Source organism: Artemia franciscana, chromosome 7 (assembly GCF_032884065.1).
Source record: "Artemia franciscana chromosome 7, ASM3288406v1, whole genome shotgun sequence".
NCBI classification, from domain to species: Eukaryota; Metazoa; Arthropoda; class Branchiopoda; order Anostraca; family Artemiidae; genus Artemia; species Artemia franciscana.
The window spans coordinates 24,249,421-24,317,935 of record NC_088869.1 but is presented as its reverse complement, the minus strand read 5'-3'; the positions used below and the strand labels follow the sequence as shown (position 1 = coordinate 24,317,935).

The window sequence follows — 68,515 nt, the reverse complement described above, 5'->3', positions numbered from 1 at the left end:
AAGCTATTACCTCCATTATTTATCACACTCAGTCTTATCACCATTCAAATAAAAGGGTATAACAAAAGTTTTCCTACAATAGAGACTTCCCCTTTTCCAAAAACCATATTCATAATCTTCAGAAATTTTTCTCCAGCTTCGCAACCACTATATCTAAAAGAAAAAAAAAACATTTACCCCTTAAGCCATTATTTTATCATCTTTTTAAAACTGTATCAAACTCCTCTTCTCCAACAAAAACTTCCTTCTTTTTCAAATTGTCAAAAATATTTCATCCTTGTCTACATCATTTCCTACAACATTATCATACTTTCACAGCGTTCTCTACATCTCTCTTTAACACTTTTCTTGTCACTACTTGAGGCCTCGTTCCTATCTTCAGCTAGGACACGTCCGTACTGAGTACTTTCTCTCAATTTCTTAGCATGTTAATACCATGTTTTACTATTATACCATATGACTACATATTCCAGATCCTCGGCAACTTCATCCATGTCCTCCATTTTAAACCTCCTTAATTCGCATTTTAATGCCTTCTCTACTTCCCTTACATTCCTCTTATTCGCATAGGATCTATCCTTCAAAACTTCTTGTACAAATCCTTCCTCTCTTCTACCAAGCTTAAAGTCGTTTTCACCAACATTCCTGGCTACGCTCCTAACCTTCCTCTCAAAGACACCTTCTGCTACTTTGTAAACTATTCTTATAAAATATTTCCATCTATTTTCTGCGTTGTAATATTTTAAACTCTCCAGTTTCATATTCAACTGTCCCTAGAAAATTCCTCTCGAATTATCATCCTGGTGAATACCAACGTTATCACTTACTGGAAGGTAATAGATCCATTTAATAACCAAATAAAATATAGGTTGCAACTAAATTGGCATTGCTATTTTCCTTTCTTACACCAAATTTACCTAGGTTACGGCAACATCTATCCCTATTTCTACCAGCCAGGGCGTTGAAATCCCCCACTGAAAATTCCATATTTCTAATTGGGATCCGGCTCTTGACGAAATAGAACAGACGATTCATGTCGATACAACGACAAAAGCACGGGCAAGTGGCCATCGGTAGAGGATTCTCAATTTTGACTGTATTGCTTGCCCCACGTTCATTTATGAAAAAACTCAAATACAAGACCAAGATATCAACAGAGAAGCTTGAAGAAGAGAAGACAAACATTACTGCTGCAATTGAGATACTTGGATCTACAAAGAAACTTCGTAGAAAATATCTGGGTGGGATAAGAACAGTTAAATTGACAACATGTTGTAGCTCGCCAAAAGGATGGAATTCGATCTAAATACCGATCTCATCAGACTCCATCGTCGAAGATCTGGGCCATGTAGTTTTGACAGCCGAGCTTAAAGTCAAGCCAAAATCTCCAAGCATACGTTCTATAGATAACATTTTAGAATCTTGCTTGATAACTTTGACTACATGACGGAAGATAACCTCAGAGTTTGCCTTACCAACTTTCAGCCATTTTGCTCCTTTATAAAAAAAAAAAAGAATTCCAGTTGCAGATATTGATCTAGTACCTATGTTGTTCTTGAGCGAGGAAGGAACACCAGACTCTTCAAGAAGAAACTAGTACTCTTCAAGTACAGCTTAAGTTTTGTTTCAGCTTTACCATGACGTTACTTGCTTCAGAGAAGTCCCCGGTGAAGGACATGGCTGCCAAAATTAGCTCAAGCAGGCTAATTGTCTTTGCAAATTAGCAGCAACTGTACCTATTATTACAGCTGAAAGACTAAATTAAACTCGTCATTCAGAATTTGCTAAGAACTACTATACCTGATTATTGACTAGATCCTCTCATGTTGGTGGCAAGTGAGAAAGACCTCACCAATACCGTTGACTTAAACAAGATGGCCCATTTTGAAGAAGAGGTGAAAAAGATCTACATAGTACTTATTTATTTATTTGAGCAAGGAATTCTGTTTTGTTTCTTTATTATATCTGCATATAAGTACAAATGATAGAAGATTATTGTCTATGAACTTTTAGGTTATAATAATAGAATATAACCGTATAATTTGATATATTAGTCATTAAAATGAAGGATATGTTCCCCTGGCCTCAGTGCTTCAAGCTACCCCTGATTACTATGACTGATACCTTCCACATTTTGATAATAAAATAAGTAGCCGGAATTCCATTATTAATACCTTCACAATCAAAGCAAACCTTAGAAGTTTTTTTACTTATTAAGAACCATACTCTCTGTCTATGTGCCCCATCTTTCCTACCTGTATGAATAAATTCTACATCATCTAACATTATGTTTCCTAACCGGGGGACCCACTTAGATCATTATTTAATGATAGCAGCAATAAAGATGAAGCTCCAGGCACCTCGTAGGAAGCCAGCATTTCGGCCACAAAATGACTCACAAAAGTTGGCAGATGAAACTAGGGAGCTTAACTTTGTCACAGGAATGGTTAATTCATTTGAAGCTCTGGCCTTAAGAAACCAGACATATATGGCAAGCCATCATACTGAAGTACCATGAGACAGCGCATTCTAAGCTGGGACTCAGAAAGTCCCAAAGACCGACAGGTGTCCGACAAAATGAGGACACTGATCAATCAACAAAAAGAATGAAAGAAGCCCCATTGTCTTCCCACTCTACACTCAAAGCAGCCCACAGGATCCAACAGTACAAAACCACTGATACAGAGGTGAAGAAAACCGTTAGACTCGATGAGCGTCAGCAGCTGGATCCAAAAGTGTTTTAAACTGAAGAAGCGGCAAAAAGAGGAGACAGTCGTACTTTACATTTGATTACAAAAGAAACTTTCGGTAAAAATTTCAACCTCGAACGGCAATCAAGAGACGAATCTAACTATCTAGTAGCAAAACCAGAAGTTGTCAAAGAAAAAAGTTCAAGTTGTAAAAGTTCAAGAGACGGATGAAGATCCCTTGCTCTATCGTCAGAATATTTTCTTAGATTCGTACCGAACATGCTACCATCTAATTTTACAAGCCGTTTCTGCTTCTAATTTCGGTAAACTTTGCGATTTTGTGTTCTGTATTTAGGACTGAGGCAGTAGAATGATACTAGATGTGTCTCTTAAATCTTAATAGTTTTCTCATCGCTTAAAAATTGGAGATTTCACTTTCTTCCTTTTTGTTGGAGATATTGCTTTACTCTTCCGCTTTGCTCTGTCCTTAGTATTGACATTAGAAAGTTGGTCCATTATAGAAAAATCTAACTAAATGAGATATAATTAACGCTGAAAAATATTCCTTGGAACTGATGTACATCAGTTCTATTGCACATTAATGAAGTACAACATTTTTTTCTAATTTACTGGGGCTGCAAACTTCTATTTACCAACCGGCAAAAGATCGAATAATGGCTGTGTTCAAAGGCAATCTAAGACCTGATTCGTTGCAAAATGAACCTGAAGGCGTAAAACCTCCTACCCAATTGAAGGCATAAGTGCTGAAAAAAATTTGGGTGTTCAGCATCCCCCTCCTATCACCAACATCTCGGCAGAAAGGAAGGCCGCATCTTATTTCAACCGGAATCACGGAAGGATTTTTAATCTTTATTACGGGAGGACCAAAGTGCTGGCCACTCTAACACTCTCTGCCACCCTCAACTCCAATTTTTTAGTAAAAATTTAGGCACATTTTACCTTTTTTAAATCGAAAACGTGCAATACTTTTCTATCCGTATGATTTAAGGCACAAAGTAGGCACCCTGCCTCTCTTTATCAAACAGTTTGTGGTAACAAACTGTAGTAAGGAGCGACTCGGCTCAATAGTAACCAAAACTCTAAAAAATGGAATTTTGATACCATTGGTTACATAAAAAAAATTGCATTTTAAAGCTGGTTTTAAATATATAACTTTCATCAAGAATAGTCTTACCTATCAAAAGTTACGAGCCTGAGAAAATTTGCCTCATTTTGGAAAATAGGGAAAAACATCCCCTAAAAGTCATACAATCTTAACGAAAATCACACCATCAGATTCAGCGTATCAGAGAACCTTATTGTAGAAGTTTCAAGCTCCTATCTAGAAAAATGTGGAATTTCACATTTTTTGCCAGAAGACAAATCACGGATGCGTGTTTATTTGTTGTTTTTTTTTTGTTTGTTTTTTTGTTTGTTTTTTTCCCAGGGGTGATCGTATGGACCCAGTGGTCCTAGAATGTCGCGAGAGGGCTCATTTTAACGAAAATTAAAGTTCTAGTGCTCTTTTTAAGCGACCAAAAAAATTTGAGGGCACCTAAGCCCCCTCCCACGCTCATTTTTCCCCCAAAGTCACCAGATCAAAATTCTGAGGTGGCCATTTTATTCACCAAAGTCGAAAAGCCTATCAACTATGTCTTTGGGGACGACTTACTCTCCCGCAGTCCCCGTGGGAGGGGTTGCAAGTTACAAACTTTGACCTGTGTTTACATATAGTAATGGTTACTGGGAAGTGTACGGACGTTTTCAGGGGGATTTTTTTGGTTTGGGAGGGAGAGTTGAGGTGGGGGGTTACGTGGGAAGATCTCTCCATGGAAAAACTTCTCAATTGGGAAGAGACTCTCAATGAAGGGGACGCAGGATTTTTTAGCATTATTTAAAAAATCAATGAAAAAATAAGTATGAAATGTTTTTTCTACTGAAAGTGAGGAGCAGCATTAAAACTTAAAAAACAAAAATTATTACGCATATGAGGGGTTTACCTCTTCGTAATACCTCGCTCTTTACGCTAAAGTATTTTTAGTAATTTCAACTATTTATTCTACGGCCTTTGTGATTCAAGGGTCATTCTTAAGGAATTGGGACAGAATTTAAGCTTTAGTGTAAAGAGCGAAGTATCAACGAGGGGTGGACCCCCTAATATACGCAATAAAAACATACGAATTCGTTTAATTACGTATATTTTTTACTAATGAAAATGTTTGTAAAAAATTAAAAGTTCTAGTTGCCTTTTTAAGTAATCAAAAAATTGGAGGGCAACTAGGCTTCCTCCCTCGCTCTTTTTTCTCAAAATATGCACATTTCGCTTTAATTATTTATGTGCGGAGAACCAAGATCAAAACATGCATTAATTAAAAAACGTCCAGAAATTAAATATAAAAAAACAAGTTTCTTTAAATGAAAGTAGGAGCGACATCAAAACTTAAAACGAACAGAAATTACTCCGTATATGAAAGGGGCTTTTCCTCCTCAACGCCCCGCTCTTTACGCTAAAGTTTTTTACTGTTTTAAGAAGTGGAGTTAAGAGGAAGAGTCAAACTTTAGCGTAAAGAGCGAGGCGTTGAGGAGGAAAAGCCCTTTTCATATACGGAGTAATTTCTGTTCGTTTTAAGTTTTAATGTAGCTCCTTACTTTCATTTAAAAAGAACTTGTGTTTTTTCATTTAATCAGTTTAAGAGACAGGTAGGGATGTTATACCTTGCTTGAAGTGGAATCACGCACAAACATTCAGTCTGTATCAACAGAGAAGCAATGTGAGCCTTTGCCCCTTGCAATGCCGAACTTTTAGCAGGCCAACGAACATGTTGAAGTTTGCTTGAATCAGAACCCCGCAAGTATTTTCAGCCAATATGTTAAGAAAAGCACGGTGGAACTGTTGCTCCTTCAATGCCCCTACCACTTCTACCTCCAATTTTTAAGAGGAAAGGTAGGCACCTATTTTTTAGATTGCAAACACAATGATTATTATCAATCTGTGGTTTGAGGCATGAGGCTGATCCGTAGTCCCTTGGACACCAACAGGTTTAAGTTCGCAATAGGTACATTTTGCCCAATTATAAGCAAAACCATACACACATTTTGAGTTGTATGATGTGGGAAAACAAAGTGGACTCCTGGCCCCTCTCAGACCGCGTTCCATAACTAACTTTTCAGCAGAAAGGTAGGTAGGGATCTTTTTGTTTACGGATTGGCCTAAAATTTATGGGATGAGAATGATAATTCTTAGAGGCGTTTTTACCCTTTCCGGCCTCCTATCCACTTGAAACGCAAGGGCAAGTAACTTATAGCCAAAGTAGCAGATCAAAAGGATTTCAGAAGCATCCAATACTTCCGACACCCACCTAAATTTCACACGAAATTGTCCGTAATCACTTTAATTTTTTTTTTAAAGCCAAAGGGACATTAATCAACGAATGTTTAACCTGTGAGCTTACAAGTCCAGGTGCTATTAGGCTTCCAAGTTTCATTGTTGGGGGATTCCTTGTGTATCACTAAGAGGGAATTGTAAGCAAGAATCGCAGTACTCGTCATACACAGAGACATGGGTTAAATAATTGTTCTAATTAATCAATCTCTTATTTGTTTCTAAAATATTTTAAGGTGGAGAAATTTTCTTTATACAAGTGGTTGAACAACGATTATAAATAACAATGCAACACAATGACATCATATCGCAATTATTAGTTAAGTGTTCATGGGACAATTGCTTGCTATTAGACATAGAATCAGACATAGGTTTTTAAACGTAGAAGACATTTAACAAGGGTTACGCTTTGAGTAAAGTAAAAAATCATTGACTTACACACTTGGCACATCTAAAAATTAGTAACACTAACTGGGTGTCGGGAAAAAGAGAACAAAATTGGTTTTAAGAACACATCGTTTTTTGGACCGTCTTTAAGGAACGTGTCAGCTATTTTTTCTTTTTTTCGAAAAAATTGTTCTTGAGACAGATCATCTTTAAAGTATTGAGGGGTTTGCAACATTTTTGTCGCAACATTTTTGTCGGCGAAACCGACCAGAGATTGCTGCAACACTTCATGCTGACCTAGCAACATAAATCTAGATAAATTTTTGGTCAAGAAAAACCTGAGAAAGGGTGATCCTCATTGAATTCCAAAGTTTTACTCAAATGCGAACTAGCGTTTAATTCTGTACGTTGTTCAACGCGAGCATAAATAATTTTACTTGTCAAAAGTTTCACAGTGAATTTTCTTGAGAAAAAGCTGCAATCATGTTCGTTTGTAAGTTGCTAGGAGAAATACAGGTGCTTCATTCATTCAGTAAAAAAAAGTCCTTTTATCTAAGTTCCTTTTAAATCTTTGAAATGTTATGACATTAAAGATGCACAATGGACGACGCTTTTAAATGTTTGTCTCTAAGTCTAAACTTTATCAAGAAAATATGAAGTCTTTTTCAAATAAAAGAAAAATCAAAAGGACTTAGTTCTTTTGAAGTAGAAATCTCTCCTCTTTACCGAACAGCAGATGTTACTCTAATAAAAAGCACGTGTCGGATAGAAGAGAGGTTTCAAAACTGATTCAAGAAAGAGGTTCAACAGATGAATGTTTTTAAATGAACTCTGTCACATTTAAGGTAATTTACCGTTGATTAGGAAGTTTAAAAAACAGAGCTAAGTAATTAGAAGAAAGCTAATAACTAGAAAACAATGTAGAAGGCTTTTGAAGCCATTATCAATCTTATCTATATGTTTTCGGTGGTATTTGATAGAATTGTCTCTTTCCCAAAAGCTACGTGATACGGTGAGAAATGAAAAATATATCAATAAAAAACTAAAAAAAATATAAATAAATAAAAACCGAGCAGCATACCACAGCCCAACTGAGTTAGTGCAATTGCTGATAACCATATACTTTAAGAAAATTGGATGGTTTTTCCATACAAAATCTTTCATATGCGTTAACAAAGAACAATCCATTATCCCTAATGAATTTGACAAAGCAAGAATAAATATTTACAAAGCAAGAATAAATATTCATAATATTTCGAATGAAAGATAGTGTTGTGTGATGATAACTATTTAAGACAAAAAACAAAGTCGCTAATTTAAAATTTTTTCACTTGCTGTTTATTGTCCTCCGACTTCTTTTCTTTGCGATTTTGTGTTTTTTCATGATTAGCCCGTGCGGTCTCAGAAATTGTTTATAACTATTTAAGTATTTTTTTTTTATCCAATACAACTTAAAAACTATATTTCACCAAAGGATGACATGTACGTGCAATGACCACAAAAGGCCACATATTTTGGGCTAATTTTATTTTCTAAAGAATGCTTAAGAGAGCTGAAACTGTAAATTAAAAACAAAGACAAACCAAATATAATATTCCCATCCATTTTGTATTTCTACGAATTGAAAATGTAGCAGCTTGCATAACAGACAAACAAATAAATAAATAAATTCTGAAGCTTCTCCACTATTCCTCGGTTCACCGCATTTCACTTCCGCTGAATCTCAGCTATAAAATGATAGCAAAATCGCCGTCTTATTTTAGAATATTATAAGAGTAGGGCTGCAAAAAATATCCTACCATAGACTTGCATATGGGACATAAACCTTATGAAAAAGGAACTTCCAAAATCAGTAATCTTCCAGTATCAGTAGGTTTCAACTGTGTGGACTTAAATAGGCTAGAGAAGCAAAAAAAAACTTAGGGAAACCAAAAATAATAATCAAACAGATTGAAGTTTTTTTAGAGAATAAGTTTCTACTTCGGAGAATTAAATTTAGCAAATATTTTTCCATGACCAGGCCTTTTAGCAATTTCACGTCAGTAGGTCCCACCTACCCCTCGAAATTCCGGTGTGACTGTTTCCCATAATTTGCAGATTATCCCAAACTTGAGATTCGGAGTTCCGTTATTTTTACCAGCTAGACACGAAATCTAAGGAGTTTTAGTTCAATAGTTCTAGTTGTTGTAGTAGAGGTAGCAGTAACATACGCAGTCAAAGTCACAGTGGTAGTAGAATTAGTACTAGAAGTAGTCGAAGTCACAAGCATGTTACGGATGGACCTTCTAGGCTGGCTGCCAAAAAGGCAAGATTAGCTTTAAGAGCTTGTTTGTAATTGTTTTTTATTCCATTTGAATGAATTGTCTTTTCTCACGTAGTTTGATGTAAAAGTCCTGGTTGAACTTCCTTGAAGTGACGATGCTAGGGCTGTTCTGAAAATATTTTAGTTGTAACGATTGTATTTTAATATGAGTTCTTTTATATTCTTTTTTTTCTTTATTTGTATTTCTCAGGACGGCCCTAGAATATAGGGTCGAAATATTCATTTAAAGTTGCGTTCCTCTGTCTTATATAAAACATTTCCCTATTGTTCTACTTGTTGTTAATTGGAGAAAAACCCCCTTATATAAGTAATATTTTATGTTCGTTTTAAGTTTTAATGCTGCTCCTTACTTCCAGTTGAAAAAAATTTTTTTTATTTATTTTCTCATTGTTTTTTTTTAATAATACTAAAAAAAATCCTGCGCTATCTTCATGGAAATTCTCTTCCCTCATGATAAATTCCTCCATGGAAATATCCTCCCACGTAACCCCCTCCACCTGACCCGCCCCAACACGAAAAAGTCCCCCTGAAAACGTCTGTGCACTCCCAATAACCATTACTAAATGTAAACAATGGTCAAAGTATGTAACTTGCAGCCCCTCCCCCAGGGACTATGGGGGATTAAGTCGTCCCCAAAGACACAGTTATTAGGTTTTTTGACTATATTTAACAAAATGGCTATCTCAAAATTTTGATCCCGTGACTTTGGGAAAAAATGAGCGTGGGCGTGTGGCAGAAAGGCAGTTTGGTCTTCGTCGCTATTTACATAATTTTCACCAGTGTTGAGGGAGGAAATTTTCACCAGTGTTGAGGGAGGAACCTAAACAGGAGGGCAAGGGGGCTTTGTCTTCTAACCACTATTCGGCATCCCCATCGATATGCCCTGAAAGTTTCAACTTAATACCCTCAGCCGTTCCTGAGACATTGCAGATACAACCTTTTGACAGCCGGTCTACGCATTGTGTGTTTTAATCTTATTCAATATCCCCCTCAGCATTTTCTTAAAGCAGTTACAAGTAGAAGTAGTCACAACCAAAATTAATCGCAGTTGCAACTACAAGTAGTCGTAGTCCAAGTCAAAGGTGGTCAAAGTTGCAAGCAGTCGCAGTTACAAGTTGCAGTCGCAGTCGAAAGTAGTCGTAGTTGCAGTAACAGCGGGAGTAGCAGTATTAGTAATCCTGAAAGTATCAACTCAATACACTTAGCCGTACCCAAATTGTCGCAAATACGCCTGTTTGTTAGCCTGGATGCACATGGTGTCTTTTGATTTAGTTCGATATACCCCCCAACTTTCCTCGAAATTCCATCTTAACCACCTTAGCCTTTTCTGACAAACAGAAAATCAAATATTCCCCTATTCCGAATGATAAATCCTCCATGTAAATAATGGGAAAACTGCCTAATTTGCGATCCTTGCACCAGGGTAGTGGGCAGCTCGACATCTCCGGAGGCATCGTTAAAAGACATTTTGAATATTTTGAACAAAACGACTTTTTTCAAGCCTCAATCAGTGTTGTAGAGGGGGCATCTAAAAAGAACAAGGGGGCTGCTAGCCCTCTGATCCCTCTCAACATTGCCCTCAGCAAGCCCCGAAAGTTTCAACTTACTGCCCTCAGCTGTTCCTTGGATATTGCTGATACGCCCTTTGGACAACCAGCCTGCACATAGTGTATTTTGATTTTGTTTAGCACTCTCCTCATCATTTCTTGAAAGTTTTACCTTAATACCGTAAGCCTTTTTTGAGAACAAAGTTGAGACATGTCCCTTTTTTCCCAATAACAAACCTTATATGTAAGCAAAGGCGACTTAGCTTACTTACAGCCCTTGCCCCTGGGGCTGCAGGAGGTTATGTCGTCCTTGGAGGCATAATTATTTGACTTTTAGACTATTTTGAACAAAATCAGCTACAAATTGCTAGTTTTTATCACCAGCCACTTTTTTTAGAACGCGTTTTTTAGTTTTGGTTACTTTGGGCCATGGTCCATTCTTTGCTAGGTTGCAGTTACCACTGCAACCACGATGGCTATTTCAAAATTTTAATCGGATGCGTTTGGGTGGAAGGCAGCTTAAAAGGGCGCGAAAGGGGTCTGGGTTTCCTCCCAATCACTTGTGTCGCAGATAAAATTCACAGGTGAGTAAATTTTCATAACAGCAGAATTTTTTTACAATTGATTAAATTTCTGCTAAACTGTTTCGTCTGTAAGATGAGTCAAGCAACGAAAGAAGGATTCTAGAACAGTAGTAGCACCATTTGAAGCCGTCGGGCTTAGTAAAAAAAAAAATTGGGATAAGCTCAGAAGTGATATTTCCCAGATATTCTAAATCCACAATTCGGTCGTTTAGCATGGCAGAGCCGATACAAAGTTCTTCAAATCGAATTAGAGCTTCTTACAATGTATGTAGAAAATGATCAATTCGTCATAATTTATTATGTCATTTTAGCAATTACACTTAGAATAAATGTTTGAGCAAAAGAATACTAGCTTAAATAAAAACGTAAATGAAACGCAGGAATAAAGATGTTCTTCGGTGTGGAATTAATAGCCCTTTGATTGCTATTGATTAAAACGAAAAAATTTCACAAAGACATCTAGAACTTGAAAAAAACATCAATCTTTTGTGAGAGATTGCTTCAAAGACCTTTTTAAAATAAAAGGCGCAGTGTAAAAAAAAGAAAAAAGAACATACTTTTATATTCTTTGACTGACACGGTTGAAAATAAAAACAAAAGGGAAGAATACTTGCAAAAGAAACATAATTCCACAAATGATGCACTAAAATCTTTCGAATAAATAGTATCCCAGTGCACCATTAAATAGTACACCATTTAAGAATAATCCCAAAGACAAATACACCATAAAGAGCAGCTGCAGCTTCTTACGCTGTTCGGTGCCATATATTTTTAGCTTATTTTTACTGATTTTACCCCACGTTCCTTTTTATAATTTAGCTGACATCGTTTTACTACAAACATCTACTAACATCATTTTTATACAATTCTCAAAAAGGGGGATGGGGTTAATGCCAGAATTGCCTCTCACCCAATTGGACTATCTGTCTTCGCTTTTTCTATAATTAGCCATGGCTTGATGTTCACAAAAACTATTCCATTTTATTTCAAAAATCAACAGACTCGGACTCGGTCGATAAACTGTAACTGCTAAAACGGTACACTGCATGTGGAAGTCTTTTTCATTGAAAATGGAATTCCTGAGGTTTTTTCCTAGTTTTCCAAGTTATATAAGGTTGTGTGTATTTTCACTTCACCAGCTCAAACCCCCAGATTCCATTTTGACTGAAGCACGAAACACAGTGGGTCCAATTTTGTTTGGAAATTTGTGTTCGTTTATTAAGTTATCTTTTATTAAAAACATAAAGTAGGAGGCTTTCGGCTTTTTCTTAGATGGATCCAAATAAAGAGCGATCATATTTTCGGAGACATCACTACCTACTGGGATAATCTGAAAAACGTTAATTTGCACCTATTGCAACCTAGTGAAGTATGAACTCTAGTGAAGAGTAACAAAAAATTTCAAAACTTATTTTGAAAAAAAAAGTCAAGTAGGGAACAATCAGCATTTGAAGTTAATTCAGGAATAGTATCTATGATTTAATAGTTACAAGTTTATTCCAAGGCAAGTTTCGGGAAATTTTAAAAAATAGCCTGAGACCGAACAAAAATCGGGTGGGATCGAAATGAATTTATGAGAAAAGTCCACTACTTTTTGTAATTTATGATAGAAGGAGTAGGCTACCCTAAGAGTCAGCTTATGATATTTTAAGTAATAAGACAATTTTTAGGGAACAAGGTAACGGAGTCAACCCCTAAGAAGCAACTTTCTTCTTCATGGAGTTATGTCTATAACAATAAATTTCGCAATTTTACCGAAACTTCAACGAAAGAAATGTTGTTAACGCGTAGTTACAGTCACACAAGGTGTCAACTTCCTACCATTAGCGAATAAATGAGATAGTGCCCAGTTATGACAAGAACCAAAATAATGGTAGTATATAATGGGAGAAAGATAGCTTATTACCTGTTCTTAATGCTTAAGTGAGTTTATATATATATATATATATATATATATATATATATATATATATATATATATATATATATATATATATATATATATATATATATATATATAATTATATATGATTATATATATAAAATATATAATATATCTACATTTATTTTGTTTTTATTGCCCTAACAGTATTTTCATAGCATCATTGTGGGGGAATTTTTTTATTTTTTTTGAAAATTTCAAAATACTTTTGAAGCACAAAGGATATCAAAATGAAAAAAAAATCACCCCCCTGACGCCGTCTTTGGTCTATCCATACCTGAAAACCGGGATTCTCAACGGTTTTTCTTTTGGCTGTTACCAATTTACAGTGATTCAGCACAAAACTATGAGGTTTTGTGCTGCAGTTCCACCATTATTGCAAGCGTAAACTAATTCAGTAAATTTAACGACACGTTTGGTTTTTAAAAGTCAAACATAGACAATCTGTTGATCCCAAATGTTAGGCAAACGTTATTTGAAAATGAGTCAATAGCTCCAAGGTTTACACTTATCTTTCGATAAGTTTTTTTATTCTATGAAAAACAAATGCATCAGGTCGTGAGATTTTCATCTTGGCGTTTGAAGAAAAAAATTTGATTTAACATTATGCTTTAAATAATAAAAGCCAAGTCATTAAATAGATAATTTCGGAATAAGAAGAAAACAAGATCTTTATTAATATGTGAATTAAGTTGAAAGAAAACGGGATAAATATGATAAAATAGAATAATGGGTCTTTCTAAAAGGTGTTCTTGTAAGTAATTCAACGAACTAATAGTTTGAAGCGTTTTTAAATGATTTTAACCATCAATATATTAATATATAGCTTATATTTTTAGCTATTCAATGATACAAGGATATACATTTCCTTGCAATTCCTATTTTATAACAGGAAGATGAAGTTATATTCTTAAATAATTAGACTGATTCAATCATTGTATTTTTTTTCCCAGTTTACTGCCAATTAATGGCAGTGTTTGCCTTTTGCTACACAAATCAGAAAATTTACGCTTACTGCAGCTCTATAATGATAATTTTTTCACTTACTTTCAGCTGATTCATCTTCTTCATATGTTTACGACATACACTCTCCTTATTTTCAAACTTAGCGCTCATTAAGTATTAAATCGGCATACCGGTATAGGTTTTTTTCATTAAAAATTAATTCTCGAATGTTCCTAATTTTTTAAGACGCATTTGGTTGTGTAGTTCTCGAATGTTCCTAATTTTTTAAGACGCATTTGGTTTTGTAAGTTTCCACTTAGCGATTCAAATAATCAGATTTAATTCTTACTTTCCTTGGTGCTTTAAGATGAAAGTAGCAGCTTTATAACTTGAAAAAGTCCTTGCACACGGTGCTAGCAATCTTTCTCCTGAGTAAAACTTAACATTTAATCAGACACACGGACATCAGAAAATTTGAGATTTTTACGATCTGTCATAAAATGCGCCTAATATGTTCTGTATAATTCAGCTACTTTCTTATTCTTTTTCAAAATTGTTCTGTTATATTTTTATGACGTCTTACATTACTGATCACAGAAAGAGGGAGCCATCTATTCCCCGGGATTGAATCAAAAACTGAAGAACTGAGACCTAAAACTCACTTTTTTTATATCTATTTACTAAATTATCGCCAAATTAAGCTATTTTTCCTCGCTTAGGTTGATTTTGGCGATTTAAAACATTATTTTTTTTATTTCATCAAAAATGGTGCTTTTATAGGCAAGAACAACGCTTTTCACTTAATTCAAAAATGGTCACTCCAGCCCATGATGATTTTTGTTCTTGGTCTAAGAAGTTCTTGGTCAACTGGAAGTGGTCGGATAAAAATAGAAGCGAGACTGACATTGGTACAAAACTATAAAATTGTCTTCCTATCCTTTTTTCTATACATGTGTATTTAAAATACTGTTACGAGTCGTGACTAGGATGAGCCTAGTCACAGAAACTAGGAGGGAAAGAAATTGTGTAAACACATCGACCACTTAATTGTTATTTTAACTACTATTTCAGAAATAAAGACATTGGTAAGTTTCTTTCCAAAATTGGTCCGAAGCGTCCTTCTATACAATATTTGAAGCACGCCTTAAAATACACCGTTTTATTGACTTCTACCCCCCCCCCCCCACCCTAAAGATCCTCTAACATTTTCCAGAATCCTATCTCAAATGGATCGCCAGGCTTGATTGACCGAATTAAAAGAAGGTTAACGAAACTGAAGAGGTGGTGAAAACAACCAACATCGTGATATGTTGAGTTGATCGACAAACCATTCAATAAAAAATACCCAAAACAAAAGTAAAAAACCTACATTAGATGGAAATAATTTTTCCTTTCTTTTTTGGCCTCATCATATTTCTGCTCACTAGGTAATCCCTTTCTTTATCCTATCCCCTTTTTAATTAAAGCAGTGAATTGTAAGATCATTTCTTTTCTCTTTTTCTCTCATGAACACAGTCAATGCCAGCAAAATTAAGTTTAAGAAAGATGAAAGAAAGGGTCAATAAAATTGGCCCTTTTTTCCGGCCCAAGGTAAACGTCCGTAATTAAATTTTTCTATTTTTCGAGAAATCGTGACTAAAACTTAACTGCAGTTTAGAGTTTATGGAGAAACCTTACATTCTTTAATTCTGGAAACCAATACAGCAGAGTTTTTCCTTAGAAGAGACAGGCACCCTAAGCTTGTTAATGTATGTGCACACATAACCAACGTTGGAGATGTTTTTAAATGGATTGTCCTTGCAGGAAGGGATGTTAAGAGCTGGAGAAAGGTCAGTAAGTAACAAATAGTATTTTGTTTTTCTTATATAAAATATCAAACTTCAAACGAGCACAAATTATAAGGTAAATAGTGGAAACACAAAATCCACGCACCGACAAAAAAGATTGTTATTTTAGAAGCCGAAAATCGTTAAACAGCCTCCAAAAATAATTGACTGATTTATAAGGCAACTCACGGGTCTCATCAGCCGTGATATCAATAGCTAGTATATGAAATTTTAAACTGTAGAAACCCACTTCAGAATTGCCTTTAATCAAGAGCCAATAAATCATAATATAAACTCCAATATTCAGTTATTACTGTCTATTTCTGTCTAATTTTAAGCTATGATAGGGATGCTGAAATTATTCTATAGTTATAACGCTACCAAAATGGCTTTACATCGGACTTCAACGCAAAATCAGTGAATTTGAATCATATGCAGACATCCTAAAAATTGTTGATCATATACCGTAAAAGAAAAATCTAAAGCGATTTATGTTTCTACTGTACAAACACCTATATTTATTTTGTTTTCAGTAAAGTGCTAATTTTGCATAATCCTGAAAACAGAGGGAATTTTATTGACACTGTATTTATAAATAAATAATATGTTTTCGTTTTAAGAGTCAACAGCGCTCTTTATTTCCACCAGTAAAACTCTGCTTTCTAAAATTAATTTTACTCGTTTTTATGGCACTTGGTATATACCAAGTGACATATAGCGATCGCAATTTCTGTCGGTCTGTCTGTCCCAGTTTTGCTAGTCTGGGCACTTCCAGATAAGCTATGACGATGAAATCAGGAACCAGACGTATCATGGCGTGTCAATGGCAGACGTATCAGGAACGAGGCCAGATTAAATTAAAAATAGTCTATTCCTTGATTCGACCATCTGAAGGGGACGGTTAATTCGGAAAATTAGAAAAAAATTAGGTAATTTTAACTTACGAACAGGCGATCGTATCTTAATGAAATTTGATATTTAGAAGGTTATCCCACCTCAGAGCTCTTATTTTAAATCCCGACCGGACCCGGTAACATTGGGGGAGTTGGAGGGGGAAAGCTGAAATCTTGGAAAACGCTTAGAGTGGAGGGATCAGATGAAACTTGGTGGGAAAAATAAGCACAAGTCCTAGATACGTGATTGAAATAACCGGAACGGATTTTCTCTCTTTGGGGCAGTTGTGTGTGTGTGTGGGGGGGGGGTTAATTCGAAAAAAAAATAGAAAAATGAGGTGTTTTTAACTTAAGAACGAGTGATTGGATTTTCATGAGATTTGATATCAGAAGAACCTCGTAATTTACATCTCTTATTTTAAATCCCAACCGAAAACAGTGTCATTGGGGGGAGGGAGTTGGGGGGCGGGCTGGAAAATCTTGGAAAACGCTTAGAGTGGAGAGACCGGGATGAAACTTAGTGGGAAGAATAAGCAAAAGTCCTAGATACGTGATTGACATAACCGGACCGGATCTACTTTCTTTGGGGGAATTGGGGGGACCTAATTCGGTAATTCGGAAAAATTAGAAAAAAAGAGGCATTTTTAATTTACGAACGGGTAATCAGATCTTAAAGAAATTTAATATCTAGAAGAGTATTGTGCTTCAGAACTCTTGTTTAAAATCCGAACAGATCTGGTGACATTGGGGGGAATTGGAGGGGGAAACCGGAAATCTAGGAAAACGTGAAAATTGAGGTATCTTTTATCTTAAGAATGGGTGACCGGATCTTAATGACTTGATATATAGAAAAATATTATGTTTCAGATGCTCCACTTTCAATTCGAATCGGATCCGGGGACATAGGGGGTTGAGGTGGGAAACAGAAATCTTGGAAACCAGAAATCTTGGAAAACGCTTAGAGTGGAGAGATGGAGATGAAACTTGATGGGAAGAATAAGTACAAGTTTTAGATACGTTATTGACATAACTGGACCGGATTACAGTGCTTTGGCGAGGTCGGTGCTTCTGGACGTGCTAGGACGATGAAAACAGGTAGGCCCGTCAAGGATCTACACAAATTTTCTTGATAACATTCGTTTCCCCGATTCGACCATCTGGGGGGCTGGAGGGAGAGGAAAAATTTTAAAAAATAGGTATTTTTAACTTACGAATGGGTGATCGGATCTTGATTAAATTTGACATTTAGAAGGACCTCGTGGCTCAGAGCTCTTATTTCAAATCCCGACCGTATCCGGTGGTATTGGGGGGAGTTAGAAGGGAGAACAGGAAATCTTGGAAAACGCTTAGAGTGGAGAGATCGAGATGAAACTTGGTGGGAAGAATAAGCACAAGTCCTACATACGTGATTGACATAACCGGACTGAACCCGCTCTCTTTGGGGGAGTTGGTAGGGGGGTGTTAATTCGAAAAAATTAGGAAAATTTAGGTCTTTTTAAATTACGAACGGGTGACCGGATCTTAATGAAATTTGATATGTAGAAGGAATTCATGTCTCAGAGCTCTTATTTTAAATCCCGATCAGATCTGGTTACACTGGGGGGAGTTGGATGGGGAAACCGGAAATCTTGGAAAATGTTTAGAGTGGAGAGATCGGAATGAAACTTGGTGGGTAGAATAAGCAAATATCGTAGATACATGATTGACGTAACCGGACTAGATCTGCTCTCTTTGGGGGATTTAGGGGGATCCAGTGCTTTGGCGAGTTCGGTGCTTTGTGGCGTGCTAGGGCGATAAAAATTAGTAGGCGTGTCAGGGACCAGCACAAATTGACTTGATAAAGTCGTTTTCACCGATTCGACCATCTGGAGAGCTGAAGGGAGAGGAAAAATTAGAAAAATGAGACATTTTTAACGTACGAATGGGTGATCGGATCTTAATGAATTTTGACATTTAGAAGGACCTCGTGTCTCAGAGCTCTTATTTTAAATCCTGATCGGTATTGAGCCTCCGATTTTCCTTTTAAATCAATCTATTGATTCTTAGAATTTTGCTAGAGCTCATGCCATATGAGCTCTTGGCTCTTCCGACCTCGTCACAAGTGCTTATATGAGCTCTTAGCTCTTGTTTGTTATAAAAACGGGTTTCGCAAAGTTATTTTCATAAGCAAAAATTATTGCTCAGATAGATCCGAATAATAATTATTATTTCCAAATTAGGTCCAAGGGGGGGGGGGAGGGGGGCTACGCATAGGCTAAGCTTTCAATTCCAGCTGTAAAAATCCATACATGACTTTGTTCGTGAATTACGAACTTGATTCGTATTGATCTTGGAAAACCATTTGCAAGCCTAAAATGTGTTATCAGCAAGCTCAAGTATCCTTGAAAATGAAATCTGTTGGAGATCAAAATCATTTGTGGAACATTTAATTCGAAGGTTTTGATTTAGGACAGTTCAGTTTGGTTTATTATGAAGTTTAATCAGTACAATTACAGAACGCAAACAATCAACCTAACAAAAAACAAGAGGATAATCCAGTTAACGCCAGTACTACTGTTATTATCTTTAACAGTCATTGTTTAGTAGTTGGCAATCGGTCCTTAAATAATTACCGCATGATCGTGAGTTAGAAAAGTTAAAAAGTGGTGGAGAGAGTTACTGAAGGTATGCAGACAAGGGGGCACGACCATCATTATGATCCTTCAAAATACCCTTAAAGGTGCTGAGAGGGATATTAGTTCAAGTATATTATTCCAGTCAACTCTTTTTACAGAAAAAAAAGAACAGTTTTATCTATGATTTATTTTTCTGTGTTTTAATAATCCATTACTGACTAAAAAAGAGAAGACTTACTACACTGTGGAGATATACCAATCCATAAACTCATTTTGCAGTGCATCCTCAAGCCGGTTGAATTACAGCTAAGTTCTCTCATGTTTTTGTATCCATCTACACACGTAACTTCAATTAAGGTTCCAGGAAGGGCACCTCTGGGCGTAAATGTTCCCTGTATAACTGTAATTTTTGCATGAGGCCAAATGTTCGAAATATTACAGCAATCTTGGCATGGTGTACCTAAAAAGTGACTACTCTTAAATGTATTTCAGTGATTCAAATTTCAATACCTCACAGAGAAAGTAAATAATTTTATTAATCTAAGCCGGCCTTCATTAAGCCAAAGTCATAAAGTCCAATAGTATACCAAATTTCAGACTCAAAATCTTTTATTTTGGGGGGAATTTCTATTCCTAATCATATTATAAATTTCTAATTTGTGCCAAGTTTAACTTAATCAAGGCTTTCCAAGCAAGAAATTAATAAATATAGTAGATGAACATGTCAGTAGGGAGGTCAGAGAACTTCCTTTCTCAAAATATAACATAGCAACAGCTTCATCCATCTAAATCTATTGACGTGATTTGGTTTAAGCTTTAGCTTTTTAAGCTGGTTCCAAATATATAAAATTCATTAAATTTAATGTTACCAATCAAAAGCTAAGAGCCTGCGAGAATTTGTTTTATTTTCGAAAACAAGAGCTAAGAGCTCATATGGCACTTGTGACGAGGCGAGAAGAGCTAAGAGCCAAGAGATCATATGGTATGAGCTCTAACAAAATTCTATGAATCAATAGATTGATTTAAAAAGGAAAATAAGAGGCTTAATGCCGGTCAGGATTTAAAATAAGAGCTCTGAGTCACGATGTCCTTCTAAATATCAAAATTCATTAAGATCCGATCACCTACTCGTAAGTTATAAACACCTAATTTTTTTCTAATTTTTCCTCTCCCTTTAGCCCCAGATGGTCGAATCTGGGAAAACAACTTTATCAAGTCAAATTGTTCAGCTCCCTGACACGCCTACAAATTTTAATCGTCCTAGCACGTCAAGAAGCACCAAACTCGCCAAATCACTGAACCCCTCCCCCCAACTCCCCCAAAGAGAGCGAATCCAGTACGATTCTGTCAATCACGTATCAAGGACATTTGTTTATTCTATCCACCAAGCTTCATCCCGATTCCTCCACTCCAAGTGTTTTTCCAAGATTTCCCCCTCCAACTCCCCCAATGTCAAAAGATCTGGTTGGGGTTTGAAATAAGAGCTCTGAGACATGAATTCCTTCTAAAACTCAAATTTCATTAAGATCCGATCATCTATTCGTAAGATAAAAATACCCCAATTTTCACGTTTTCCAAGAATTCCGGTTTTCCCCTCCAACTCCCCCCAATGTCACAGGATCAGGTAGGAATTTAAAATTAGAACTTTAAAGCACAAGATCCTTCTAAATATCAAATTTCATTAAGATCTGGTCACCCTTTCGTAAGTTACAAATACCTCAATTTTCAAAATTACCCCCCCCCAACTCCACCAAAGAGAACATATCCGGTCCGGTTATGTCAGTCACGCATCTTAGACAGGTTTCTTTTCTTCCCATCCAGTTTTATCCTGATCTCACCGCTTTAAGTATTTTCTAAGATTTTCGGTCCCCCAACTGCCCCCCCCCCGCCCAATTACGCTTGATCCGGTTGAGATTTAAAATAAGAGATCTGAGTTACGAGGTCCTTCTAAATATGAATTTTCATGAAGATCCGATCACTCCTTCGTAAGTTAAAAATACGTATTTTTTTCTTATTTTTCAGAATTAGAACCCCCCCCCCCCAATAGAGCAAATCCGTTCCAATTATGTAAATCACGTATTTAAGACTTCTGCTCTTATTTTTCCAAACAAGTTTCATCCTTATCCCTCCAATCTAAGCGTTTTCCATGATTTTAGGTTCCCCAACCCGAACTTCCCCCAATGTCACCAGGTCCGGTCAGGATTTAAAATAAGAGCTTTGAGACACGGTATCCTACTAAATATCAAATTTCATTGAGATCCGATCACCCGTTCGTAAGTTAAAAATACCTCTTTTTTCAAATTTTTCAGAATTAACCCCTCCCCCAACTACCCCAAAGAGAGCGGATCCATTCCGGTTATGTCAATCATGTATCTAGGACTTGTGCTTATTTTTCCCATCAATTTTCATCCCGATCCCTCCACTCTAAGTGTTTTCAAAGTTTTAGGTTTCCCCCTCCCAACTCCCCCCCCCCCAATGTCACCAGATCCGGCAGGGTTTAAAATAAGAGCTCTGAGACACGATATCCTTCTAAATATCAAATTTGATTGAGATCCGATCAACCGTTCGTAAGCTAAAAATCCCTCATTTTTTCTAATTTTTCATAATTACCCCCCCCCCCGCCCAACTACCCCAAAGAGAGCGGATCCGTTCCGGTTATGTCAATCATGTATCTAGGACTTGTGCTTAATATTCCCACCAAGTTTCATCCCGATCCCTCCACTCTAAGTTTTTTCCAAGTTTAGGTTTCCCCATCCCAACTCCCCCCCCCCTCCAATGTCACCAGATCTGGTCGGGGTTTAAAATAAGAGCTCTAAGACACCATATCCTTCTAAATATCAAATTTCATTAAGATCCGATCACCCGTTCGTAAGTTAAAAATATCTCATTTTTTTAATTTTTCAGAATTACCCCCCCAACCACCCCAAAGAGAGCGGATCCGTTCCAATTATGTCAATCATGTATCTAGGACTTGTACTTATTTTTCCCACCAAGTTTCATCCTGATCCCTCCACTCTAAGTGTTTTCGAAGATTTTAGGTTTCCCCCTGCCATATCCCCCCCAATGTCACCATATCCGGTCGGGATTTAAAATAACAGCTCTGAGACACGATATCCTTCCAAACATCAAATTTCATTAAGATCTGATCAACAGTTCGTAAGTTAAAAATACTTCAATTTTTCTATTTTCAGAGAAAATTCAGTATTTCAGAGAACTCAACTGTTGAGGTTTCAAGCTGCTATCTACAAAAATGTGGAATTTTTGTATTTGGCGGAATAAAGATCACGGATGCTTGATAAAGATCACGGATGCGTGGTCCTATTAAATTGGAAAATAGCTAATTCAAATAAAAACCAAAAGTTCTACTGCCCTTTATAATCAACATCCCCCTCCCACACCCATTTTTCTCCAGACGCACCTAGAACTTTCTAACCTAGAACTTACCAGCACTTGACGTGAGGTAATTTCCTACGTTTTCATAGCGACAAGAAATAAATTAGAAAGTGGCATGAATTAACAAATTTGCTTCCGAATTTGATTTTGTGCACTACAATTTTTGCATATTCTCTTTTTTGCAGAAAAAAAGACGAATTACGTTATAATTTATAATGCATATGGTAGGGGACTTGATCCCTAAGAGCTTTAGAAGCTTGCAAATTAGCCACAAGAGCTGAAACTGACCAATCTGAGACTGGGTGCAACAAAATAGCCATAAATGACAGGTTAAGAGGTAACTTGGGTTTGCATGGGGCAGCTACCCCTACCCCTTAAAGAAAGATGAACTAAGAGGAAGGACACGCAATTTGTTTGAAGTTCTGACATCTGTAAAGTCTGAAAAAAAGTACTATTAAATGAAAGTTTAAAAGTAGAATAGATAGGCAGATAATTGGATTACACATTCGAAAAACGGTACATGACCACAAACTCAGCGAATAGATAGACACAAAAAAGACTGAACACTACAAAAACAACAGGAATGAACGAAAACTGAGATACTATATGCATACGTACAGGTACTTAAGGGCGAATCAAAACGGCAAGATCGCTGGTCTCAACTGATTTTAAGCATTCAAACCGACACTTAGAGAGAGCTGCAATGGGGTCGGTAAGGCCGAACTGGTGCAACACCGACGAATTCCTTGTCCACGGACGTAAATTAAGAAGATATTTAGCATACTTATAACATGCGTAGAAAATATTCTAAAATGGAGAGACACCTAAAAAAAAACCGGTACAAACAAAGCATTGTACAGCCGGAATCGAACCTGTCGGTTACATTTGTTTTTTTTGCTGATGATAGAGCCCTATAGCCTTTCTTGCCCTTTCCACAATAGAATCCGACAGTACAACATATTCGTCAAAAAATTCTTCAACACGATCCCTTGAATTCACTGCTTTTCTACAAAACGAAACAGCTTCACTTTTACTAGGATTAAATGTAATACCGATCTGTTTATGCTCTGCACTAAGCATATCAAAAAAAAATTTCAATCCGAGAAAAGCAACGGCTCGTGTTTAAAATACTACCGCATAACTCAACAGCAAGAAATCTAATCCGCGAAAGATAAAACTCATTTTTAACGATTTCTGGCTCTCAAGGACGCTGTTATTATACCACACTAGTGAAAAAATGGCACCATGCCGGATCTCTATCCTTGCTGGTGTTCACACGATAATCGGCCCACTACTAGAGGGTATATTATCTAAGAAAGAACGTTTTCTATCCACAGTACAAAATAACCAACAGATCGACGCCACGTTTATGTGCTGAAAGTAATAGCTGGACATGTATTCTGGAGTCGAATGCTCTGCGAACATCATAATTCACCAGGAAAATGCACTCATTTAACTCATCAGCATGTGTAAGCATATTATCTAGAATATAAAGATGTCCTAGTGACCAGTACCTTTTTTAAAGCCAAACTGGTCATCAGGAGCACAACATTTACTGGGGAATATCGTAAAAAGCATTTCAGATATTTTACACAGGATAGGTGAAGCAGTTACAGGACGGAAAGATATATATACTGCTGGGTTTTCCCCTTTTCTTACCACAAGAGTAAAAATTCCGGTACAAAAAACAGATGGTAAGAGACCGGTATTAAAGATGATCTGAAACGAAAGTTAAAAATGACACAAAAGATTGTCACTTCCATAGGTAAGGTGCAAACCACAAAGCTCATCAACACCTCGCGATTGTTTTTTCTTTAATACGTATGACGACATTAAAAATTACGTAACTAATACCAGAACCAGGTAACTTCAGACTTTCGTCTAGTTCTTTGCTGAGCTTACCTCCAAGCTCTTGATCAGGAGGGAAAACACCCGAAGTAAAATGAAAAATCCATTCCCTCTCTGAGATTGAAACTTCGGAACCACTACAATGTCCCTTACGCTTAAGAGATCTCCACATTGCGTTTGGAGCATTGTTCATTAATTGTATTTTCTGATCGATCCCTCCACATTTGTACTTAGACAGGGCTATTCCGAATTTGCGCTAAGCAAGCAAACAAACTTGATTACAACAGGGTATTTTGGACGATTACACTCGATCAAATGCCAAATCCAGAATTTCGCAGGAGGACGCGCGTCACAAAGAGCAGGATTTTGTGACCTCTTTGGAAATAATGGAATGAAGGATAGACAGGATTTTTAAACATAACTACAAAGTATTTATCCGTGTCTTGTTTCACCATGCCTCAAACGACAGGTCATTGATTATCTTCCTATACATTGCACAGTGGGGAAACAAATCGACATACTGATCTGTGGTCTACGTGCAGTATTAAAGCATAGGACCTTCGTTGTGTGGTTATACTAATGGTCTTCCTATATTGTTCAAAGTGAGGAAACCAATTAACATACTGGTCTCTGGCTTATGCTCAAAGACTAAAGCATAGGACCTTCGTTGTGTGGTTATACTAATGGTAGAGGTCATGAAGAATCTAATGTAAAAAAACATAATGCAAATAACAGTAATACAAGTAAAATAAAAATGTCCTAAAAAACATATCAATTGCAGTTGCTGTCAAAACTGTTAATGAATGCTGTTGGGTTCCATTCTACGGTGTGTGGCTAGGTACATCCCACCAGAGAACCCTATTTGGCAAGGTAGTTAAATGAAATGCCATTATTGAATTCCCGTTGGGGAACTGAACAAAACATGTCTCTTGCCGAGTGGAATCGGAACAAAGGCTTTAATATTACCGAATATATATATTCTGGAAGTAGAAAAAGTCAAAATACTTTTAGAGAATCAAATTTTTTTGTGTTCGGATTCAGATTCATTAAAAAACTGTTTTCACTATATTTCATGAAATTTTTAATTTGAAATCACAAATGTTTGGTAATTAGTCTCTAATCTTTAAAGCAACTTCATAAATGTACAAAATAGGCAAAACAGTTTTATCATTATGAGCACTAAGGTATCTCCTTTAAATAGTGAACATATTCAAACCTTCTCTTGGGACACACTGCACAGCTGAATCTGGTTTCCACAATCCATCAGCATCACATTTTACCGATGAGGTCCCAGCTGCTTCATACCCAGGATAGCAATAGTATGTCCCAACACTTCCAGGAGGGAAGTGGGAAGATAGAGGAGACATATTGATTGCAGCTTGGATTTTCACAACAGAATGGCTGACTTCAGGTGGAACACTGCACAATCTTTGAACTAAGAAAAATACAAAAGCACTGAAAACTAATTTCGTTTAATATAGTTTTTAGGCTTTAAAGCAAAAGCACAAAATTGAATTTTAAACCTGTGAGTTTACAAGCGAGAATAAATACAAAAAAAAAATTAAACACTTCCAGGAGGGAAGTGGGAAGATAGAGGAGACATGTTGATTGCAGCTTGGATATTCACAACAGAATGGCTGACTTCAGGTGGAACACTGCACAATCTTTGAACTAAGAAAAATACAAAAGCACTGAAAACTAATTTCGTTTAATATAGTTTTTAGGCTTTAAAGCAAAAGCATAAAATTGAATTTTAAATCTGTGAGTTTACAAGCGAGAATAAATACAAAAAAAATGAGAGTTTGCTCGATAACATTAACATTTTTCAAACAAGCAGATTGGAATTTATTCATTTTACTAATCCTCTAAATAGGAAAATAAGTAACGATAACAAAGCATTATCATTTCTTATTATACTACTAAAGACTGCAAAAAAAAAAGAAACTGCTTAAAATAAATTCCATTCATGACTTTATATAAAGAAATTTGATATGCTTATTGCTTCGTTAAGGTTCTAAGGTTCTAAATTCCTTTGGCGTTTTACGAACAAAGCGGATTACATATTAACCAATGAAAGAGTAAAAACGGTTGCTTCAATCGAAAACTGTTTCTCATTAGCTAAATTGCTTTTCACTGTATGCAAAATATGCCTTTGACTATATAGAATAGAATAGCATATTTTTATTTTTTAAATAGACAGATAAACCGTAAAAATGTAAAGGATGCGATTTTGGGCTTGAAAATCCATATCGGCAGTGGTGACCTCCGTTTCATGGCCCTTCAGCCAGGAAGTGTCATGGGGGTAGAAGGGTCACGCAACTGACCCCCATTTAAAACAAATTAGTAGCGACATCAGGTGTCGAGCCATCGAAGTACATACGATTGCAAGTCCAGCACACTAGCCCCTCAGCTAAACTATCAACTGGCTAGTCTGGAAAATGTTTCATTTCAAGTAAACTTTTGCCAATGCCGTTATTCTTTAAGATATACATGGCTAAGGTGGCTTAGCCACTTATGCATTATCAATTTTGCTTACTAATTGAACTTTCGAACGAAAAACTAATTAGCTGCCATTAGAATCCAATTTCAAATAGAGCATTTTCGTCTATGTTTAAAACTGTTTTTACCATTTTCATTTTTCTTTTTAGAAATAATTCACCAAATTTACATCTACGAGGGTAGACCTTTCTTAGTGTAATCATTCTTCTACTTAGGTTTTATGCAATACATATTAATAAAATCAATTTTTTCTATTTTCTCATTTCAAAGATAGCTGATACAAAGTTCTTGTTGTATATTGTACGAAAATCTTAGGGAACTTTAGTCAAAAGTAAAACCAATTTTAGATAAATAATTGAAACAATAAGTTAATAATGTTGATATTCTAATCATACGTTTTTCAAAGAATACTAATTAAACAAGAAGAAGAACTTTGCCAGGGCACCTACACTACTTGTTAAAAAGGTTATGACCGCCTTTCTGGTAAAAAAGTTTATTAGCCTTATACATAGGAAAACTTAAGATAGTTTCAATTCCTTGGTAATCCTATTCCTTTTTTACTATCAGCGACACCACATTCAAGTTGAGCAGCCAGAAGCTTTGATCCTTAATTTACATGTTCCTGCTTTGATCCTTCATGTTTTGATCCTGCTCGCTAGGTTGAGGGCTCCTGCACATGCGCCATGTCTACAGTCACTGTTTTGATCTGCCACTATTCTAATAACTGACCCTCAGATAAATCCGAATAATCAATCCTTTGAGCATGAGAACAGAACGATGGAATCATCTATGACATTGCCATACAATTTTGCAAACTCTTTAAAATTCGGTCATTGTGCAACAGTTGGACAACACTCCTTAAAAACATACCCTTCAAGTTATATCCATAGCTACGGAAAATGTACAGTTGCAAATGGTACCAACACAGGTGCCATCTAATCTCCTCTCATTTAGAGAAACGTTTTGGTGCAGAAGGATATGAAGTTTTTACTTCTTTTCGTCTTTAAAATAACCTAAAATTATTTATTTGGAGACCCAAAGGTCTTAGTTACGTTTACTAGGCCTTGTTTTTGTTTTTTTTTTTTTTTTTTTTTTTCGTTTTTTTTTCAAAAAAGGATGAATAGCCTAATTTAAGCCAAAGTATACCGTCTTTAAAGCAGAATGTCATTCGAAAGACCCGAAATCTAAAGCTCTCAGCTTCCACCCTTAAGAAGTGAGGATTTCAGGCACATGAAGCATGTGTTTTGCTTTTAAGCTGTCTGTTTGAGTGGTCTACCGATTGTTTCTTATAAGCATCTTTTTTTCTGACACTAATGTCATAAAAAAAAACAATCAATTGAAAAAAGGGTTTATTGAAAAAAAAACTAGAGCAGCAAAACTTAAAACCAGCAAAAACTGTCACATGGGAACGAGGAAGGGGTTGCTGGCTAAACCCTTTACTACAGCCACTTTGATATACTTACAATCATAACTTAAAATTCGAACACCTGAAAGAAATGCAACTAGGATATTTATTTTTCTTTATATCTCAGATTCAATTATCATTCTCTGAAACCTTTAATATGAATTTCAAGTACCAGACAAATTACATCCTAGCATGTGCAGCAGAGTTAGAGAGCAGCTATCGTATCCATCCAACAAGCGGTGAATTTTACTCGCTCCAAGTTTTACTCGCTCTTCATCACATGCAACCAATTTTGCTATCAAGCTATCAATTTCACGGCATTTAAATCAAGGCATTTCACAAAAAGCAGCTGTGATTTTATATGATTTCTATCTAATCACATGCTATATCTGCAACAATTAAATATAATATTTGCTGGTAGCAAGAACACTTACGGCATTCTGGGTCTTCTCCTGACCAGTTTCCATTTCTACAAAGTCTCTTCTGTGGCCCAATAAGAATGTATCCCGGTGCACAAGAGTACATGATAACAGTACCATCACTGTATCCTCCGTTTGCGGCATGTAAGCCATCGATTTCACTACTTCCATAAATTAACTGCTTCACATGTGGACAAGTACGTTCTGAAAAAAAATATATAACATTCGAAAAGAACAACTAGATAGACAACTAATAAAAATATACGCCTTCCTAGACACCAGCATACCCTGATAATTTTCTGAAGAAGGGGAGAGTTGGATAAAAAGGGTATACTTGTTGCAAAGGTGCCATAATCACTTAGGATAAAAAAAAAATAAGTTTCACTATATTTATAACCTTCCAGGGTAATTTTGCTGCATTTCCTTTCCCTGTAGATATTCTTGACTTATTAGGGTTTATTGAGAAAAGTCTTAACTGAGATTACTAACTTTGTTACTTCTTACAAGTGCCATCTTCCAGCTTCGTCTAAAATAATGTCAGAAGAAAATCTTATAAGACAGCGTATAACATTTAAAACAGAAACTTTAACAATAATAGGATAGTAAAAATACAGAAGAATTGAGATTTTTCTTAACGATGACCCAGAATTTCCATAGTGTCCTCTTTAATTCACTATTTTCCGTAACATTTAATATTATTCATAACAATGTTCATAACAGTTATTAATTCGTTAGAAATTAAACTATTGAATAAATGCTTTTCTCCACCACCTAAATTTTATAAATATTTTTTGGGTATTTTCGTTGAAGGAAAATCGGAAAAAAAACATAAATACACCCTCCCTGGTAGATTTTGTAAAATACTTATTTTTGTATCTTCATTTTTTTAAAGAAAAAATCTTACCCCCTCCCACTACATCTTTACGAATTGGCAAATTGTAAGATATAGAAATTCAAAAACAAACGAACAGTATGGGGATCGTAAACGGAAAGTTCCTCTGAAGTTGGAAAGATTTTTGGTAATTTAGCTTTCTGAAATTTCCTAAGAATTTAAACTTTCTGAAATTTCCTAAGAGTATAAACTAAAAGCACAGAGTTAGGTTACAAGTCCAAAAGCGATTCAATTTCAATTTGAGAAGAGAGATGGATTTTTCGGGACCTGGTCTTGTCTCAAAGAGTTCCCCGGACTCCTGTCTATAAACCCTGTAAGTAACAATCCAATCGGAGAAAATGCAAACATTATTTTTTTTACTTAAGCATTAAATTTTGTTGCTACTATTTTTCAGAATTTTTATCTTCATTTACTGGAACAAGGCGCCTCACTAGGTCCAGTCTACATACCCGTGATTTTGAACCAATAACAGGGAACAAAATTGTTTCTTCTAGTTTCAGGTGTCATTAATCACTAAAACCATTTTTTTCAGAATATTTTGTTTTTATTGAGGTCTATTTGGCCCTTTCAGTTTCAAGCCCACCGGAGACGAAACATTCTTGGGTTTATTCTGGGCAGTTATAATTTGACAGAGCCAAAATTAGTTTCAAATCCACCTGACCCAGGGACTCGTAATTGTAATTTTTAAGCCAATCTGACATAAGAAGTTTAAAGAATTAATTCTTTTTGTTTGTGCATTCGGGTCCCCTTGGCCTAAGGATTTAAAAATACGAGTCTAAAGCTGACAAAAAAGTGTTTGACCTATTTTCGGTGGGGACTGTAGGGAACGTACACCAAACACAATTGTCATGTACATTACGTTTACCTTGGCCCTTAGAGTTATGAATACACATTTCAAGCTGTTCGAAAAAACAACTTTTGATCTTTTCTGAACCTCATTTTTGGGCGAGTCGATTTTTTCCTTTGCATTGAGAAGGGGGGATCACACGCACTCAACCTAAATTTTTCTTTGCATTAGACCATCCTTAGACCGAGAACTTACGGATATAAATTACAAGCCGATTCGAAAAAAAGCATTTTGCCTCACTTTTAGAGGATCCACGCCATAGACCATATTTATTTTTATCGAAATTCCCTTGGACCAGGCATTTACAGAAATCAGCTACAAGCAGGATTGAAAAGTCCCACAGGGGCTGAAAGCAAAAAAAAACTCTTATGGGCATTAAAGACCAAACATATTTTTACCAAATCTTCTCCCCACTCTCAGACACAGAATTTGACCCCCCCCCCTCCCACACTCTCAGAAAGTTTTAACTTAATTTCAAAATCTTTTCCCAGCATATTCTGTACATGATTCTGATAATCTAAGGACTCATAGTGTCTTGTAATTTATAACCTTGCCACCTTGCTAGGGAAAAAGATCAACATCAGCTTGGCACCCATATACTTTTAAGCAGATCAGAAACAACTTTTTCATGAATGCCCTTCCCCCTCCTAAAAACAATATTTTAAGTCCACTTGCCCTTCCCTATGCATCTCCTGAGTGTTTCAATTTAGCCATTGAAGAGAAAATCCAGATTTACCAATCCGACAGAAGAGATCAAACATGTCTTTTTTACTACAGCCTATGCATATGAGCAATAGACAGTTTATGTCATTTAGGGCCATTGATCCAGGGTCTTCAGAGGCCACATTGATAACAGAGGCATAATTATTAAACCTCTCAACTACTGTAAACAAAATGAGCATCCAGAAAAGTTGGCCCAATTCCATGGGGGTTTACAGGGATGCTCCTGGGCAAAAAAGAACATGGGAGGGGGCCACTTACCCTTCAATCACTTTTTGGCCTTAAAAGGCTAATAAAATTCTCAGTTGATGGACCCCCTTCTAGGTTTCCACAATAACCCACCTTCCTTACAAGGTGGCGAGGATAAAAAATAATACAAAATAACACAAAGAGGACATTTCAATATTTACTAGGTCAATGCTAGTGCATTCACTCTGAATTTTGGAGTTTGGCGTAAAGACAATATTTATGTGGGCTATTTTTTTAGGCCTTTGTTTTGGAGAAACAGTCAGAGAGATCAGACGGAAGAAAAAACTTCAATTTTTATTTTAGTGGTGTTTAGGACTAATGAACCACCCATTTAGATTCTCCTCGGAGTTAACTCAATCCTACAGCCTCCCAGGATTGTGATTAGGTTAAATTTTAGAACATTATATTTTGTCTAAATTTTCATTAGCAATCTACATTTAACCTTTCCTACCTTTCCTGCAAGTAAAGGGGCTGTTTTACCCAAGGTTTCTTTCTATGAATCTTTTTGTACCTGCTAACAAAAGTCTATCCTTATTTAAATTGTATTAAAAGGGTCAGCCTTATGCTAGACGAAACAGTTTACTTATTTAGGTTTACTTCATTGAGTGATCCATGAAAATGTACCTAGGCAAGATGGCAGATCTTTACTTTCTTTTGTTTTCCAAGTACCATCTTCTCCACATGAAAGGCTTCTGACATCTTGAGGTTGATTATCAAACCCATTAAAACATTCTAGAGTTGCCTCAGTTCCAATTTCAATTTGTTTGGTAGATAAATGAAAAATTCCATTGATCACTTTTGGTATCTCTTTACAAGCTAAAAATAAGAAATACATTAGTAAGGTAAACAAAAGTAAGAACTATCTGTGTTTGTGTACTAATATGTCTTGACACAAGATAGATAAGAGGCAAAAATTGAAATATTTGCATAAGAATTGTCTCATTTAGCTTTCAGCATAAAGAGTTAAACATTGGATTGGAGAATTCCCCAAAGATTCTGAAACCAAAAAGGGCAATTTTAGATATACCACTTTTCCAATTTGCAAGGGGGATAGGGGGACTAAGGAAAAAAAACTTTTAATCCAGGACTTTGCTTTTTCCCACAAGACTTCAAGTCTCCTTGAATATTTCTCAAAAACTTTCATACACATTTATTTAAAACTGGTCAAAGAGCCAGTCAAAGGACAGACTTAAAAAAAAACTTTCCCCTCCCCTCCAAAAAAAAAGATTTCATCTTGGTTCTTTAGCATTGAGACAAAATAGGGAGTATTTTGGCTCAATATTTTTTGTGCTTACCAGCACAAAAAGAGGAAAAGGAATAGGGGATCATGAGTGCAGCCAGGAGATTTCCCAGGGGGACAAGTCCTACTTGCAGCTTTTTGTTTGGTAAAATTTATATGGAAATATTTCTTTTTTCTCTCATTTTATATACATATTTTAATATCTTGTTGTATAATATATTGTAATATCTGTGGGGTATGTCTTCCCAGGCCCCTCACCAGTATCCCTGGAAGACATTTCTGCAAACAACTTTTTTTCAAAGAAACCACCTTAAAATTGATGGCAATGATGATCCTATGACTCATTTTTGATATCTCAATCCCCCCCCCCATCCTGAGAAAAATTTTGAAGTGGAGCACTATTTTCAAGGGGGATTGTGATTATTAAAGTATATTCATATGGATACTAAACTTGAATGTGAAAAAACAGGGGTCATTCTATTGAAGGCATTTCCCCAATTTTCTTTGCTTTTAATTTTTTTTCTATCTTCTTCTCCTTTCCTTGTCTTTTCCTCTTTCTCTTCTTTCCTCTCTTCCTTCATTAGTTTAGTTTCTTGTGTGTTGAGTAATTTGGTATGAAAGTGGTTTTAATTATTTGAGGGTGATAACCTTCCTTGCCCTTCCAAGCTTATTGCCTCTCTTGGCAGGCAAAGGCAAATAGCGACTGTTTTCATCTTTTAAATGGATATATTAGAAGAAGTAGTCTCCTTTACATCAAAGAAAGCCATGGATCAAACACTTTATAGTGACAAACTGTTTGAAAAGAGTAAACCTTGTTAATATTCAAAACTTACTAATTTTACATTTGCTCATGTTGAAAGATAATTTATTAAAATGAACCTTTAAATCCTTATATCAAACTTGCCAGCAATAGGATGAACAATATTAAGTAACAAAAGATATTATACTACAGGCCTAGGTATTTTCCCCAAACCAGGGTCAAGACATCATCAAGGAAAATTTTTCATAACTATTAAAAGGGTATTTATATGACCCTCCAGTTTCAAAGGACATACTCCCAAGCAGTATACCATTCATCTCTAAACACATATGCATCCCCTTAAAAACTAAGAAATTATTGTAGACCATTTATCCAATAAAACTATGATATGTAGTATTGTGCATTTGTCTGCTATCTATCAGGATTCTGACCAATGGATTTCCCTTTCAGGAGGGGGTACCAAAGATCTCCAAAAGTAGTTTAGACCCATATTTTCATACTTTCTATGAGAGGTACTAAAGATAAATTGAATCAATGTTCAGGTGATTAAAGATGTACCCTTTGACCTCCTTATCTATGTATATATATATATATATATATATATATATATATATATATATATATATATATATATATATATATATATATATATATATATATATATATATATATATATATATATATATATATATATATATATATATATATTTATATGGGTACTTCCGATATAGGTAATGAAACTGAAGGGGTGACTGTTCTCATCTTTTTGCAGAAAGATCAGTTAACTTTAAAAATTATATATTATTAAAAAAATAAAAACATCAGATGAGCTTTTTCCTTAAACATAGCTCAACAAAATTAAGAAGTGGAGCTTTGATGTAAAGAGTGAGGTTCAAGGGGGTGCTAGTCCTCCTTATATTTAGGGCAAGTATGGTAGGTATTGAAACAAACAAAGAAACTTAAAAGAAGCAAAACATTTTTAATGCATGAGGAAGGCTGCCCCTCCTTATTGAAAATGAATATAAACTGAATATAATAAAGTGTTTTACTCAACAAAAAAAATAGCAACAATAAAACTTAAAAGAAGTAAAAATTTTTCCTTACATGAGTGGGGCTGCTCCTCCTTAGCCTGTGCTTGTTACATTAAAGTATTATACTTCTTTTAAAATTTGTCTTACACTATTTCCATTGCTCTTGTCTTTGATCTTAAAGAATTGGGACAAGTCAAACTGTAGTGCATTATGAGAGGGATTGAGAATGGAAAGCCCTTACATGTTGAAGAATTTTTATAGGTTTTAAGATAGATTTTGGCCTTAAATTTCTTTTTAGCAAGTTTCCTTTTTGTTTTTTTATCTATTCATGTTAAGGGTATAAGTTAGGTTTAGAAGCAAACATGTTAAGAAAACAATTCTTGTTTCTTAACAGGCAGAATAATTGTAGTTAATACATTTTGACTACAGATCCACTATACTTTTTGAGTAAAATGTGAGGAAATCAAGAACAAGAATACATAGGCAATATACAAATTGGCCCCATATTTACACATTAGGGGGGAGTAAAGTATTGAGGAGTGGCAGAGCTACAGTCAAAATATGATAAATACAATTATTCTGCATATCATGAAGTGAAAATTGTTTTGTTAACATATTTTCTTCTCAACAGCCATAAATCTAGATTTATACCATGATAAGAAAGTTATCTTCTTAGAAAATAGTAAATATAAAATACATATACTAATTTTTTTTAAAATCATTGAATTTTGCATATAGGCTAAGGCTATATACAGACATAAGAAGGAGATGTATACCTTAGGATATAGTTAAACAGCAAACCTCCTGCCCCCCTCCCTCTTAATTGTGCCAGACATAGCCTAGGCTATATACAAAACTTAAAAAACATTGCAATAGATAAAGTTTTACTTTATAATCTATGGGTAGTTTTGGTAAAATTCTAGTTGATTGACTTCTTGTCATCTCAGAAAGGGGCTAGGTTAGGAAAATGAAACTTACAGGGATGTGCCTACAGGCTAAAATATATCCTGGGAAAATAATTTAAAGTACCCATCTCCACTCCTTCTCCCTCTAGAGAGCCCTGAAATTTGCCTACATGACAGGTCTATACATATTGAAATTTTGACAGAACAACATTTTACCTTAATTTTCAGTTACCAGTGGCCTTTTCTCTGCCTTTAGTTCTGAAAATGCAATTCCTGTTACTTGAGAAGAATTCTGAGCCATATCAATTTTTTTCAAAATTTAGGAAATGTATTTGCATATCTTAAAACCTTATAAATTGGGATTGAGCAAAGTTGTGAAGCTGAAAATAAGTCTGTTGTTGTTCATTCAACCAGAAGATGTATTTTGCAAAGTTTCACTTTTATAACACATATATTTTTGAAGGTTATCAAAGGCCAAGGCCCTCTAGAGGGAGAAGGAGTGGAGGTGGGTACTTTAAAATACCTTCCCAGAACATACTCTAGCCTATAGACCCATCCCTGAAAATTTATTTTCCTAACCTAACCCCTTTCTGAGATAGCAAGAGGTCAATCAACTAGAACTTTACCAGAGTTTCTAATAGTCAGATGTCTAGGTTTTCTATCCATGTTTTACAATCATTTTTATAGAACACCTTTATTCAAATATAGAATTTCCTACTTTTAAGTCTTCTAATGGTCTTTTGTTTTGACTACTTTGGAAATTTTTATATAGGCCTATGCCAGATTTTATGAGAGTTGTGTTTTGTGTTCCAACTGAGAGAAAGAAAGCAATGATACAGAAGAGGTGACCACTCAAAGATGGTCCTCAAAAGATTAGATCCCTTTAAAAAAAACTTTACCAAAAGTTTTTTATTTGCAATTAGCTTTCCAAAAGAGTCACAAATTGCAGTGAAACTGAGCTTGGAATTAACCTAACCATAATTCTCAGACACTGTCAAGAGATGAAAACAAATAGTATTTCCTGTAAGTTAATGATTAGGTGCCTTTAAGCCTAACTCAATAGTAGCTTTCATTTGTAAATAGATCTGACTATATAACCTAAATTTAGACAAACCAAGAGACAGGGCGAAAATAAATATAAAAATCAGCATGACTGCACTTTTAAATTAGGAAAAGTTTTCGCGACAAGCCATCTAACAAGCGAAAACATTTTTCGACGAAAAACCATATGAAAGCGAATCTGCCTTAAAAGAAAGACTAGGCCAAGTGAAAATTTTGGAGTTTCGATTATTTTATAGAGTGAAATGTGATGCATAAATCAAATGTATGTTTATTCTTTTTCAAAATATAATAATCTCTTCCGTCACAAAGTTTATTTCGAACCCTTAAAGGGACCTTTATTTTACACATTACCTTAAAATTACCTTAAATTGCAGCTTGAAGCAATTTAAAGATTTTCTTCCTGTAGGCTCCATGAAAAATAAAAGGCAAATTGAAGACGCATGGTTATTCCAATTATATTTCCATTCAACATCACTCCATTCAGCATCCACTCCTGATTTGAAAGTGTCAAGACAAGTTGCAGAGACAACATATTCTGACAGTATATTTCTAAGGCTAGTGACTCTGGTTTAAAAGAACTGACTTCTCTGTCGAAGTCTAGATGACATCTTAGACAATTTCTTTGAATTAAATCTGGTAGAAGAGGTGGTGGCAAACATGAAAAAATCAGGGACAATATTTGTCGAAATAAGTTTAAATACAGTTATGACATGCCCGCGTTTGCACTTCTTTGTTAGGCTTTGTAGTTTGAGGCAACGAAGACGTTCATAATAGGGGACTGTTTAGGATTTGTTAATCAATTTCTTTACTCGCCTTTTGACTGCTTCTAAGATAAATTTGCCTTTTTGTAAAAAGGGGATGCAAGTGTCATGCCAATTTCAAGTTTAGGTCGAACAAGAGCTTTATATAGGGTTTTCATCACTCCTGAAGAGTGGCTGTTGATAGTACTCTTTATTGTTCCTAGGTTCTGGCTAGCTGATGAAGCAGCAATAGCAGCATGAGAATCAAATTTTAAGTTTCTCATCAGCCAAGACACCCGACCTCTATCCTTGTGAACAGCCTCAAGTGGTAAGTCATTAAGTGTACCTAAAACGTAATTTATTTTCTCCAAAATAAAGGACATGGCATTTAGATGTGTTGAAGACCAATAACAAGGTATTTACCCAATTATTAAGCTCATCTATATCGCGTTGAGAAAACATATGCATCAAGTTGGTTTTTGATGCGACCAATAGGTTTGGAATCATCTACACATAAAATGAAATAATTGTGTACTACACTGGGGGCATCATTAATAGAAATATTGAAAAGGGTAGGGCTAAGGATAGTACCTTGTGGCACCCCATTCATGACTAGCGATGAATTGGAATAAATCGGCATTCCATGAGATGTAAATATTCTGACCTGTTGAGTCCTTTCAGCAAGAAATGCCCTAATCCAGCCAGCAACTTGGCTGTTTATTTCTGCAGCATGTAATTTGACAATCAATCTCTTGTGGCAGACCCTATAAAAGGCTTTGGCTAGGTCAAAGAGGGCAACATCAACAGGAATTTCCTTGTCTATTAGATCTGTAGCAAGATTTTAAGATTGCAGTAAATTTGTGTCAACAAATCTATCACTTCGGAAACCATGTTGAGAATGGTGAAGGATGCCATCCTTTTCTAAATGATTAATAATAGTGTCATTAACTATTCCTTCAATCACTTTGACAACAGAAGAGGTAATACTGATTGGCGTGTAATTGGAAGCAGAATCTTTTTTATCTTTTGAAAACAAAAGTTATGTATGTTTTTTTCCAATCCACTGGAAGTTGTGCAGCATTTATCGATTTTTGGAAGACTACAGCTAAAGGGGCAGGCTAGGATATCTTTAACATTTTTGAGAAGCCGAGGACGAATATTGTCAAAACCCTTAGATTTATTTACATTCATTGAAGCAAGTTTTTTATTCACCATGCATCCAGTTACTTCAATATCTGGTATAGCGGTAGTAATGGGATAAGAAGAGGGTGCAGGGGAGGGGGACATCCTTACCATAAGGAAATACTGAATTTTTTTTTTTCAAAACCTCTGCTTTACTTTTAGGTGTTGACATCACACGTCCATTTTCACACAAATCTGGAACTGAGTGTCTGCCTGGTTTTTTAGTTGATGCATGCCTCTAAAAAAGTTTGGGAATTATATTGATTTGTTGAGCCTGTTTATTTTTGTAATTTGATTTTAATTTTTTAATATTATTTGTAACAAATTTCTGGCTACCTGGTATCTTTTGAAGTTGCAGGAGTTAATATTTTTGCGATGCATTTCCATGCTTTGGATTTTCTTTGGATGAGATTACGAATGAAAGGAGTCAGCACCAAGTAATAAAGTTTTGTAGATATGCCAAAAAGTCTCAAAATTATCATTTGTAGTAAAGCTCTAGTTAGTACATGATAAATCTTTACACACAGCTTCGTAATCAATAAATGAGTGACGTTTATAAGTAGTTTGTTTGCTGTGAATATTAATTGTAGAGAAAATTGTAACATGGTCACTTTTTCCAGGGGGGGGGGATATAATCATTGCTTATCAATATCTTAGGACTTGAAACAATAACTAGGTCAAAAAGGGATGGATTCTGATCATAACGAATTCTTGTAAGCTCATTCACAATTTTGTATAGATAATTTTTCGATAGACAAGATGCAAAGGGAAAACTCGTAGTCTGTGTTTTTGATGGCCCATATCCATCAATCCATAAAATTTCTGGCAGGTTGAAATCACCAACTATAATTGTCTCAAAAAATTTTGTTTTTAAATATATAATACCATTTCGGAAACGGCATTTTCACTAATAATCTGGCTTGGGGAACTAGGGCTACGATATGCACATCTGAAGCATATTATATTATTGTCAATAGTTATAGTTAACCACACTGTTTCAATCCAAGGTCTATAATTGTTAGTGGGAATAAAAACACCCGCCTTCATCTCTTCCCAAACAAAAATAGCCACTCCTCTCCTACAATCAGGACCAAATAAATTTGAAAAAAATTTATAACCATTGATTCTGATGCAAAATTTTGTAAGTCTGGTATTGCTAAATTTGGGGCACATTTCACAATGGCAAGTATATCGGCTTGTTCTTTTGAGAGAGCAGAGGCGGCCTCGTTCCGTTTATTTGGAAAACCGTCGGCGTTGGTAATGATGATTTTTAAAGACGTTTGACTGAGGTGATGGTTTAAAATATTTTTGGGGAGGTAATATTGATAAAAAAGAGTCAGAGAAGCTATTTATAGGTGTGTGGAAGGAGCCAAAGGACGAAACAGGACTTCCATTTGTGATGGGCTCAAAGGACGGTCAGAAAGTTCATTCATACTTAACAGCTCTTTACTATTTACAATGTTACTATTTACACATCTTACAGAGCCTGGTGGCCCAGGCCCGGTGGGAATACCCTCCAACTGGACGGATCAAGTTTTTTGCAATAATCTTTCCGCGGTTGATAGCCAGGTTTGGCTCATCTAGCTCATTCCAGCGCCTGAGTTTAGCAGCCAAGCATTTTCTTTTTTCGGTCCTCCCGAGATGCATCTGCCCTAAACTGAATTTCTTGTCGAAGTCCATACGATCTTTGGAAGATACGTTTTTTTACGTCTAAGTTTTGGACAGAGAAAAGGATGGGATGGGGACGACTTGGGTTGGATTCGTGATGACTTATACCATTCAAGGGTTGCTGTATGGTTAATGGCTTATTGGTAGGCAGAATCCGCCTAAAATTACTTATGCTTACATCAGTAATGCTGTACTGCTCTATAAGATGCTTTATTACAAACTCCTTATCGCCGGCTATTCCTGACTGCAGGGTGATACCATATGCAACTATGCTGTATTTCCTTCTATCCCTGTCCTTTTCTTGTCTGAATATTGTGCAGATTTCGTCTTCAATGTGGGAATCAATAGCCTATTTCATTTTTGATGTTTCATGCTGCATTTCTGCGCTAACACGTTCTTTGACCTCTGAAACAGTGCATCTATCAGTCATGTTTTTTACAGGTCATCCAAACGCTCTTTGACTTCGTCTATCCTAGCGGTAATGTCATTTTAGAGCTCCTCTACCATGTCCTTCAATATTTCCGCAACAGCCAAGACACTTGGGACCTTGGAAGTTATTAGATTTGAAATTTTGGCTATTGAAAGGGGGGCAGCTGGGGAACTAGAGTGATTGCAGAATGGACAGTACCACTGCAGATCTCCAACACTTGACATTTTTGTAAAAAGTTCACACTCTGGGACGGACATTTTAAGGAAGTCTATGCAGAGCCATTTTTCACAACCATCACGCAAAAGAGGTTTATATTTTGGGTCAGGATCTTCGACAATCTGTCATCCTTCATCTGCACAACGTGCCCTAGCCATCTCAACCTTTCTGTCATTATAGCCCTAGAAAGCAGGATCTATTTAATCATCCCCAAATGCAAATATGTAACTACACCATCATCAAAAGATTATTTCTGTTCGACTATAAAAAAGACAGAATGCAAGTTAGTTTCTTCACTTAGAATTTGCTTTATAATATAAACAAGAGCTAAGAACCTATATGGCACTTGTGACGAGGCCGGAAGAGCCAAGAGCTTATATGGTGTGAGCTCTAGCAAAATTCTAAGAATCAACAAATTGATTTAAAAGGAAAATCAGAGGCTTAATGGCGTTTGAGATTTATAATAAGAGCTCTGAGTCACGATGTCCTTCTATATGTCAAAATTCATTAAGATCCGATCACCCACTCGTAAGTTATAAATACCTAATTTTTTCTAATTTTTCCTCTCCCTTCAGTCCCCCAGAAGGTCGAATCGGGGAAAACGACTTTATCAAGTCAACTTGTGCACCTCCCTGACATGCCTACAAATTTTCATCGTCCTAGCACGTCCAGAAGCACCAAACTCGCCAAAGCACTGAACCCCACCCCATAACTCCCCCAAAGAGAGCGAGTACAGTACGGTTACGTCAATCACGTATCTACGAAATTTGCCTATTCTACCCACCAAGCTTCATTCTGATTCCTCCACTCTAAGCGTTTTCCAAGATTTCTGATTTCCCCCTCCAACTCCCCCAATGTCAACAGATCTGGTCGAGATTTGAAATAAGAGCTCTGAGAGATGAGTTCCTTCTAAATATCAAATTTCATTAAGATCCGGTCACCCGTTCTTAAGTTAAAAATACCTCAATTTTTCTATTTTTTTCCAAATTAACCCCTCCCCTTCCAAAGAGAACGGATCCGTTCCAATTATGTCAATCACGTATCTAGAACTTGTGCTTATTCTTCCCATCAAGTTTCATCCCGATCTCTCCCCCCCTTAAGCGTGCTCCAAGATTTCTGTTTCCCCCCTCCAACCCCATATGTCCCCGGATCCAATTCGAGAGAAAAACAGAGAATCTGAGACATAAGATCCTACTATATATTAAGTCTCATTAACATCTGATCACCTATTCGTAAGATAAAGATACCCCAATTTTCACGTTTTGCAAGAATTCCGGTTTCCCCTTCCAACTCCCCCCAATGTCACAGGATCTGATTGGAATTTAAGATAAGAGCTCTTAAGCATAAGATCCTTCTAAATATCAAATTTCGTTAAGATCTGATCCTGACCTGTTCATAAGTTACAAATACCTAATTTTTCCGAATTATTCCCCCCAACTCTACCAAAGAGAGCTGATCTCCTCGCTTTAAGTATTTTCCAAGATTTCCGGTACCCCCTCCAATGACGCTGGATTCGGTCAGGATTTAAAATAAGAGATCTGAGTTACGAGGTCCTTCTGAATATGAAGTTTCATTAAGATCCGATCACTACTTCATAAGTTAAAAATAAGTAATTTTTTCTGATTTTTTAGAATTGACCCCCTCCCAACTCCCCCAAAACAGATCATAGCCATTCCGGTTATGCCAATCACGTATCTAGGACTTCTGCTTATTTTTCCCACCAAAATTCAACTTAAGTGTTTTCCAAGATCCAACTCCCCCCAATGTCACCAGATCTGGTCAAGATTTAAAATAAGAGCTCTGAGACCCGATATCCTTCCAAATATCAAATTTCATTAAGATCCCATCACCCGTTCGTAAGTTAAAAATACTTCATTTTTTTGTATTTTTTTTCGAATTAACCGGACCCCACTCCCTCCCCCCAGATCGTCAAATCGAGAAAACGGCTATTTCTAATTTAATCTGGTCCGGTCCCTGGTAGGCCTGCCAAATTTCATCGTCCTAGCTTACCTGGAAGTGCCTAAAGTAGCAAAACCGGGACAGACCGTCAGAATTTGCGATCGCTATATGTCACTTGGTTAATACCAAGTGCCATAAAAAGAGAAGACTAAAAATCCAGGATTAATAACAAAACTTTCTTGATTCTTGTGAGTGTTATCCTATGATGCCTTCCCCTGTAAGCTTTAGTCAGACACATTTGATGAAAAGTGACTTTGCAAACTTAGATTTTGTTTCAAATCACCAATACATTCTCGTAAACAAATGGGGCATCTTCTTGCGGCTTCCATTTGGTGTTCCGTAAAATGAAGGAAAAATTTCTCATCATGAATTACTGCAGGATAGCACTCGATTGGTGAAAGTTCTTCACGGCCAGAGTCTATGCTTAGATCTAGCATCAAAAAGTAATTTCTCTGCTTTCCCACAGAAGCTGCAACGAAAGATTACAACTATTACTTCTTCTATAATTTTCTCTCTCAGCCTTTTCTCCGCAACGATCAGTTTTGAGATTGAGAGTTTCGATTGAGTCACAACATCAGAGCTGCACACTGTAGTAAAAAAAAAAACAAAACAATTCTATAGTAAAGAAAAAAACAGTTCAATCGGTAATTAAAATTACTATAGAATTGCATGATTCGGGTCTCCATTATAGAATAATTATTATAATAATGACAAAAAATCAAAGCGTAGGTTTAACAGTACAAAAATCAAAAGTTCAAAAGTCAGACGGAATTAAAAAAAAAAAAAACTTGAATGTTTCAATAGTTTTTTCTACTTATCTTTAGTGGAAACATCTAGACTATTGTCCCCTCTCCTTTTCTAGAATTCCGAAAGGCTATTGCATCATTTAAGCTTCACTGAAAAATGTAATATTGATTTTTTTTTATAAGTCTTGAATCTTGACTTGCTATGACTTTTGGAATTGATGTCATTGTATATTAAACGGTCTACTACTACTATTACTAACAAGTCACCGCAGCACCAAGTTGCCTGGGGCCAACACAGCTGCGCACATTCCTCCTCCATCCCAATCTATTCAAAGCTTCCCTCTTTACTCCCTCCCAGGAAATTCCCATTTCTTTAAATCTTTCTTTATGACACCCTCCCACCCCAGGCGAGGACGACCTGCTTTCCGTTTAGCCCTAGACGGTTGGCCGAAAAGGACAATATTCGGCAATATGTCATCCTTCATCCGCAGAACGTGCCCTAGTCATCTCAACCTTTCTTTTATTATAGCCCTAGAATACGGAATTGAACCACATTTTTCACACAGCCTACTGTTTGAAATACGGTCAGTCAACCGGGTACCCAGAACAATCTGTAAGCAATTCCTCTGGAAAACATCTAGCAAATGTTCATTTGCTTTTTGGACCGTCCATGCTTCAGAAACATATTTGACTGCTGTCGGTTTTAGGTCTGCCGCGATTAGTCATTTAAATTGTTATTCATTTTATGATTGATTTATTAGTTTATTTCAGTATGTGTTATCTTTATGCTTGAATTAATTATTTATTCTAATTTATGATCGTTTTGACTTGTATTTCCTCATTAATAGTAATTTCTGAATGCTTTAAATTATAATAATTATATTACGCTTTGCAGCTTCATTTCCTGATAAAAGGTTTTTTTTAAAAGCTAATACAAAATAAACGTTTAGTGCCCTTCTTATTGCAGACATATTTTCTATGTATAAAATAAATTTACATTCATATGCTCCTTGGAACAAAAAGTGAAGAAGTATGGGGGGGGGCTAATAACAGGCCTCAAGGGAATCTTTCCGGGGAGCCCTGTCAAGAACTATTCTTTCACCGAGATTAAGGCGAGAATATCTTTCATTTTACTACTCATATACATTGTTTAGTATTTTTTGGCTTGGACTCTTCTCCATCGACCCCTCTCCTTCACTAGTGTCTAGGGATAACCCTAGACACAGCATTTGTCCGAACATCTCACCATGACGGCCGTGGAAATGACGTTTCTAAAATTGACGGTACTTGTGCATTATAGGCTATCAAACACAGCCGAGAAGTTTGCTAAATGCAAGATCTTAGAAAACCGGTTTTATCGCCACAAAGACAAATGACGCGGGACAGAATGCATTAAACTTATATAATTTGGACTACACATTCCCACATTACGGGTGGGAGGTACAGATAGCTTAAGTTAACTTTAGCCCCCTCCCCCTCTAGTGTGCAAATATACATCCCAAATTATATTATTATATAAACTAAAGCATTAGATTTTCTCCATGTTCTGGTATATTTTCATTATGATTAACCTAACTTCACTCTTTGAGTGTGTTTGGTATAATGCAAAAATATAGAAAATTATTTTTTTTTTTACATTGTAGACACCTCCCTCTCCTAAGATATACTTTAAGGAGTTTCTTTTGGGACTGCAAGAGAATACTAGTTTCCTTTTCAATTGACATGGTTTTGGATCAAAACGAACGTAGTAACAAACAGTAACTGAAGATCGACTCTTGTTATTATTAAATATAAAAAACTAATTTTTTTAACGGAAGTAAGGAGCGACATTAAAACTTAAAACGAACAGAAATTACTTCGCATATGAAAGGAGCTGCTTCCTCATCACCGTCCCACTCTTCACGCTAAAGTTTGACTCTTTCTCTTAACTCTACTTTTTAAAACAGTAAAAAACTTTAGCGTAAAGAGCGGGGTTTTGATGAGAAAGCAGCCCTTTCTTATACGAAGTAATTTCTGTTCGTTTTAAGTTTTAATATCGCTCCTTACTTCCGTTAAAAAAAAACTCTTTTTTTATTTAATTTCTGAACGTCTTTGAATCAATGCGTGTTTTGATTTTGGCTCTCCGCAGATGAATAATTAAAACAAAATTTGCATATTTATTTTTTGGCTAAATGACTTTCTCATAGTTTTGATCGAATGATTTTGAAAAAAAATTAGTGGGGGAGGAGGCCTAAACGCCGTCTGATTTTTTTGTTACTTAAAAAGGCAACTAGAACATTTAATTTTTTACGAATGCTTTTATTAGTAAAATATATACATAACCAAAAAATTAGCTTATATAACGAACTTCTGTATTATATGTTTATATTACGTACTAGCTGTTGGGGTGGCGCTTCGCGCCACCCCAACACCTAGTTGGTGGGGCACTTCGCGCCCCCCCAAGCCCCCCGAGCGCGTAAGTCGTTACGCGCCATATTAGTTACGCGCCATTGTAGTTGTGTCCCTGTGTCCCACCTGTGAATATAGATAGATTTATATATGTGTTTCAAACTACGTAAAAATTGCGAATATACAACATTCTTGGCTTTCCCATTGTCTGTGCATATACAAAGCCGTATGTACTAATAATGACGTCATATGCTAACGCTCTTTTTACAAACAAACAAACATGCATACACACAACTCGTTTTTATATAGATAGATAGATAGATAGATACAATACAAATTAACTGCATAAAACTTGCGAATATACAACATTCTTCGCTGTCCAATTGTCGCTGCATATAAATAGATTGTCAGGTTTACCGACCCTCGAACATGCAACGTACAGTTGTCCATGGGAAAAACAATCAGTATTAAGATCTATACCACATTTTTCTAATGAGTGACCTTGAGCTTTGTTAATGGTGATTGCAAATGCTAATCGAATTGGGAATTGCAATCTTTTAAATTGAAAAGGCAGATCCGTTGGAATCATGGGAATGCGAGGAATAAGAACAGCCTCACCCTCAAAAGGCCCTGTCAAGATTGTGGCCTCTATTAGGTTTTCCATTGTTTTTTTTACGGCAAGTCGCGTGCCATTGCAAAGCTTTGGTGGGTTGATATTTCTTAAAAGTATTATTGGTACGCCTATTGTTAGTTGTAGCACGTGTGGTGGAAACCCTGAAAGATCTATGGAATTTAAAAATTCAGATGGATAATTAACCGCTTCATTTGGTTCCAAAACTGTGTCGACTGACTTGTAAAGGACTGCCTGGTCTCAAATCTTGGTCAAAACAATATTTTTGATTTCGTGGACGTCTATATTTTTGGGTGCGAGAATCGCTCTTTCACTTAGCCATTTATTATTTTTATAATTTTTTAGAATATTCGGAAATACTTTTTCAATCAATTCATTTTTGAACGTCACTAAATTACAGAAATCAGCAGGTAGTTGTATACGTCCTGAAATTGAGTCTACTGGGAGCTTTCCGTTTCCAATTGCCAGCAATTGATCTGAAAATGTTTGACCAGAGTCATCGTTTTGCAATCGGACACGCATATTTGTAGTTAATTTTAATATTTTTACGTGTGCCCATAAATTAGAATTTTTCAGGCAAGCATTCATTTCGTCTGCAGGAGTTGATCTAGGTATTATAGGTAATGTTTGCCTGAAATTTCCCGCAAGCAATATTAATGTGCTGCCAAAGGGTTTCGACTTCCCTCTCAAATCTTTCAAGCATTGATCCAGAGCCTCGAGCGATTTTTTGTGTGCCATTGTGCACTCATCCCAAATAATAAGTTTGCATTGCTGCAATACTTTCCCTATCCCAGATGATTTGGAAATATTGCACGTGGGAGTTCCTGTAGAATGCAAATTCAGAGGCAATTTCAAAGCGGAATGAGCAGTTCTTCCACCAGGCAGCAATGTTGCGGCTATTCCGGACGACGCAATTGCCAACGCTATATCATTTTTTGATCGAATTGATGCCAGAATCAGTTTTATCACAAACGTTTTACCAGTACCTCCTGGCGCATCCAAAAAGAAAATTTCTCCAACGTTGTTGACACAATGCATTATCGTATCATAAATGTCTTTTTGTTCCAACGTTAACTTGGAAATGTTATTTTGTATGTACGACAATAGATCACTCCTACTGTAACTTTGTTCACGATCCAATTCTACACATGTCGAAACAGCAGCGATACGGTTAGGTGAAGGCATTCCCAAATCCTGAAGAGGTTTGTTTGCCATACGTACGCACAAATCTTCTATAATAACTAAAGTGTAGTTATAAATTTCTGATGTAAAATCAAAAGTCATATCTGACGTCTCTAACTGCTTTCGATGGAGTATATCTTCGGACATTTTTTACTTATATTTTTCCCATAACTCTGTAGGAGCTGATGGAGAGCAAGTTGTTAAAATGATGCCAAACAATGCACGAATTTGACTTGGGGTTGACGTTTCGCACGCGTCATTGATGCAGTTATCCCAGTGTTGGTCATTCTCCAATAAATTCAGAGCTTGGCATGCACTACGGTAAGTGTCATGCATAGTACCGTTTACAGTTCTCAAATACTCAAAGGATGTCGGACCGGGTACATTCACCAAAAGCAGGCGTAGAAAGAAGCATTCATGCTGATTGGGGTGAACGGTGTAGAGTCTTCCTATTGTGGTATCTTTGAAGATGGTAGGTTGGACGTCGACTGACTTACCCTGTTTTCGACGTTCAAATACTTTATTTTTAGTATTCCACGTGTAATACGAAGGCAGTTCAGTATACAGCAGTTTTTTTGCAAAAGAATCATTTTTGCAAAGCGAAAAAAAAGCTGTTAATGTTGTATCCGGTGGATTCAGGGCTCTTTGTTGCACGTTGGTTTCCGTGAAATAAACACGTTGACCATTCTGTAAATGTACCGCTAAGTGAACAACAGCTGGACTACGTTCATGTGTCGGAAATGAAAGAATTCGCCAAACAGCTTCATTACTCCTTATGTATCTTCCAGCCTGATATTGTACGATTTCGTCGAAATCTTTGATTTCGGGCTGCAAGCCAAAAACTGCCATGTCACTGCCTTTGTTGACGTATTTACATATGTATTTGATTGCCTTTACGGAGTTACAGTATTCAACGTTTATGTGTGCATTAAATGTTTTTGATAATAATGGGGAATATGGAACAACCCACTGGTTATCTACTTCGATGGTGGTACCGTTACGCTTCTTTATTATTGCTGTTTTACCGCCATCTTCAGTAGATCTTCTTCTATATTGTGGGTAACCATCATTGCCAGTAATTGTGTTTGATACTAAAAGTCGAGGATATTGCTTTGTGCACCTTCCTTTGGCCATGCATGGTGAATTTTCGTTCAGTGCACCGCAAGGTCCATGTATCATAATTTTTACAATAATATCATGTAACCCCTTATCGACATTTTTATCAGGTATTTCAGCGGAATTCACATCATCAATTTCGTTCGAAGTAATTTTTTTATGTAGCCAGATTAGTATATGTGCGTGAGGCAAACCTCGTTTTTGCCATTCCACTGAGTACATCCAGCATCGCACTGACCCAAACACTTCAAGTTTTACTATGTAGTTTATCAGTGATTTCAACTTTTGCCGGAAGACACGGGCCGTAATGTCATGCCTATGAACCGCCGATTGTCCTTGAAGTAAAAGCTGCAGTATCTCGTCCCAAGATTGATTACATGTAAATGTAATAAATAAATCTGGACGACCATAGAGACGAACATACGCAATAGCATCTTGAGCATATTCATGCATATGACGGGGACTGCCAGCATATGACGAAGGTAAAATTGTTAATCTTCCAACGTTTGTGGTATTACCGTCATTTATAACTGCATCTCGCAAATGAATGTATTGTTCAGAGCGGAGCTTGGTCTGATTCAGGCGGATATATAGCAAACGTCTGATTCAATTTTAGCATACATATCAACGACAAATTGGTGAAACAATTCACGGCATTTTAAAATATAATTTTCTTCATCCTGCCGAATCATTAGTCTATAGGAATAATAATGCATTGCACTGCATTTCTTATTCATTTCTTTGTTAGTGGCTTGATTCATCAATTTAATAGTAAAGTGATAGCCGTCGGCTCCATCCCAAAAAATGATAGGATATTGTAGGGCATCGTAGCATCGATGAGTTTCAGCAATTCTTAACAACTGAGCGTTTCGCTTATGAAGAATAATATCTCGAGGTAAAAACTGATCACCGACCATAACGATTGCCACTTCGTCGATAGTTGGAGCATTGTATCTACGCCCATGTTGGCCAGGAGGCGTTTTGTCAGCGGAAATAACAATTTTATGCGTATCAGTAGGCATCAAATCGATGGCTGTTTTGAGCAGACGCACTAAATTATTATTTTCGTGGAAAAGATATTGCAATTGGGAAACGATTGTCCTTTCAACGTTGGGAGAAATTTCGCAACGTGCATTCAATTCAAAATTTCTATCACTGATGAAGTACAATTGTAAAAATTTATGATTCTCGCCTGAGAATGGTAGAAGGGACCCTGCTCTATGATAAATTTGCCCTTTTACTTTGAAAGTAGACATAAATTGATCTGGATTTTCGATTTGGGCTCCAAACAACGTCATTTGGAAACATGAGTTGTATTTTCTGATTTGTGACAAAAAACGCTTAGATTCTGACGTAGTTCCAGTAAGGAAAGTCTTAAATGGCTCTGGTGGTGCAGCCAATAGAGGAAGTTTAACTTTTCCTGAGGCGCAACACATTCCCATTGTTTCACCATTGAATTTCAAGGCCTTGCAATAGGGACAAATTTTAGACATTGTCCCGATTTGAACACATCTACTCAAGCTATAATCATCGACTGGGCTGTACCTGAATGCCAGGCGATAACTTTCAGGTTGCTCTGATTCCTCGGCACGCTTTCTTTTCTTACTTTCTCTATCAGCAGCAAGCCTGATTTCTTGCTGTTCTTGTGATTCCTCGGCACGCTTTCTTTTCTTACTTTCTCTATCAGCAGCAAGCCTGATTTCTTGCTGTTCTTGTAATTCCTCGGCACGCTTTCTTTTCTTACTTTCTCTATCAGCAGCAAGCCTGATTTCTTGCTGTTCTTGTGATTCCTGGGCACGCCTTCTTTTTTCACTTTCTCTTTTAGCAGCAAGTCTGCTTTCGCGTTGCTCTGGTAGTTCCTCGGCACGCTTTCTGTTCTTTCTTTCTCCATCAGCCTCAAGCCTGTTTCCTTGCTGTTCTTTTGATTCCTCGGCACGCTTTCTGTTCTTTCTTTCTCTATCAGCCTCAAGCCTGTTTCCTTGCTGTTCTTTTGATTCCTCGGCACGCTTTCTTTTCTGACTTTCTCTATCAGCAGCAAGTTTTTTGGCATAGACTCTTTGAGCATCTTCATCGGCTTTTGCCATTGTAAGTTCATCAGTCATTTTAAAGCTAAACATTAATAGATTTCTACGTGAACATATATGTCTTAAATATCTTTAATGACGTCACCGTCATAGCAAAAATGACGACAACTAACTTCATGACGTCAGTCGACACAGAAACATGACGTCACCTGACAGACAGACACACAGACAGACAACTTATTTTTATATTTATAGATATGAGGGGGTTCACCCTCTCGTCAGTACCTCGCTCTTTACACTAAAGCTTAAATTTTGTCCCAATTTCGTAAGAATGACTCCTGAATCACAAAAGCCGTAGAATAAATAGTTGATATTTCTAAAAATACTATAGCGTAAAGAGCGAGGTATTAGGAGGATGTGAGTCTATCATATGCGTAATAATTTCTGTTCGTTTTAAATTTTAATGCTGCTCCTTACTTTCAGTTGAAAAAAAACATTTTCATATTTATTTTTTCATCATTTTTTTTAAATATTGCTAGAAAATTCTGCGCTCCCTTCACGGAAATTTTCTTCCCCCATGACAAATTCCTCCAAGGAAATTTCGAAAGTTCCCCCAACATATCCCCCTCTTCTCAACTCCTCCCCCAACCAAAAAATCCCCCTGAAAACGTCTGTACACTTTCAAATAGCCATTACTATATGTAAGCACTGGTCAAATTTGTAACTTGTAGCCCCTCCCACGGGGACTGTGGGGGAGTAAGTGGTCCCCGAAAACATAGTTATAGAGTTTTTCGACTACGTTGAATAAAATGCCTATCTCAGAATTTTGATCCAGTGACTCTGGGAAAATAATTGCCCTCCATTTTTTGGTCACTTATAAAGGGCACTAGAACTTTTCATTTGCGTTAAAATGAGCCCTCTCGCAAGATTCTAGGACCACAGGGTCGATACAATCACCCCTGGAAAAAAAAACAAATAAACACGCATCCGTGATCTAACTTCTGGCAAAAAATACAAAATTCCACGTTTTTGTAGATAGGAGCTTGAAACTTCTACAACAGGGTTCTTTAATACGCTGAATCTGATGGTGTGATTTTCGTTAAGATTCTATGACTTTTAGGGGTTGTTTTCCCCTATTTTCTAAAATAAGGCAAATTTTCTCAGGCTTGTAACTTTTGATGTGTAAGACTAAGCTTGGTGAAACTTATATATTTAAAATCAGCATTAAAATCCGACTCTTTTGATGTAGCTATTGGTATCAAAATCCCAATTTATAGAGTTTTGGTTATTATTGAGCCGGGTCGCTCCTTGCTACAGTTCGTTACCACGAACTGTTTGATTACAAAAGCCACTAGACGCAACAATCTTGTTTAAAATTCAGTTTAACAGCAATTTTGTTTAATATTAACAACGTGGATGGATCACCCTTTCATGGCTGTAATGAAAAAAAAAAAAAAAAAAAAAAAAAAAAAACATGTAAGATGCCTACGTCATGTTTACAGTCATTTTAGTTTTTTGTTTTATTTACTTTGAAATTATATCTTTTCAACCATTGATTCCTAATGCCAGTTTGTGAAACCATAATCTAAAAATTAGCAAATTTTCAATTTTGTCTACATATATATCCAGGAATTAGGTGGGGGGGGGCAGAATGGCACTGAGACAAGTTTTGACGGTAGGATAGCATTAAATGTTTTGATTATACCTTTTTTGTTTGTCATCTTAATCTTCATTCCTACCGAGATAATATCATTTCATTTTTTAACTGTCCATTGATATAAATATAATCTCAAGTCTATTGTGGACTATGCTAAGAAGTGTATATACATCAGCCATTATAAAAGAAAGTGAGTGAATTATTAGGATATTTAAAATATCTATTACCGTGCGATAGCGCAGCGGTTATGGCCGTACTCTTCAAAAGTGGATGTATAGGTTAAATCCCGCCAGTCGCACGGAAGTTATTGTTCTAATAAATCAGCATAATTTTTTTTCCCCATCTGTCGAATAAAGTTTGTTCATCTCTGTTTCTGCTTGGTCAATACAGTTTTATTCTACAAAATAAATAAACACAGGTAGCACCACAAATGCGCCACGGTATGACAATTTTAAATTTATTTAAAAGTGCTTTATATTTTAAACTTTTAAATTTACTGTTAAGTTTTACTTTTATACTATTTAAGATTTATTTAAAATAATATTTTACTTTTATCTAGCTGCTACGATATCAGCTTTTTGGGCTAATATTTCGACTTGGAGTAGAAAATGTATGAAAACTTCACTTTCCTATGGCTACATATATTTCATCATTATTGAAAGGTAACACTTGCTTTTTTTAAAGGAGCCTTCTCCTGATAATCTAGGGCCATGGGTTTGAGTAAGTTACTTTTCTCGGTAATGCATTACTCTGTCCTCATGTCTTTAATATCTCTCTCTTTCTCTCTTTCTCTCTCTCTCTCTCTCTTTCTCTTTCTCTTTCTCTCCATCTCCCTCTCTTTCTCTATTAAGAGAATTAATTTCTTAATTCTTCATCCATTCCTCTCTTCATCTCCTTATCCTGCTCTAGGGCTGTATCCATTGTAGTGCTGGATGTATGCCCCCCCCCCCGAAAACTGTATCTGGTTCAACAAAAGTAAAAAAAAATACATACAATCAAATTTGTATTGTGTTATAAAAAAATTTTTTGAGATAACCTTCCCCCTCCAAACATAAGTCCTGGTTGCGGCCCTATCCCACCTCATGCTTTTTCTCTTTCTTTCGTTCTTTTCAGTCCCTATCCCTCTTGTGACTTGTTTCCTCTATTTATTTATGCAACTCCTCGTTGTTAAACAAAAATCTCTTTTTCCAGGCACAACAACAATATTTTGTTGGATAATTAAGGTCATCTGATCCACATCGATTTCGGATATATTCTGTCTTCGTCACCGAAAAATTTAAGTTTCGAATCCTTACCCTTTAAACTAACTCAAGAAATGGCCGACGTTATGGGCGGCAAAGACTCGGATATGTTCAAATACTTCAAGGTCCTCATCCTACAGGGTTTAATTGCTGCCCACAAACATTATGAACGACTACTAACTATCGTCGAAATTATGACTCTTGGTAATTGGTATTTAATATTAATTTTATTTATTTTACTTAGTTTATTTTTAATATTAGTTTATATATAAAATTATATATATATATATATATATATATATATATATATATATATATATATATATATATATATATATATATATATATATATATATATATATATATATATATATATATATATATATATATATATATATATATATATAAATATTTCTATTTTTATATAATATTTTAAAGTTCTAAAGAGCTTCGGTTTTATTTAATGTATATATATATATATATATATATATATATATATATATATATATATATATATATATATATATATATATATATATATATATATATATATATATATATATATACATATATATATATAAGTTGTGTGTGTGTGTGTGTCGACTGACGTCATGTTTGTTGATTGACGAAATTACACACCGGGACATCGGGACACAAAAGACGTCTATCTTATCTTATCTAAATGACGACGGCAACAAAGGGAATGGTCGATTAGCAATCACCATCAACAAAGCTCAAGGGCAATCATTAGAATCATGAGGTATAGATCTGAATACGGATTGTTTTCCCATGGACCATTATATGTTGCATGTTCAAGAGTCGGTACACCTGACAATCTATTTATATGCACAGACAATGGGACAGCAAAGAATGTTGTATATTCGCAAGTTTTACGTAGTTAAAAACACACATATATATATATATATATATATATATATATATATATATATATATATATATATATATATATATATATATATATATATATATATATATATATATATCTATATTCATAGGTGGGACATAGGGACACAACTACAATGGCGCGTAACTAATATGGCGCGTAACGAATTACGCGCGCGGGGGGGGGCTTGGGGGGCGCGAAGCGCCACCACCAACTAGTTGTTGGGGTGGCGCGAAGCGCCACCCTAACAGGTAGTCTATATATATAAAAATAAGTTGTCTGTGTGTGGATCTGTGGATCAGGTGACGTCACCTGAAAAAACTGGATCAGGTGACGTTAAAACTGAAAAAACTAAAAAAAAGGCAAAAACTACAAAAAAAAACTAAAAACTAATAAAAAAAATAAAAAAGCTAAAAAACTAAAAAAACTAAAAAAAGGCAAAAACTACAAAAAAAACTAAAAACTAATAAAAAAAATAAAAAAGCTAAAAAACTAAAAAAACTAAAAAAACTAAAAAAAGGTAAAAAACTAAAAAAACTAAAAACTAAAAAAAAGGAAAAAACTGAAAAATAAGCTAAAATAAAGGTAAAAACCAATAAAAAACTAAAAAAAAAACTGAAAAAACTAAAAAAAGGCAAAAAACTACAAAAAAAACTAAAAACTAATAAAAAAAGTAAAAAAGCTAAAAAACTAAAAAAACTAAAAAAACTAAAAAAAGGTAAAAAAAACTAAAAAAAATAAAAAATAAAAAAAAACTAAAAAAAAGGAAAAAACTGAAAAATAAGCTAAAATAAAGGTAAAAACCAATAAAAAACTAAAAAGAAAAAAAGGAAAAAACTAAAAAAAATTTTCATCTAAAAAACTTAAAAAAAACTAAAAAAGGTAAAAACTAAAAGAACTAAAAAAGAAAAAAATAAATGACGACACTCAAAGAGAAAGCGACCAGGACAAAAGGAATGTTCGATTAGCAATCAACAAAGCACCGGGACACAGGGAGTATAAATGAAAAAAGCTAAAAAACTAAAAAAACTAAAAAAAGGCAAAAACTACAAAAAAAACTAAAAACTAATAAAAAAAATAAAAAAGCTAAAAAACTAAAAAAACTAAAAAAACTAAAAAAAGGTAAAAAACTAAAAAAATAAAAACTAAAAAAAACTAAAAAAAAAGGAAAAAACTGAAAAATAAGCTAAAATAAAGGTAAAAACCAATAAAAAACTAAAAAAAAACTGAAAAAACTAAAAAAAGGCAAAAACTACAAAAAAAAACTAAAAACTAATAAAAAAAGTAAAAAAGCTAAAAAACTAAAAAAACTAAAAAAACTAAAAAAAGGTAAAAAACTAAAAAAAATAAAAAATAAAAAAAAACTAAAAAAAAGGAAAAAACTGAAAAATAAGCTAAAATAAAGGTAAAAACCAATAAAAAACTAAAAAGAAAAAAAGGAAAAAACTAAAAAAAAATTTCATCTAAAAAACTAAAAAAAAACTAAAAAAGGTAAAAACTAAAAGAACTAAAAAAGAAAAAAATAAATGACGACACTCAAAGAGAAAGCGACCAGGACAAAAGGAATGTTCGATTAGCAATCAACAAAGCACCGGGACACAGGGAGTATAAATGACGACCAGGACATAAGTAAAAAAAAAAAGCTAACAAAACTAAAAAGAAGGTAAAAACTACAAAAAAACTAAAAAGAAAAAAAAACTAAAAACTAATAAAAAAACTAAAAAATCTAAAAATCTAAATAAACTAAAAAAGAAAAAAAAAGGAAAAAAATAAAAGAGAAAAACAAAACTAAAAAACGAATGTATATACAGACCGGGACACCGGGATACAAATGACGACCGGGACACAGGGAATATAAATGACGACCGGGACATAGGGACACAACTACAACGGGGACACCGGGGGAAACAGGGGGATATAAATGACGACCGGGACACCGGGACAGGGAATGGTCGATTAGCAATCACCATCAACAAAGCTCAAGGGCAATCATTAGAATCATGAGGTATAGATCTGAATACAGATTGTTTTCCCATGGACCATTATATGTTGCATGTTCAAGAGTCGGTAAACCTGACAATCTATTTATATGCAAAGACAATGGGACAGCAAAGAATGTTGTATATTCGCAAGTTTTACGTAGTTAAAACCATATATATATATATATATATATATATATATATATATATATATATATATATATATATATATATATATATATATATATATATATATATATATATATATATATATATATATATATATATATATATATATATATATATATATATATATATATATATATATATATATATATATATATATATATATATATATATATATATATATATATCTATATTCACAGGTGGGACATAGGGACACAACTACAATGGCGCGTAACTATTATGGCGCGTAACGACTTACGCGCGCGGGGGGGCTTGGGGGTGGGGCGCGAAGCGCCCCCACCAACTAGGTGTTGGGGTGGCGCGAAGCGCCACCCCAACAGCTAGTATATATATAAAAATAAGTTGTCTGTGTGTCTGTGTGTCGACTGACGTCATGTTTGTTGATTGACGAAATTACACACCGGGTAATGACATTATAAATTATTTCTAAGTATAAATTTATTATGAATTTAGTTATGAAATCTAACGCCCTACAGCACAAACAGTTTAAAAAATATAATAGAAGACATGTTTCTGGGAGCAAATTTTCTTAAATTATCTCTATATGATATTAAAAAGATCTGAATTTAAATCAATAAAACTTTTTTTTAAGAATGTAAAGCGTGACAGCAAATAATCAATAGGAAATGAAACTACTATTCATTAATGGGCGTTTTTTAGCTTTATTTTTTGTTTATTATTAGAGTTACTCTGTTGTCACTGATAAGCCTGATTCTTACTTAACACCAATGATATTCACTTGAAATGCTCAGACCATGCCCACCTCTCCTTCAAACGAGTAATAACGAGAACATTGCCGTCAATCAATTGTTTTATCTCGTTTTGCAGTAGCTAGCTGACGTTCCATAAATCCATTTAAAAACAAACCAAGAATTTAAAATTCAAAATGAATGATATTTTAGTTTGGAGTTTAGTTTTAGTTTAGAACGATGATAGTTTTTAATCCCTGATGAACTAATACGAGTTAGAGTGCGTGCCAGAAGCAAGTATAATTAATTATCATTAATTTTCTTTTGTCGTCTTAATCCTAAAAAGGCTTAAAACTACAACTTCCGCTCCATATGTGATCATGTTAGGCAAAAGTTGCTGAAATTTCTGCATTTATACTACAAAAAATTGTTTTATTATCTGGTGGTTTCGAACACGAATAATTAATTATACTAATTGACATTTGTCCTTTGTTACATATTATTTGCCACATTGTGGCTGCACACAGGACTATCGTCAACCGAGCATCGAATAGAGAAAACGGGAAAAAACGTAAAAAACTGAAAATTTTCATTATTGAAAATACCAAAAAAACATTTTTCAGTGAAAACATCTAAAAAAAAAAATTCTTCAATTCCCAATTCAGTATAATTTAGAGGAGATGGGTCATATACATTTGTCAAAAGTTAGGCAAGGGATCCAATTTTCTTTCATGAAAAAAAAAAAAGCTTGTTTCATTGAGAACATCTAAAAAAACAATACGTTTTTCAATTCATAATTCAACAAAATTTAGAGAAGATGGGTGAAATATTATTTCAAAATATTGGCGAGAGAGCAAATTTCTGAAAATACCGGAGAAAACACTTTTCAATGAAAACATTTAAAAAAGACATTTTTTCAATTCACAATTTAATAAAATTTAAAAAAGAAGATGGGTCAAATATATTTTTCAAAATTTAGGCGAGAAAGAAAACTTTTAAAAATACTGAAAAAACTCTTTTCAATGAAAACATCTAAAAAAGACATTTTTCAATTCACAATTCAACAAAATTTAGAGAAGATGGGTGAAATAAGTTTTTCAAAATTTAGGCGAGAGAGCTAATTTTCGTTTATGAAAATACTCAAAAAAAACTTTTCAATGAAAACATCTAAAAAGGAAATTTTTTTCAAAATCTTGGGAGGGGGGCAAAAAATTCAGGGGGCGCAGCTCCTTCCTTTATTGACGCCACTGGCGACAGGGTTAATAGGAACTCAGTACATCCTACTCCAAACAATTAAATATTTACATAGTTCGTTTTGATTTCCATTGCGTATCTGTCAAATTTAATCTTTTGAAACTTTTTGTTTCTGCCTTTAAAAGATTATTCGTCATGCTTTTAGAGTTAAAATTGCTGAAACTTCCAGTTCGAATTATTTTCTCGTTCGTTTTAATTTATTAATGACTGTTCTCCCATGATCCTATTAATCAATCATGTTAATTATTATGGCTGAGGTAATTAGGAATGTGGAATTTCTAATTCAACTTTGAAAAATAGAAATGTGGCAATTCTTACAAAAGTGTTGCAAAAAATTTACAATTTAACTTCCCAAACTAAACGAGGCCAGTCAAATTGGTGAATTTATATTCAAATATTTCAAAAAATTCAGAATTTTCCATTTTTAGTGGAAAAGGAAGTGCCCCCATGAGCCCCCTTAAAGCACACCGTGACACATGGTATTTTGCAGCACACCGATAGAACAAGATACTTATATTTTTGCTAGACTCGAACCAATCTATTCACTGGAGCAGAATCGGCATAATAATTGTTCTTGTGCTTAGGCAATAATTGTTCTTTTTCTTGTTCTAAGTTTATTTTAGAAAATAAAACGCCACTTGTATATATTTACCTATCTCCTTATCTTAAAAGATGTAAAAGAAATTTTTAAAGATATTAGTAAAATTTCTGCATTTCAAAATTGCTGAATTTCAGCTATCGAATTAGCAAAACTACATTTCTCTTTTTTTGAAACACTGGAACCCGGTCCAGAAAAATAGAAAAACTCGCACAAGGAAAATAAGACTTTTTTTGCATAAAAAAAAAATAGTGGAGAAATAGAACTTTAAGTATCAGGATATTTTTGCCATCTTAGAAACCTAAGAAACAAATTTTATATGCAAAATTTCCCCTTAATAGCAATCTAAAAACCCAAATTATAACTTATGTTTTTGCTATAATAAAATTTATACTATACAAGCGTCTTCTGATTTGCCGCAGCCCAGTCCTTCGAGTCACCCTGTAATGAGTAAAGTCGTATCCAGAATTTTGGTTTGGGGATCATTTTTTTCGGGCGGGGGTGTAAAAAATTCAGAAGAAATTTGATTAAGACAATTTTTCCTACGTTTTTACGAGTCGGACAGTTTTTTCGGGGGGGAGGAGGGTTCAAGCCCCTTATCCCCCTGGATTCAGCAATGGTAATTAGAAAGAGATTGACAGTCTTGTTTTCATTTTTTATAAGGAGTTCAAAAAGTGTCTTTTGTTGTATCTCATTCCTTATTTCAGTTTTTTTCTATCCTCCTATTTCAATGTTTATCGTCAACGCACTTTTAGACTTATTACCGTGTTTTTATTGGTTTTGTCACTGTTATCGTTGTACGGTTATCTTCAAGGGGGCTATACTTCATGCTGTCTAAATAAATCGAGAATAGTTTTAAGACTTTTATGGGTTGGGGCTAATGCCCATATAGTACGTTTTTGGGTTTGGACTTACTTTTCAAAGAATTGAGTGAAGGTTTATAAATGATTAAACCAAACGTCGAAGGACGGGTGAAAGGGTCTCTCTTGGACTCTGAATTTTCAATAATTTTCGTATAATTTTTCTTTGCTGTATGAATAAATTTAGCTATTTCTGTAGTATATTTTGGCGTTGGTGGCTAAACACAGAATAATTTCTCTGTTATAAGCAAAAAATCAAAACTAAGGGAAAAATCAAATACAAGAGCACCGCTCGCGAAGAATTATGTTGGTATTTTGAGGCTCTGAATATTTGGTGGTTTTGTTAGATGAACGCTTATTTGAGCATGAATTTAATAAAATGATTGAACTGATAAGATATCGAAAGTTTAAATCTATCATAATTTGAGAGAAGCCCCCAACCATCCGGTCCTAGTGGTATTCCTAGAAGTTTCATGATAACAGCTAAATTTAGAAAGTATTTAATCATTATCTTTTTGTAAAATGAAATATCCCCAAGAAAAGTTTTAGCGCTTTAAGTAGTTTATTATTTTGTTACCCTCTTCGCTAAAGTTTTCTGACTGAAGGTGCCTTCCAGAAGCATTTATCATTAATTACAACCGACTAGTGCTATTATTTTTGTCCAAGGCTGTATCCAGTATTTTCTCGGGGGAGGGGGGGGATGTTGGGTAAACAAACCTTTGAAAAACGCATGCATTTTTTACATATGTTAACATGTTTGTTCTTTCTGCCCTTTTTATGCAAAAATTTATCAGATTCTTTAATTAACTAGTATTTTGGAACACAAATTGTAATTGATAATTAATTTTCACAAGCGGTAATTGGCTTCTGGGATGCACTCTTAAAATCTTCTATTTTTATACGGCTAGAGCTTTTCCAATCAAGTCCGTGCCTTTGATTTCTTCTTCTGTTTTGTTTCACTTCCAAGTTCTTGTTTCTTTTTTGTATTTTTTTGTAAATGTTGTTGTTTTTGCTTTTTTTAACCACGTATTTCGTGAAAAATTATATACAAAACTCAATTATTTTCTTAGGTCTTTTGCTAATTCTTTAGTTTTTACGTCCTAAGGGTAGGATTGCCATATCTTACGGTGCCATATCTTATTAAACAATCAATTTATTCAAATGATCATTTCCTGTTTGTTAAACACCGCTTACGCGAAGTGCTTAAGGGGGAATGGTATCGGAAACTTCCCGGCTATCTCTTCCATTCAGTGCTTCCACTATCCCCGAATTTTTGGGGATTTCCCCGAAAATCTAGAAAAATCCCCGAAAAAAAATGACGTTACCCGAATCCCCGAAAACTCCCCGAATTTCTTTCTTTTCCCTTGATCTACCCGAAAATTATTGCAAAAGTTATTGGAAAGCTCACTGTTCGTTCCACAATTTTAATACAGTTTTGCAACTTTATACTATGGTACGCTGGCGAACATATGATATTGAAAACTCCATTTTGCAAACCAAAATGAGAATGAAACAATTGGATGCGGATTCCTCCTCTCTTATTGTGAATAGGAATGGCAAAAATGTTGTCATATGTTAAAGCTGATGCAACTGCCAAAGAAGAAGCTACGATTATCTCTAGACTTTCAATATAATAGTAAGCCAATTTTGTCACATTCTTCTAATTTTTCTAGCTGTTTATCGTTTTTAAATCGCTCATTCCTATTTTGATTTTGGAACACCAAAAACCAAGTACTTTGAAGTGACCGGATCCGGTCGGGATTTAAAATAAGAGCTCTGAGACATGATATCCTTCCAAATATCAAATTTCAATAAGATCCAATCTCTCCTTCGTAAGTTGAAAATACCTTATTTTTTTAATTTTTCAGTATTAACCCTCCTCCTCCCAACTCCCCCGAAGAGAGAAGATCCGTTCCAGTTACGTCAATCTCATATCTAGGACCTACGATTATTTTTACCACCAAGTTTCATTCCGATCCCCCACTCTAAGCGTTTTCCATGATTTTAGATTTCCCCCCAATGTCACCGGATCCGGTCGATATTTAAAATAAGAGCTGTGAGACACGATATCCTTCCGAACATCAAATTTCATTGATATCTGATGACTCTTTCCTAAGTTAAAAATACCTCATTTTTTCTAATTTTTCAGAATTAACCCTCCCCCACCTCAACTCCCTCAACGAGAGCAAATCCAGTCCGGTTACGTCAATCAGGTATCTACGATATTTGCTTATTCTACCCACCAAGTTTCATCCCGATCTCTTCACTCTAATCGTTTTCCAAGATTTTCGGCTCCCCCCTCCACCTCTGCCTACTCTCACCGGATCTGGTCGGGATTTGTAATAAGAGTGCTGAAGCACAAGATCCTTCTAAATATCAAATTTCATTAAGATCTGATCACCTGTCCATAAATTACAATTACCTCTTTTTCCTAATTTTTCCAAATTACCCAGCGAGTGCGGATCCGGTACAGTTATATCAGTCACGTATCTTGGATGTGTGCTTATTCTTCCCACCAAATTTCACCCTGACCTCTCCACTCTGAGCGTTTTTGAAGATTTCTGGTCCCCCCCCACGACTCCCCCCAATGAAACTGGATTCAGCCAGATCTAAAATATAAGATCTGAGTTGCAAGATCCTTCTAAATATGAGATTTCATTAAGATTCGATCACTCCTTCGTAACTTAAAAACACCTCATTTTTTCGAATTAACCGTCCCTCCACTCCCCCCCACAGACGGTCGAATCGGATAAATGACTATTTCTAATTTAATCTTGTCTGGTACTGATTTTTCTCATTTTTCAGAATTAACCCTCCCCCCAACTTCTCCAAAGAGAGTGGACCCGTTCCGAATATGTCAATCACGTATCTAGGATTGGCGCTCATTTTTACCACCAAGTTTCATCCCGGTCTTTTTTTTAATTAACCGTCTCCCCACTCCCCCCAGATGATCGAATTGGGGAAACGACTATTTCTATTTTAATCTAGTCTGGTTCCTGATACGCCTGCTAAATTTCATCGTCCTAGCTTATCTGGAAGTGCCTAAACTAGTAAAACAGGGAAAGACAGACAGACAGACCGACAGAATTTATGATCACTATATGTCACTTCGTAAATACAAAGTGCCACAAAAACTTGTTAATACCACAGAAACTTACGAAACTTTTTCTAAGACCTTTTAAGCCCTGAAAGCAAGAGATAAATTAGGGTCTAACTCGGTGTCTTCAAGTATCGCCCCGATGAACAATTACCAACAACTGAATAACCAATCAAACAGTTCGTGGTAACGAACTGTAGTAAGGAGCAACCCGGCTCAATAGTAGATACCAAGAGTTACATCAAAGAATCACATTTTAATACTGATTTTAAATATATTACATAAAAAAATAGTTTTTCTAACTGAAAGTAAGGAGCGACATTAAAACTTAAAACGAACAGAAATTACTCCGTATATGAAATGGGTTGTCCCCTCCGCAATCCCTCGCTCTTTATGCTAAAGCTTTTAATTGTGGTAAAGCAGAATTGTGGTAAAGAGTCAAACTTTAGCGTAAAGAGCGAAGGATTGCGGAGGGGACAACCCATTTCATATACGGAGTAATTTCTGCTCGTTTTAAGTTTTAATGTCGCTCCTTACTTTCAGTTAGAAAAACTAGTTTTTTTATGTAATTTCTGAACGTTTTTGAATTAATGCATGTTTGATTTTGGCTCTCCACACATAAATTATTAAAATGAAATTTACATTTTAATTCCTTTTTTGGCTAAATGGCTTTCTCTTAGTTCTGATGAGACGATTTTGAGAAATAAGGGATGGGGAAGAAGGCCTAGTTGCCATGCAATTTTTCGGTTGCACAAAAAGGCAACTATAAATTTTAATTTTTAACGAATTTTTTTATTAGTAAAAAATATACGTAACTTAAGAATTAACTTACGTAACAAACTTTTATATTCTTAAATTTTTATTAGGTATATGAGGGGGTTTGTACCCTCGTTAATACCTCGATCTTTACACTAAATCGTAAGTTTTGTGCCGATTCTTTAAGAATGACCCTTGAATCAGAAAGGCCGTAGAATAAATAGTTGAAACTACTAAAAATACCATAGCATAAAGAGCGAGGTATTTATCTCCTCCTAAATACCTCGCTCTTTATGCTAAAGTATTTTTAGAACCCCTCATATGCGTAATAATCTCTGTTCGTTTTAAGTTTCAATGCTACTCCTTACTTTCAATTGAAAAAACTTTTCCATGTTTATTTTTTCATTGTTTTTTTTATAGTAATTTTAGAAAATCCTGCGCCCTTTTCATTGAATTTTTCTTCCCCCATGTCATATTTCTCCAAGGAAAGCTCCTCCCACATAGCCCACTCCCCTCAACCCCACCCCCAAAACTAAAAAAAAATCCCCTGAAAACGACTGTACACTTTCCAATAACCATTATTATATGTAAACACTGGTCGAAGTTTGTAACTTGCAGCCCCTCCCCCAGGGACTGTGGGGGAGTAAGTCATTCCCAAAGACATAGTTATTATGGTTTTTGACTATGCGGAACAAAATGGCTATCTCAAAATTTTGATCTGTTGACTTTGGAGAAAAAATGAGCGTGGGAGGGGGCCTAGGTGCCCTCCAATTTTTTTGGTCACTTAAAAAGGGCACTAGAACTTTTCATTTCCGTTAGAATGAGCCCTTTTGCAACATTCTAGGACCACTTGGTCGATACGATGACTCCTGGGGAAAAGAAAAAAAATAAAATAAATAAACACGCACCCGTGATTTGTCTTCTGGCAAAAAATGCGAAATTCCACATTTTTGTAGATAGGAGCTTGAAAATTTTGCTTTAGGGTTCTCTGATACGCTGAATGCGATGGTGTGATTTTCGTTAAGATTTTGTGACTTTTAGGGGGTGTTTTCCCCTATTTTCTAAAATAAGACAAATTTTCTCAGGCTCGTAACTTTTGATGACAAAGACCAAATTTGATGAAACTTATATATTTAAAATCAGCATGAAAATCCAATTCTTTTGATATATATTTTAGCATCAAAATTCCGTTATTTAGAGTTTCGTTTACTATTGAGCCGGATCGCTCCTTACTACAGTTCGTTACCACGAACTGTTTGATAAGTTTCATCAAGACCAGTTATACCCATCGAAAGTTACGAGCCTGATAAAATTTGCCTCATTTTAGAAAATAGGAGGAAACATCCCCTAAAAGTCATAGAATCTTAACGTAGAACCTTATTGTTACCTTATTGTTCCCGTTACCTTATTGTAGAAGTTTCAAGCTCCTATTTACAAAAATGTGGAATTTCGCCTTTTTTGCCAGAAGACAGATCACGGATGCGTGTTTATTTGTTTGTTTTTTTCCCCAGGGGTGATCTTATCGACTGAGTGGTCCTAGAATGTCGCAAGAGGGCTCATTCCAACGGAAATTAAAAGTTCTAATGCCCTTTTTAAGTGACCAAAAAAATTGGAGGGCACCTAGGCCCACGCTCATTTTTTTCCAAAAGTCACCAGATCAAAATTCTGAGATAGCCATTTTATTCACCATAGTCGAAAAACCTAATGACTATGTCTTTAGGGACAACTCACTCCTCCGCAGTCACCGTGGGAGGGGTGCAAGTCACAAACTTTGACCTGTGTTAACATATAGTAATGGTTACTGGGAAGTGTACAGACGTTTTCAGGGAGATTTTTTTTGTTTAGGGGGAGAGTTGAGGGGGGGGGGGGTTACTTGGGAGGATATTTCCATCTAGAAATTTTTCATGGGGGAAGAGAATTTCAATGAAGGGGGCTCAGGATTTTCTAGTATCATTTGAAAAAAAAAACAATGAAAAAATAATATGAAAAGTTTTTTTCTACTGAAAGTAAGGAGCAGCATTAAAACTTAAAACGAACAAAAATTATTACGCATGTGAGGGGTTTACCTTCTCGTTATACCTCACTCTTTACGCTAAAGTATTTTTAGTAATTTCAACTATTTATTCTACGGCCTTTGTGATTCAGAGGTCATTCTTAAGGAATTAGGACAAAATCTAAGCTTTAGTGTAAAGAGCGAGGTATCGACGAGGGTTGAACCCCTCATATACGCAATAAAAATATACGAATATAGAAGTTCGTTACGTAAGTTAATTCGTAAGTTACGCATATTTTTTACCAATGAAGACGTTTGTAAAAAATTAAAAGTTCTAGTTGCTTTTTAAGCAATCTAAGACTTGGAGGGCAACTAGGCCTCCTCCCTCGCTCCTTTTATCTCAAAATCTTCCGATTAATTGCAATTAATTAATATGCAAATTTCTTTTTAATTATTTATGTGCGGAGAGCCAAGATCAAAACATGCATTAATTCAAAAACGTTCAGAAATTAAATAATAAAAACAAGTTTTTTTAAATGAAAGTAAGGAGCAACATTAAAACTTAAAGCGAACAGAAATTACTCCGTATATGAAAGGGGCTTTTCCTCCTCAACGCCCCGCTCTTTACGCTAAAGTTTCTTACTGTTTTAAAATAGAGTTAAGAGAAAGAGTCAAACTTTAGCGTAAAGAGCGGGACGTTGAGGAGGAAAAGCCCCTTTCATATACGGAGTAATTTCAGTTCGTTTTAAGTTTTAATGTTGCTCCTTACTTTCATTTACTTTCAGTTACTGAAAAGTTCAATGACCCAAATTCATTGAACAAAGAAGGTACTGAACTGATAATCAGCCAGGTTTATGATTCAATCACGCTCGAGTTTAATCCAAAGTTTGCGAAAATTGAGCAGGCTCTACTAGGTAGTCTGAGATTTCAAATTGAAAATTTGGAGGAGAGAATCGGTCGAATAGAAAAAAAGCTTGATAATTATGATCAAGAGTCCATGCTTGATAGCCTTGTATTCCATGGGGTAAAGTATTTACCTGGTGTAGACACTCATGCGACAATATCTAACGTTATAAATAGCAAAATGTCTGTGCTGGGCCCTTTACTTTATTTAGTGTACGTGAACATGATGCGCGTTTATCTAAAGGATACATATATTACTAACATTATTGCTAACAAAATTTTCAAAATCCACAGATAATTTGATAGCAAAAGCTCATATTACTCTCTAAAGATTAGAGATGTTTACAAGTTTAAGTTTGCTGTGTGTGAATGTAAAGAAAAATTTTTACTGACATTCTGTAGAGTGGGTGATTCTGTTGATGTAAATAGTAAAGTTCTATTTGGTGAAAAACCTATTTTACAAGTTATATCACTGCGGTACCTCGGCTTCCATATTGATTCTAATCTATCGTGGAAGCATCATAGCGACATTATCTCCCCCAAAGTTGTACGTGGAGTTGGCATCCTCAAAAGATTGAAGCATATTCTGCCGGAACGTATTCTTCGCACGATATATTTTGCAATAATCTACCCATATATCATACGGATGTTTAGTCTGGAGAAGCAATTTTTATGTTAATTACAAGCTAAATGGCTTTCTCCTAGTTTTGATCGGATGATTTTGCTAAAAAAGGGGGTGGGAGAGGAGGCCTAGTTACCTCCCAATTTTTGGTTACTTAAAAATACAACTAGATTTGTTTTATTTTTTTTACAAACGTTTTTGTTAGTATTAAACATACGTACCTTACGAATTAGCTTATGTAACGAACTTATATACTTGTGCATTTTTATTACGTGTATGAGGGGGTTTGCCCCCTCGTCAATACCTCTTTCTTTACATTAAAGCTTGAATTTTGTCCCAAATCTTTCAGAATGACCCTTGAATCACAAAGGCCGTAGAATAACTAGTTAGAGTTACTAAAAATACTTTAGCGTAAAGAGCAAGGTATTGTGGAAGAGACGAACCCCCTTATATAAGTAATATTTTATGTTCGTTTTAAGTTTTAATGTTGATCTTTGCTTCCAGTTGAAAAAAAAAAATTTCTCATTGTCTTCTTATAAATGATGCTAGAAAATACTGCGACCCCTTCATGGAAATTCTCTTCCCTCGTGAAAAATTGCTCCATGGAAAGATCCTCGCACGTAACCTGTACCCCCCTCCGACCCACCCTAACCCCAACACAAAAAAGTCCACCTGAAAACGTCTGTACACTTCATAATTAACAACTATTATGTGTAAACAATGGTCAAAGTTTATAAGTTGCCGCCCCTCTCCCGGGAACTGTGGTGGATTTAGTCATCCCCTAAGGCATAGTTATTAGGTTTTTGACTAAGTTAAACAGAATGGCTATCTCAAAATTTTGATCCGGTGACCTTGGAGAAAAATGTACGTTGGAGGGGGCCTCGGTGCCCTCCAATTTTTTGGTCACTTAAAAAGGACACTAGAAATTTTAATTTGCGTTAGAATGAACCCTCTTGCGACATTCTAGGACAACTAGGTCGATACGATCACCCCTGAGGAAAAAAACAAAAAAAAAATACGCACCCGTTATCTGTCTTCTGGCAAAAATATAAAATTCCACCTTTTTATG

At 35.4% G+C, this 68,515-nt stretch overlaps 2 protein-coding genes across 2 annotated transcripts in view; both read right to left on the bottom strand.

The window, feature by feature from the left end:
- LOC136029632 (uncharacterized) overlaps nt 1–761 on the bottom strand; it is a 10,320-nt gene extending 9,559 nt beyond the window's left edge. Inside the window, exon 1 of the mRNA XM_065708133.1 lies at nt 446–761. Coding sequence (XP_065564205.1) covers nt 446–761 — 316 coding nt within the window. The remainder of the gene's footprint in view (nt 1–445) is intronic.
- Nucleotides 762–8,151: 7,390 nt separating this feature from the next.
- Nucleotides 8,152–36,524, bottom strand: LOC136029033 (sushi, von Willebrand factor type A, EGF and pentraxin domain-containing protein 1-like). The gene is made up of 6 exons (XM_065707069.1): nt 36,457–36,524; nt 32,031–32,222; nt 28,714–28,902; nt 25,592–25,810; nt 19,373–19,594; nt 8,152–8,186 (listed from the first exon to the last, which is right to left on the bottom strand). The coding sequence occupies exons 1-6, from the start codon at nt 36,491–36,493 to the stop codon at nt 8,167–8,169; spliced, it is 879 nt and encodes a 292-aa protein (XP_065563141.1). The 5' UTR covers nt 36,494–36,524; the 3' UTR covers nt 8,152–8,166.
- Between the last annotated feature and the right edge of the window lie 31,991 nt (nt 36,525–68,515).

Excerpts from the sequence above, each read along its gene's own strand:
- LOC136029033 (XM_065707069.1), bottom strand. The coding sequence starts at position 36,493 with ATGCTGATTTTTATATTTATTTTCGCCCTGTCTCTTG. Across the intron at positions 19,595-25,591 it reads GCAGTGTGTCCCAAGAGAAG|GTACACCATGCCAAGATTGC; the intron begins GTTTGAATATGT and ends GTCACTTTTTAG. Across the intron at positions 8,187-19,372 it reads TGGTATATCTCCACAGTGTA|CTGAGATTCAGCGGAAGTGA; the intron begins GTAAGTCTTCTC and ends ATCATTTTATAG.